Below are 72,089 nucleotides of genomic sequence, written 5' to 3' on the forward strand. Positions count from 1 at the left end.
AAGTGGGGCTGATATTTCCTTGGCCTCTCTCCAGCTCAGCTAGTAAAAACCGGCAGTCAGAATGACCTTAGCGTTAAAGAAATATCAGGAGGGGGATGACGACAAGCTCTCGCCACCATTCTTACGAATGCACTCCGTTATCGACGTTCATTAGACACCAGATTACGCTAAACAGGGCTGTAGAGGTGTTTGAGAGAGTTCGCGGTGGTCTACGACTTATCGCAAGGACATCTTTCTGTGCAATTCAAGCGCTCCTTCAAGCCTACACGCTTCTACATGGATCTGTGAGAATAATGCCACATCAGCCTCCACCTACACACACACACACACACACACTGACCTTACACGTGAACGCACACACACACACAACGCTGCACACGCTGGTTTTACGTATAAGCGAATTCAAGCACCCGAAGCATTATAGATAATCTCATTTCACAGATACGCGGAGCACATTGCCTTTGGGACACATTTGCTTTTGTAAACGGAGAATTCAGCCATCACACTCTTCACAGCTGTAGATCAATAGCCCTTAATTAAGCCACATCTAAATGCATAATAAACTCATAACTAGATTTGCTTTTCCTGAAGGGAATATCGGGCTATGCGAGGTGGTTTCTGCAGGTACGTTTAGGTTAGAAAGAAGCGGCCAATCAGAATTCAGGGAGGTGATCGATCAGAGTGCGACGACGAGTTCACTTTTCTAGACCGAAGTGATCCGCGAACCGGTTTTGAATTGAGTCGTTACACGAAGTGGCTTGAGTTTAATTAGTCAGGAGGAAAAATAATACAAAGAAATAAGAGAAAAGTCAATACAGCGCTCGGAAAAACACACAGCTAAACGTGTTTGAAGCCAAGTGTGCACATTGTATTAATGTGCCGAGTTTATGAAGGGGAAAATGTTTTATTGATCAAAGAGGATGATACAAAAGGGAATATTTTACTCTGAATCATTTTCTCAATTTGTCGGAGCCTGTGAGTGATGAACGAACATAACATTACAGTAACCCTCCCATCAGGGGTCTGAATCGTGCTTGAGATTATTTACTAAAGATTCACTAATCAGTCTTTTGTTTTGTTTTCCACTAAAAATATCTGGTAGCACTTTAGGGAGCAGTATTGACTAGTTTAGCATACGCATTAATAGCTGTTAGTACTTATAAAACACACTCAGGACTGTATTCTAGACCCCATAAACCCAACTGCTACAACGACTACCTTATTTACTTTTAATTAGCAGCGAATAAGTGTTTCGTAATCTAAAGTGTGACCAAATATTTTTTTGGTTTTAAAACAAGAACGCTTTATTTCGATGGTCTCTTTTAAACATTCTTCACTTGCATGTCAACGAACTCTCAAAAGAGTATTAGTAGACTGATTAATATCTGCTATCACTTTATGATGATAGTCTTCCAAAAGATAATCTACCAACTAAGTAACTTTGCATGTACATGTCAACTTATTCTAACCCTATCTACTTCACACTGTATTAACAGTCTATAGAGAGTTAGTGTAGGTGCAACGTTACTTATAGTCAAAATAAACTGAAACCATGCATTCTTAAGACATAAAAGTGTGTAGGATAATATATTTTTAATTCACTTTACTTCGTTTGGGGGAAATGTACACTCTATTGCATGAAATTAAAAACTCTTGAGTGACAATTCAGTAAAACCTTCAGTATTCTAGTCAACATTATTTATATTTAAAATATTTATGCAATATTTAGTTGTAGAGAGTATATATATATATCTTTATATCATGCCATCCTATACTTTTTAGATGTGTGCTCAAAAAAAAGAAAATAGAAAATTCATTGTGGAAAACTTAGTATCTAGTGCAATTTTGCAACATTTGATGACAGCACAATGACATTCTCGTGAAAAGCTAGAACGTTTGGTAATATATTGGGTGAAGGGTTATAGGCAACCATAAATAAAATGGAGGGCTATGAATAAACAGAAGAAGACACATTAATCAGATACAGTGTGAGGCTCGCTACTGTCTCTTTAAACCTCATAGTCCCTCCCCTCGGAACCAGAGAGAGAGCCGTCTTCACTAGCAGCCAAAGCCTGTCCATAAACTCCAGCCTCTTCCCCCTCCATCTGGCAGGAGGAATCGAGAGAGAGAGAGAGAGAGAGAGGAGAGAGGGAGAGAGGATCAGAGTACGCGTGTATCCACACGGTTTCGAATCGGAGGCAAAGGCAGCATCCCTCCCTCAGTCAGAGGCTGTCGTCACGGCGACAGGAGGTGTCTGCTCCACAGCCGAGAGACGGAATGCGAGGCGGAAACGGTCGCCGCAGCAACAAGAGCATCTGAGGACTTCCAGGATTTCAAGCAGGAGTGGAGAAGCCGAGGCTGCCGGGACTCAAAAAGAAGGGAACCGGGGCCAGTCTTTCAGTCATTCACCACCACCTCCTCCCTCACTCCTCCTCCTCCTCTGCTGCTGCTTCACTTTCTCTCTGAAGGACAGCTCTGAATGAACCCTCCTTCTGACGGTGGGCGAGTGTGGCTGGACGGAAAGACATAAAAGAGTGGGATCGTGTGTGGGAACGGGAGAGAGACAGAGAGAAGTGGGGGGTGATTGGGAGGAAGACGGCATGCGAGATGGTGACAAAACGGGAAGGATGAGCCTAAAACTGTATTCCCGTCATTCCTCAAGAGGAAGGAAAGGCAAAGCTGCACACACTTTCTGACCAGGGGAGAGGTGAGAGGCGATACGGAGACCACTGTCTTAAGAAGCGTGTTTCCACGGGTGCTGCTGCTGGGATTCAATTCGGTGAGCGTGTTCATTTGTATCTGTTCCTCTTTGCTGTGTGTGATTGATTTTGCATAGTAAACCGAAGCTTGAACGAACACGGGGGAGAGAAAGAAATGACAGGAAGAGAGACGTCACCAGATAAACAGAGAAATTGCTCTCCTTCCTGTCTCTCCAGGTGTTGTCGTCTCTGCTGGCTGCGCCTCGAAGGGTCAAGTTCTCCTCGTTTATTCTCTTCCAATTCTTCCTGGAGCAAAAGACGTGGAATTTACCCGCTCGGATGGCTTTTGAAGAAAGGCTAACAACTGGATTTCGAAGGGAGCTAGATTAAGATCCCTCTTTATCCAGCCGTTTAACGAAATGGGTGAGAAATGTCTCTCTGACCCGGAGGAAAGGATGCGCCATTCTGTCTGACGCCCCTCGGGGGGATTACGTGTGAAGCGTTTATCATAACACTTATTGTAAGTGTACTTGCAATTTTGGCAATCGCTTTGAAAGCATCGGTTTAACGTTTCAGGACAAACACATCTATACACTCACGTAATCGCTCTGGCTTTTGGGCTGAATTAACATCCTCTCTCTCTCTCTCTCTCTCTCTCCTTTTCTCCCAGATCCAGTGCAAGGACAACCGAAGTTGGAATATTTCACCTTTTTTTTTACTTCCGAGAAAAAAAGACAAACGTTGCAGATCTGAAACAAAGAAGCACTTTGGCATCTTCCTTTTACTTCCAGGATTGGATTTTACGTGGATCGGTCGCTCGTGCGATTCTCCTTGCCATGTCTTCATGGAAGAGAAGAATTCTGCGTCATAGACAACCGCTTTCCCTCCAAAGTTACACCTAAGGACTCGCACGTGCACGCTAAACACATGCTAGGGTGAAATGAGCCTCGCTTCTTGCGCGTTTCGGTGTGTGTGTTCTTGGATCTAACAGCCCAAGCGTCCTTCGATGATTCCGGCTCCTTCCGCGTCTGTCCCGAGATGCCCCGCCGTACACAGCAAGAGGAGGCTTGACCCCAGACCCAGCGAGGTCTCTCGGCTGCCCAGGCGTATTTAAGATGTTGAACCCTTCCCGCGTGGCCCGAGCCCCAGATCGGATCAGTAGCACTGCGGCTCCCGGAGGCCCCAGACATGGATCGTGGCTCGGCTCGCCCCTGCCCTCAGCGCTCCGCACCCCGGCCCGTGAGCAGCCTGTGAAGGATGTCCCAGAGCGGAGCTCCAGCCCGGGAACCCTCTGAGACCCCCAGTCAGAGAGAACAGATCCGCAGCCACATGAAGATGGTGATCGAGCAGCTGGAAGGAATCCTCAAGGAGCTGAAAGATGTGGCACATGAACTGCGGGAGGTAAGGTTCGCTTGCCTTCTACCTTCGGGTTTGGCTTGGTGACTGGTTTCTTGGGAAAACTAATGTTTTTGGCAGGCACGAAGCAGGTCAGTGAGAATGCTCACCTCGAGAACCAGAGGTTTATCTCTTGTAGGCGAGATGCACTTTTTCCAGAATGCCAAATGATGGCGTGAACGTATGCAGAGTGAGAAAAATAGAAAGGGAACGCACAAAAGTGAGAGGCAGGGAAGAAGTGAAAGAGGTGCGCAAGGTAGGAGTCGAGCTTGGCAATGCACTAGTTATGTAAGCACTTTGTTATCGGCTGGATTCCTACTGTATTCTACCAACTGCCATGGTTACAAGATGAAAAGATTCCACTCTGTGTGTGTGTGTGTGTGTTTCGTGCTCTGTGTTTGGGAGTGAGCTGACGGCACAGAAAAAAGACAAGTGTGTGTCTGCGTCAATGTCACATTTCAGTTCAATAGATTCATGTGCAGAAAGGGCCCAGAAATTGTTGAAAAGCGAGCAAGTCTGCGCATGCACGAGAGAAAATAACGAATTCTTTAGCTCCTCTCCCTCTCCATATGGACATTAAATATTTCAGTTCGCTCTGGCTAGCACACCAGCTAAAATTTGCCCTTCCCGGACCATCCGTCATCCCCCGAGCTCCCCGGGCACCGGCATCTGTTCCCCTCCAGATTAGCCCGTCCAGCTCGCACCTCGTGGAGAACTACCCCCTCGAGTCTCTCGCTCGTGCCCCGGCGTGATTGATGATGAGAGAATAATGCTCGCTCCGGCTATTTATAAACACCGGGACTCGCGAATCTGCGCCCACTCTACATATGGATCGGGCTAAAAATAAAGTCAAAAACTGTGTGTTCTGAACGGAGAGAGAGAGAGAGAGAGAGTATTAGATGGCTGTGGAGCTTTACATTAAGCTGTATTGATGATCAGTCCGGAGGAAGATGTGTAGATGGCCGATGTCGGATAAAATCTTTAATTCTTTTGGCTGTTTTAGAGGACTAACTGATGGATGACACTCAATGCTGAACGATACTTCAGGGATGCGCAATAATGGGGTCACATCACACGTAATGAGACTGCAGACTCGGACTGAGTTTGTGTGTGTGTGTGTGTGTGTGTGTGTGTGTGTGTGTGTGTGTGTGTAGAGAGAGAGAGAAAGAGAGAGAGGTTTTGCCAACATTGTGAGGACTGAATGTCCCCATAAGGACTGTAAAAGCATGCATTATGGGATATCCAATGGTCCTTAAGAGGAAAATGGCTTCGTAAACATACAAAATAGCATCTTAATTAACCTATTCGATTGTGGAAAGGTTTCTATGGGGTAGAAAATAACGCTAGCTCTGTATAAAATACAGTAGATGTTAATGGAAAGTGCCATCAAGGACAGGTAGTTTTGCTAGCGCAGACATTTGCTTTTCTTCTCAAAACATTTACAGTTGAAGCATCTCTATCCATCGCAGGCCGCGGAGAATTAATGCTTGTTTGACAGCATTTTGTGCGTTTGAGTATGTGTGTGCTTATACCCTTTAACCCTGTTTGACTTCAAACTACTCCAAGTTTGTGCTGAGATGGAAAAGACTTATGTAACTCCACCAGTAACTTACATAAAACGGCACAAACAGCTCTGAATTAGTCATCAGTTCTGTCATTCTGCAGGAATTTAGCATCTCGCACGAGTCTGAAGTCTTTTTCGCTTCTCCTCCCATCCGCTCAAACTCAAATTCAGCCCTCCAAGCTTTTGCTGAAGCACTTTTTAATTAATGCTAACCGCCGCGGGCTAAGATCATCCTTGCAAACAAACGCTGAGGGAGATGCTGTCATTCTCTTTCCTCTGACGTTCGAGCAGGAGACGTAGCAGATAGAAAAGGAAAGGTTTATTGTGCATTAAAAGTAAAGGCAGCATAGCATTTTGTCTTTTTCGGCGGGAGCGGCACTGGTGCGCCGGATGAAATGAGACGAAAAAAAAAAGTTTAGAGCTAAACTTAAATTAGAGCCAGACTTGACAGCTAGTGATCACCGTTTGACATTTTGATAATAGCTTATAAATTTGATTAAAAAGGTCATACGGGTTTGGAGCGACATTGACGGGCAGAAGATGACTTAACTGGACTGACCCAATTTAGTGTATGATATCTGCCACAGCGCTTTTAACAAAAATGTGGTTTTCTCGCAATAATTGTGCAATAAAGCTCTACATGTCAGCGTCAAAACAAGAGTGAACAATACCGTCCAAGCATCTATTAATGTAGGTCAGTATTATTTTAGTATCAATGAGATACTATTATATTTTATCAATATTTTACATTTTTTAATTAGAGCTACACTAGAATTTATGGTAAGGTTTTATCATTTATTCATTTGTTCTTATATTTTGGATGTATTTAAGTATACCAAATTATTTTAAATTGAAAAATTATATAGCCACATTAAGTGTTAATAGAATTGTTTCATATATACATATGAATATGTTTATTTATTTATTTTTTCCCAACAATCCTGTTCTAGGTGTTAGCATTCATTTTAAAATATAAAATATACTTTTAATTTTTAGTAAGTAATTTTTAGTTTAGTAAGTTAATAGCCATGTGTTATAAATGAGCATTAATCAACAATATGTGTATGTTAATGCTAACCTACCTTAATAAATGATGTTAATATGCAGCATATTTATTTCATTAAAACGCATTTATTTATTTAATGTTTCTTTTGTTTTCTTCTTATGGCTTTAATGTTAACAATATCAACCCTGAATTAGGTTACCATTAATTTCTACACATTCTGATGCGTTTTGTTTTATATTTTTAGTTGAACAAATTAAATATCCAAATGATATGTCAACAAATTTATTCACATTAATAAATGCTTTAATTTAATAATAATAAATAATTACATTTATGCAAATGTATTTATTTACTTGATTATTTTTTCCCCATGCAATATATCACCGTCGAATCGATTTCTATAGGCGTGCCAATTCTGGTGCTTGTCTTGATAAATTTAAGGCACTTACTGGTATCCTCATCCAGGCTTTTAACTGTAAATCAGCAGGTTTGATCCCACTCAAAGGTGATCCATTAACTATAGACCCTGTTTCTGTTCCACCGCCATCGTGTGCTTGAGCAAACCACTTAACCCATAGCTGCTCCAGAAGGACTCATTGACACCGCCCTACTGTAAATTGATTCGGATTAAACCTCTATATGTATTAAGCGCATTATATTACTCACAATATTGTATAGATAAGACATGCGTGAGTTTAGCCGGCCTTTGTTTAAGCGTAGCATTATCATGCTGATTGAAGCACACAGCTCTCCCTGGAGTCAGATAGTAGTTGCTCTGAATTCGATGATCAATATATTTCATTAGCGAGTCGATTCACTGCCGCTGTCCTCAGCGAGCCGATCGGCTCCTGAATTCTCTGTGGCACCGAGAGAAACATGCAAAAACCATCAATAACATAAAGACCCCCATTACGGTTAAACAGGGCCCAATGCATAAGATGTCTATGGATCGCGCTTGAAACGAAGAGTCGGAAGAGAGCGAAAAAAAAGCGCCATTCTTTCTAGAGAGCGAGGACGTCGGCGGAGACACAATACGGAGAGGAGACTCGTGTCTCACAGCATGTAATGAGAGGGACGAGTGTCATTTGGACAAAGAGTACTTATCTTTGCTCCAGCTTGGTTAAGTGTCTGCGCCGGAGCTCAGTAATTTGAGAGATTGGTTTATCACACAGAAGCAGAGGGTGTGTGATGCAACGGCAAACATGGCTTTCTGAAAGTTGAGATTTCAGACCTCTCCTAATGTCCTCGCTAAAATAATAATGAGGCGACTCATTAATAGAATCGCTTGCCCCAAAATGGACATTCTGTCATCATTCATTCACACTGGAGTCGCTAAAAACTCATACCGTAATCTTTCTTTCTTCTCCAAGACAAAGTAGGCACCGTTTTCAAAAATGCACCGTTGTGGTTTCGGTGAATTAGGACCGAAGCTCTCGAGCTTTGCATCATCGATATACTTTTTATTTCAATTCTGAACATTTAAAATGGCTTCAGTTTTGGTGTTCTGCATACACCGGCGCTCCATCTTCGCGTGTGCTTTGAGATGCAGTGTGTGCCGTCGCGCTTTGTTTTGCTAATATGCACGATTCTTGTGAACGGATGATTACAGGATGATTTCAGCAGGGCTGCGTTGAGAAGCGTTTGTACACCTAAAAGGCTTTCCTCCCAAAATAAAAGCTTGAAGATTTTGTTTGGTTTTTATCAATTTTTTTCCACACTCGGCCAAATAAACCACATCTAGTCAACTAACGACTGGCCACATTTTAGTCATGCTGCAGCATGGCTCATCTGATTATTATTATTATTATTATTATTATAGTAGTAATCATCATGATTGTCGTCATTTTAACTATCGCATTGAGTTATTGCACTTTCATCTATAATGCTTACTCATGCATTATGTAGTTTCCTAAATTAATTATACAGATGTATTACAGCATAATATATCTGTACCTATAGAAATACCAACAATAAACAAAGTGGTTTAAAATGGAAATACTGATTCGTGAATCTCACTGATTCGTGATTCACTGATTCATTTAGCAGATTCGATAACATCTGTTCTTCTGATCATAATGCAAATATGGAGCCTTCATGGCACTTTTTTCCCTTTTATACATCATCAAGTGTAATTGCATGAAACGTTTTTTATCTTTAGAAAGTCATACGTGTTAACATAAGAGCGCATAAATGATGACAGGATTTTCGTTCTAAGGTGAACTTCTTACACGATCACGTTGCAGACATACATCGCATAACAGATGCAGCGGTCATGTCGGATCCTTGCAGACATCTATAGCACTTTTGAGGCGCAATCAAGCCAAAGGAGTGAGTAAATGAGTGGAGTGAAACCCTGGTGATCAAACAGCATCAGTCTCATCTGTAAAGACAGCGCCGGAGGCTGATTCCTCTTCAGTGCCACACACAGCCTGTACAGAGGAGACGTGGCTTTACAGTAACTGAATGTCAGCGGTAACACTCCAAAACCATTTCACTTTTCTAATCCCGTATATATATATATATATATATATATGAAACAGGATATTTAACGGGAGCAGATGTAGGACAGGACTTGATTTTATCCGTCTGGAATCGATTGAACAGCAGGACTTCTGATGTCGGCTGAAAATCAAAGTCAGATAAGACTGAGCAAGTTATCATTATTACATTTTTGGATGAAATAAAATATGTTTTGATAAAGTGAATCCACTCTGTTTCGATTTTATGTTTAATTTAAATGCAACACGAATAACAGTAAAGTCACAGAAGAGCAACTAAAAGAAGCTCTTGTGTTTCATCCTGGACTCGTAACATTACTATTTAGCAACTTTCCTTTAGTCCAGGCTAATTATAATTAACCAAAAATAAAATTAAACCATAAAAAAAAAAAAAAAATCATTACTTTAAATAAAATGCATTTTATCTGAAGTGCAATTTAATGGGAAATAAAAAAAAAACAAAACTAAAAAATAAATCTAAAACCTACTGAAACTTAATAAAATCTGCACACATAAAATAAATAAAATTAAACCAGAACAAAATATAAAGACTGACATCTAATTCAAAATATTAAGAAAACTAGTGGTATATCAGCGATCTTGTAAAAATAAAAGCAGTACATTTATATGTGTCCACATAAAGCACATCTTAACAGTAATCTTGCATTACTCTTTTGGAAACATTAATTTAGTCCAGGATAATTACAGTTAACCAGTAAATAAAACCATTAAAAGAAACAATTACTTAAAATAAGTGTTTCAAATTGAAATGTTTTAAAATTGACAAAATAATAATTTATATATTTACAACATACATACATGTAAAATAATAATAATATATATATATATATATATATATATATATATATATATATATATATATATATATATATATACATTATATAATTATTATATTACACACACAACATTCACATATAATACACACAACATAAATATAAAACACACACACACACACTAAAACCTAAAAAACTAAAAAAAATAGCTAAATAAATAAAATGAGAAAAATACATGACTAAAATGAAGCCTGAACTGAATTTAAATGATGAAAATCTAAATTAGAAGTATTAACAAAACTATAAAGATGTATCACTAATACAGATTGAGTCATATTAAACAGATGTTTTTGTTTTACTTGAATAAAAGCAATATATTTAGAAGCGTCCACACGAAGCAGGTTTTTAGCATAGAAATGACAAGCGTCACATTTTATTCTATTCCGGTGATGAATAGAGCATCTGAAAACAGATACACGGCATTCGACAGACGGAGGGAGCGATGAGTGATGGGACGAGAGATCTTGGCAGTGATGAAGTGTGTGATGAGACTCTCTCAGACAGACAGAGAGTGTGTGACAGGATCAGACGGGTCGTGGAGAAAACCACAGGAGGCTTCGAGCCCGAATCAAAGCCCTCGCTCGGACCGGACAGATTCATCACATCTGACACGGTTCCTTCAGGTTTCCTGCTTACAGCTCGGACCCTGACTTCACTCGACGTGTAACGCCACAAGATTTCATTAGCTGACAGGACAATAAAAGATTACGCTAGAGCACTTTTGAATGCCCAGACTTGCTCTCTGATTAGCTTTCGTTGTAGTCGTGCCTCTTAAATATCAACTTAATAACAAAAGTGTACCATCTGTTACCCAAAAGGTGGTTTTCAAGCATTTTTTTATTTAAATAGAATCTAACAAAACAGCAATAATGATAATAATAATAAATCCACTAGGCACTTTTTTTCTTAAAAACGAACATAAAAAAAGTTTCAAAAACAGTATCATCACTACTAAGTTATTTGTTGTCTGTATAAAAAGAGCCTGGATTTGCGGTGGCCGTGCTTTAAAATGAAATGATTATATTCTTAAATCAAGTGAAGGATGGTAAAAGTAATCAGGGTTGAGTTCTGCTGTGAGGTTAACCCGGCCTGCTTTACATGTTTGGAAATGATTAGCGGTTAAAGAGACTTGTTAGAAGAGCAATCAAAAAGTGATCAAATGTAATCAGTTGTATTACTTTAATGATGCAGTTGAAACAGTTACACCACTTATTACATTTTGAAATATTAATATAAAGATCTTATTTCTTATTAAGTTGTGCGAGTGAAAGTCACTTTATTGTTCTTCCCAAAGAGACACAAAACACTTTTACTTTAATGGTTCTCTCCTGATAGAAATGAACCGCCATCTTCAAGGATCTTCTAAAGAGCCTGTCCTCCAACAATCAACCCTATAGATCCTTTGAGCAAGTACCTCATTACGACCTACTTTTACCCTTTAAAGTTAAAGTCTCACGCGTCTGTCCTCATGACTGTCATTGGACAATTGGAAAATCATACAAAAAATATAATTTATGTCCTTTTATGAGCACATGCGTTCTCCAGGTTCAAATCCATAATCGTATAATGCAACGCTCTACACATTTTAATTGCTTTTAATTGCTCCCAATTAAGTTCAGTTCTATTCAATTCGAGTTTATTTGTCAAGTGCTTTTCACGAAAACAAATCATTGCAAAGCAGCTTTACAGAAAATGTTACGTTTCTACATTCTAATATTTATTAGTAGATTATTAATGGTGACTATGGCGGAATAGTCCAATAAGGTGCAATTAATCTACATTTATGTATTAACTAACATAAACAAATAGTGAAGAATACATTACAGTATTTATTTATCTTTGATAATGTTAGTTAATACAAATACAGTCGTTTATTGTTACTCCATGTTAGTTCACAGTGCATTAATGTTAACAAACACAACTTGTGATTTTAATAATGCATTAGCTGCTAAATAAAAATCAGACGCTGCCTTTCATACTTATCTGTATCTTTAAAGTCATAATTGTTTGGCAGTCAATGAGACTGGTTTTCGTCCTAAATGTCTTAAATTGTGTTCCAAAGAATACAAAGCTTTTACGGGTTTGGATCAAGATGGGGAAGTGATTAATGGCAACATTTTAATTTTGGGGTAGAGCAACCCTTTAAGTCAGGACTAGACTTTGATGTTTAAGCAACTTCCACAAAAATGCCTCTGAAGAAAACATAACAGGTATTGACAGACATATTTTAAGAGTCCAGGCGCCAGTTATGGTGGACTTTACTCAACTCTCAAAAGCCGTTCCTTGCTCGGAGAGAGACGGTCCTGTTGACTGGTTCTCTCCGGACGATCCGATCTGTTTCCCAGCAGGCAGCACAGACTCAATTTGCTGGAGATTACTGGAGGCTTTGGTGAAGCGGTCAGGAGAAATCAGCCTCGCGGTCGGGTCAGAAACCAGAGCATCCAGACAAACCCCGGCTCTGTCCGTCCGTCTTACTTTACCCTCCTTCAAAGACCCATTTCCATTTTCTCTTGACCTCATTTCCTTCGCTCAAATTAATTTCTTAAATTAACGAGTGCCACCTCAGGAGCGGTCTTCAGAGAGAGCTGGTCTGATGATGACGAAGCAGTGGTTTATTATCCCAGTCTGATTCCAGCAGCCTGTTTGAAGCGGTTTCTGGGCGAATACTGACCAAACGCTGTGAGCTTCCAGCTTCATCACGCTCTCCTCCATCTTTAGAGGCTTCTGGATGCCGAGGAAAAGATTTTCAGTTCAGTTAAAAGGATTAGTTCCTTCAAAAATTAAAACTCTGTCATTATTTACTCTCCTGTTGATCCCAAGCCCATATTCACTGTATCATTTTCGGTACAACCCAAGAGTAGAACATGGACACAAATGTGTTTAATGATATGTGTATTGCAATTTATAGGTGGTTTATGAGGACACGGCCAATGTCTCCATAATTCAAAAGGCTTAAAAAACAAACAAACATTGTTTTGTTGTTTTTTTAATCTAAAACTGCACAAAGTTTCCTTTAAGGAGTAGGTTTTGGTGAAGGACAGTAACACGTAACGTTTTTACTGTATAAAAACTATTATGCCTATGGAGAGTCCACATAAACCAAAAATACCAATGTGTATGTGTGTGTGTGTGTGTGTGTGTGTGTGTGTGTGAGAGAGAGAGAAATTTTAAAATTAATCGCATGTAGTATAAATCAAATTCTGCCACAAATTTTATTGATAAAGCAAAAGTTAAGTTTCTTACTGTTCTTTCTTCAGTGTATAGTTATCCATATTTAGAAATGAGTTTGAATGACATCAAACCTGAAAACAGCTGTGCATTAATTATTTAAACATCTCAAAAATATATATTTTATAGTTATATAGCTTTCCGTTTTCATATTGTAAAATAAAATCAACATCATTTCAAATCATTCTACTGATTAAGCGTAAACTGCATTGGATCCTTAAAGCTTTAAAACTAAAGCTTAACTTGCACTTTTATGTGTTTGTGTATTTTTGGAGCGTCCCGGTTGCCCCTCATTGAACTGTAGCTTTGAAACAGGTGACTAAATAATGGGTTCTTTTTTTTTTCTTTGCTATTTTCGCCCCAATTTTATATTCACAATGACATTTGTAGTGAAATGATGCAATCCTTTCCCAGGGATTTCAGGGTTTGTTTTTCTGAAACTCTTGTTTTACCTGAGCGCTTATAAAAATACGCCTGCAAAATCTGCCAGCGTCTGAAGCTTCAGCTTTTTCCTTCTCGAGCAGGACCTCAGACGTACAGTATCTGTTAGAGATGCACTGAGTCACATTTCCTCCACATGCATAGAAAGCGATAACGCCTCGTCTTTCCGTCCCCCGCCGCTCGTTCTCAGGCCGATGATGGCACGCGAAAATGTCCCGGCGCGTCTTCATGCAATGAATGAAACCGCTGGGCTGGGCTTAATGGGGTGCGAAACGGCAGAACGACTCTTTACATGAGCTAATTGTTTCTCAAGCATGCTTAGCACACGGAGAGCCACAGATGCTTTTGTCGGTTTAACTACAACAGCAACTGAATGCATTTATCAGAGCCTAATCTCCATCACGTTCGATGACTGTGCATCAGCGTATATACCGTGTCCTTGAAATTAACTGGCTTTCTTCAAACAAGCGCGGCCGAACGGCATCCATCTGAGCGCCGCGATATTACAGTGTGACCCAGTTTGCAATGATCTCATAACGTAGCCGCTGATAGAGCTGTAATAGCCAGAGCTTAAGCAGCAGGGCACAGGCAGCCTTTAACCTTTAAAGCCTCTCAATCGGCTGTTCCAGTCTTTTATTACATCTGTGCGAATGGAAGGAGGTGGACCAGATTAATGTGCTCTACATGGATGTTTTGGACCAATTTGTGGTCACGGGAGGAGGTTGAATCGTGAAACTGTAGCTTTGCCATTTTTTATCAATGCTGATGGACAATTGAACATCGGTTTGAGAAACCATGTTAAGATTCTCCACTGGTTTGTCCCGGAACAAATTGCATCAATCCATTCACTTGAGCCTGCTGAAAAAGATCTGGCATCCGAAATCCCTGCCTTAAACTGAACATTTATTCAAATCAAAGTGATGCTGTGATGTGAAATGGAAGAAAAACAAAATCAAATTCTGAATCGTGTTAACAAAAGCATGAAAGTACTAAGTGCTTTCTTTTGCCGTTATATAAAAGGGATTTAAATGGACTAAAATGATTTCTATTATTTCACTGTAAAACAAAAAAAAGTTGTTTAAACCAAATTTTTTTTAGTTCGGTCAACTTGAAATTCTAAGTTCCTTAATTTAAGTGACGACTGGAATAGTTGACTAAACTAAAGACTTGAAGTCAGCTGGTCCCTGTGCATCACATACAAAGGTTCAAGAGAATAATCCATTCAATAAACAGCCAAAGATCAATAAGTTCAACACACACAAAGTAACTGACAAACTAGAACCAGAGGGACAGGAACTAATAAAGGGCAGATAATGAGGAGCAGACAGGTGAACAGAATAAAGGTGATTAACACCGGGGAAAACTAGGTCAAAGAAGAAACTAAACACACAGAACTGCGACAGAAACTAACTATTTTAAGTTGAAACAACCTTTTTTATGTAGCTTTATTTTTATTATTTTTTTGGTCGGTTTTGGAGGTTATCCCATTTAAAAAGGTCAGTATCGATCGCTTTGAAAGACAAAATTTTCCCACATTAAGGACCGCCTCGCCCATTATTTTTTACGATTTTCTCCTAAATCTGCAAGTTACGAGCTAGTTTTAGCCCTGATGTTCTTGTTTATAATAATACAAATAGTGTTTTGTTTATTTATTTGTTCATTTGATGTTAATCAGCACGTGTTGTGATTGGACTGATACCCGTCACTGTCTGGATCACAGGTGTCAGCTTCAGGCAGAGCGTGATGAAAGAGATGCTGACCAGAGCCCAGATTAATTATTCAAGCTGCACCGGGCAGAGCGAAAAACCACACCATTAGACTCTTAGAGATCCTCCAGAAAGATGCTTGCGCTTCAGGCATGGCACCGTACACACACTGCTTTACAGTATTTTACAGTAATACAGGATCGCTTTTATTGGGCTTTTTACTACTGAAAAACAGCAGAGCAATATTGCTTTAGTGTTGATATTTTTATTTGCCTTTTACTAATTTCAAGAATAAAGAAACATACGTAATTATTTTATTGTAATTAATTTTAAAGAAAACCAAAAGTTATGGTTAAATTGTAAAAAAAAAGTTAATAAATACATTTAAACTGTTCACTGATGAACTACTCTTTTTTACAGTAAAAAAAAAGCATAAAAGTTGATTGGATCAGATTGGATTTTTATGATAAATTGCAAAGTAAAAACAGCACAAAACAATATTGATGCTGTGTTGCTTTTTTTGAGTGACTTTTATTAAAAGAAAAAGACAAGCACGGTATAATTTAATAATGATTAATTATAAAGTAGATATGTTTAAATCGTTACATGCTTAATTTACAGATTTGATTTAGCTTTAATTTAATGTAATAAATATTTTATATTTAACTGCATACAACATATTCCTTATTCATTCATTCATTCATTCATTTTGCTTTAATATATATTAAATATTATTTATTTATTTCTTCTTTAATGTGTTTTAAATATTTAATATTTACTTGCATGCAAAATATTCTTATTCATGCATTCTTTCATTTTGCTTGAATGTTTTTTTTATTTTTATATTTACTTATTTATTGCTTTAATATGTATTACATATTTAATACTTGCATCCTTGCATTGCATGTAAAAGAATCCGTTTTATTTATTTATAGATAGATAATATTTAGCTTGAGCGTTTTTTGCAGTTCTGTATTTTGAGGAGCAGAACGAGATCATGCACTTGACGTGCAGGCAATGAACTGATAAAAGCGTGTAAGAACCGGCTAAAAGAGGCGTGTGTGAAAAATGGACGGACTTCATCTTCTGTGGTTTCTGATTCAGAAGGAAAGCTGCTGGTGGGTTGAAGCGGCGCTCTCATTAATTGCTATAAATTCATCCCCTTTGACCCTTCAGTCAGTCTGTAATTCTGTATGCATGTCACTCTTCCAGAAGCAATTAAAAGACTAATGGGCAAAGCCACTAATTCCTGAGCTCGTTGGACTAAAAGCCCGGGCCGTGACAATAAGGGAAACGGCGGATGACTGCGACTTTCGGCTGGAAATCCAAGGTCGATCATTAGGTTTAAATGTCTAAATATTAATGAAGGGATTGAAACCACACCAGTTCAACTGTATCAGTGCAGTTTAAGGGAGCTTAGTGGACCAAAATCATTTCTGTTATTATATTTATACTTTTTGAAAGTTATTTCCGTTACAGCGTATGAGAGATATTTCGGATTAAGCGTTACTTAGTACTGACCAGATGTAAGCAAATCTGTATTAAGTTCTGATGTTCTAATAATAAAACAAGTTATGGATGGTTTTATTATTATTACATTATTAGACATGGTTCAACATTAGTAGTAGCAGTAGTTGTATTGCTGTTGTTGTATTCTTGTTAATAATAATAATAATAATAATAATGATGATGATGATGATGATGCTAATCATGCAACTGATATGTATAAAAAAATATTTAAAATGCATGTGTGTGTATTTATAGGAATAGTTTTTAAAAAGACAATTTTATTATTTTTATTATATATATATATATATATATATATATATATATATATATATATATATATATATATATGTATGTATATATATACATACAAACATATGTATATAATAAAAAAAAAAATCTTCATCATATATAATGATTCCTATCTGAAGGGATTATTTTGTATACCTAGTTCATATATTTATCATTTTCATAAGTTCTGGTGTGTGACGTTATCACTGTCATACAGCCGTATTAAAAGGATGTTCTTCAGTTTAACACACTCTGTCCCATAGAGAAGTGTGATCTGCTCACGTCTGCCAAATAATGGAAGTGTGTTTTAATGAGCTTCGATGCATGTCACATCTTTATCTGACCGATTGCTGTGGAGACTACAGAAGCATCTTGCTTCATAACACATCAGTCCAAAAAGATCAGCGTCTTCTGGCTGTGTTCAAACACATATCTTCTGGCTTCAGTGCAGAAATGCTCCAGAAATGTCAGTACGGACTATTGTCTTAAGCGAACGGGATTATTTTTTTCTCCGTTTTTGATACGTTTAGGTAATACGGCTCGCTGTTGGTTGAGAAGCGTTAGAAGCTCTTCTGAAGACAGGATTTGTTTGTGCTCTTGACAAACGGCTGAAGCGCCGCTGCTGATGTTTCTTTTGATCTTCTCCGAGCTCAGGGTTCTGCTCGTATTTCACTCGGGCTGATGCTCGTTTAGAAGCAGATGAGATGAGAAACCAGGACCATCATCATCTCACGAGGAACACTGAGTTCCAGACGAACCCCGCTGAGATCTGATCCTCACGCTCTGTTCTTTCCAGAAGATTTCCTCTAGAAATCATACCAGATCGGGGCTGTCAGTCGATTTGTAAAAATGTTCCTTACTTTTCCTTAAAATGTCTGCATGTTTAGCTTTCTTTCTTTCTTATTTAAGCTATATATATGTAAAAGACAACAATGTTCCTATATATATATATATATATATATATATATATATATATATACACACATGTGCATATGTGCATATATATATATTTATATATATATACTGTGTATATATATACACACACACACACACACATATCAAATTTATGTAATTTATGATTTATGATAATATACTGTATATATCCATGCATATATACATAGAAATCCATGCATATATACATTTTAAAAAAATATGTATTAAATGTTTTGTATATAATATAATAATATAATTATATAAATGCATTTACATAGAAATAATTTTAAAATACATACTGAATGTGTGTGTATTTACATAGACATAGTAAATAAAGTGTACACATACATAATGTAAACAAAAACAATTAATTGCATTTACTTTTACTAATTGCAATTAACTTTCCCATGCAATCTATTTAACACAATAACTTCTTCTTCTTCTTCTTCTTCTTCTTCTTCTTCTTCTTCTTCTTCTTCTTCGTTTATTGATGTAATGTGTGCTTCTGATGGATGCTGTGCTAATTCAGTGAAATGTTAATGAGGAAGTGTGGTCTGAACGCCGGTGTGCTGTGGAGGTGTCTCCAGCACTTTTCTGCAGCAGCACTAATTGATGCCTCCGGCAGAGGAAAACAAAATGTGTCTGTGTTTCTGACAGCTCTCTTAAAGACGCACCTGCAGGGAGCTTCACCTGACGGATGATCTCGCCCGAGCGGACAGGCCAGGGACAAACACTCACTCAATTAAACCGCTGCAATATAACGGCCTTGTTTACTGTAACTGTACGAGAGGAAATACATGCTCCCTGTGTAAGAGAACGCACTGAGCCATGTCCGATCCGCGCCCGACCTGGTGGAGAGAAAAAAGCTAAACTGATTTTTAGAGATTATAAAATAGAGCAGATAAAAAAGAATCGAAATGGCATCCGAAATGTTCTTAAAGTGAGCGTTTTTATCAGGTTCCTGTGTTTGGGTTCACAAATATGACACTAATTTAAATCCTTTTCTATGCGATTCGAGTTAAAGTAAAATACAGGAACCTGATAAAAATGCTCATTTTAGAGTAAAACTTCAGAAGGCACTTCATATACTCTTACATTACATTACATTACGTTGTATTGTTACATTATTGCATTAATACCTAAAAATACATACTATTAATACAACGTTTTAATTTTTTTAATTTATTAAAAAAATACATTTTGACATAATTACAAATGTTTTGTTTATTTTACATTATCTAAGTATATTTTTTAAATCATTTTAATATCTATTTTCTCTATTTATCTATATATTTTAATGTTTTATAATTTATTATGTAATTTTAAATTCAACAGGTGTGTTTGTAGTATCAAATGATATATTTTTTTAGAGTAAATAAGTTTTAAAATATACAGCCGGCGTTATATTTGGACGTCAGCCTCCATTTCTCTACTGTCTCTAGTAATAACAAAAAAATAGCTAAAACCCCCAAAACGATAATCAAAACAATCAGATATGCCCTCGCACGTCCATTTGTCATCGTTGGCCAACCGAAGCAGCCGATTGGCTCCTGGAGCTCTCTGACACCTCGTCTCTAATGCTGCAAGATTTGATTGACAGCTGGCAATATCGGCCAGCAGCGTCCTCAAGGTGGCTTTGACTTTGAGTGTGTGTTGTCTGGATATTTGTTTAGCGACGGTGGGGGGACGGATTGAGAAGCACATCCGTGTGACGCAATCACGAGCACAAATCCTGCAATTAGATAGACACAAGCCACCCGGCTAATTCTTCCAGCAGAACCTGTCGGCACGCTTAATGAATATGTATGTCTCGACCTCCGAAGTGGCTTTCCTGCCACAAAACAATATTGTTGTTTTTCCTTTACGGGGAGAGAAAAGCGTTTTGAGCCGCGGTCACCGAAACTAGAGCTTTTTGTAAACGACAAGAGTTTTCTCACACACACATAAAACAAGCAAAGCGAATCGATATGAGCTGCTATTCCATTCACAAAGAAGCTCTTTTATGGAAACCTTGGGCGAGCAAAGGCTATAGTATTGATCTGTGACTGAACAACGCTGCCGAATAACCTTGAGAGGAAAGGGAAAAAGCAAAAAAAAACAACTTTCCGGGCACGCCGAGAGCCGCTGTTGTTAAGAAAACCTCACAAATCTGAAATCTGACAGACGTAGAGTACAGGTGTTGTGATGGGAGCCAATTAAACTGGGTTCATTTCAAAGACATTCATCTGGAACACTTTAACCTACAGCTCACAACCAGAAGTTCATTTTTTTATTCCAAAATGGCAGGGATATTTGGGATATTGCCTAAAAATGCTGGACTGAAACACTGGACTGATGCACATAAATACAATATTGTATATGATATCGTTATCAATAACATATAATGTTTTTTTCAGTATGCAGCTGTGGGCAGAATTATTAGAGCACTAATATTTTCGCTAGCTAAACATAATAGGCAGTTATTTTCATCCTTTGCTGTAGTGTGTTAATAGGAAATATGAGTTTATTATTTTTACAGTGAGATTTTTGTTTTGTTCCGTTTTTTTAATGCATCCCATTCAGTTTATTCAGAAATGTAAAACACAAAACAGAGCCTTAGACTAACATGAATTAATGCATCACAGACAGGACAGACCTCCCTCAAACAAGCTATTATATAACTGTTTATTTATTTATTATTACATTTAGTATTAAAGCGATTCAAAAGGAGTAAGCTTTGAACTGAACTGTATAGCCTACATGCATTTTAGACCATGCACGTGTTTAAAGACGTTATATTTTTGAATATTATTTGAACTGTTCGGGTAGGCTATGATGCATATGTGTGTATTAAACTCCTTGTAACACCCCATGACAGCACACACATATTTCTGCCCATTTTCAGTCGTCGTCAGCCTCTGCTTTCATGCAGCAGACTAAAAATGCTGCAATTTTCCGGTGTTTTTTATGATTATTGTGGCAGTCTCAGCTATATCATAACTTCTCAAAATGCAGTCCTTTTAAGATTGTTTTTTTTTATCATTTCACACACAAAAAAGCTATCTTTATTTAATTCTGACTGTGCGGGCTCAACCCACCTCATCCTATTTCTGAAGCTTTATTTATAAACGTAACAATATACACCGGCTCTGAATGGACTCTTTTTGTGCACGCTTTCTTCACGCAGAAACAAGAATTTTGTTGGAATTTGTTGGCTTGCATATGATATACATCTACCCCACAGCCCTAGTCCATGTTTGCATATCTTTTTACATATTTTTTTTATTTGGCATACTACTTTTACTTGCATCCATGAGATGGGGTATCCAGTCCCAGTCATAGATATTAATATTCTGTATTGCTGATTGTATTGCTCACGCTGCGCACTGAGGAGATAATCATAAATGCATCTAATATGAAATAAATATGTACATGATATATATACACTGGCTGAAATGTTTTGAATTCACTACCTGGTTGAAAAAAAACAGTCTGCTTTCACTCTGCCCGTGTCAGTCTGAGTCTTGGTAATGTTTTAAAAGGGTCATATGAATATTTTTAGCATTTGGTGTAATGCAATGTATTGGGGTTTAAGGTTAAAAAAACACATTATTCTCCACATACTCTACATTATTGTTACTTTCTGAAATGCACAGATTTGTACAAAGCTTGTTGTTTTGAGAAGCCAGGTGTGCTCTAAATGGCCAGCTATCCAGTGCATTGTTACCTGCCGAATATCAAAAGCGTGTGATGGAAATTGCATCGCGCCTCAGAAACATAACACAATGTCTGCATTCAGGATCATAGAAACAAAAAACAACAAGCGCTTCTCTTCACTGCTCAAAAGTCGTGTTTGAATAGTAGGTAGCAGGTTCTTTTACTAAGAAAACGTAACTAACTTAAAGGTTGTGAGTCAGAAGCTCCAGACTGTTCTTGTAGAGTTAGAATCAGTCTCTTTATAGTCACTGTTCAGAGTCGGCATAGATTCAGAAATCAGTCTGAACACACTAATATTTGTGTTCATTTGTTCTGAACAGTGTAGTAAACACAACTTAACACTGATTTCTTGTCGTGTCGTCTTTTGGAAACACAAACAAAGACGAAACACAGCATCTCCAGAACATGGTGCCCGCAGCAACGCTACAGACAGAATAATAGCTCCACCTTCTTTCTTTGAGTAATATTTGGGTGGAGTTATGCAAATAACCATAGAGAAGTGGGGGCGTGTTAAACAAGGTGTTTCAGCGATCTTACCTATGCTTGACGCTGTTAAGGAAAGCCGATAGCTCTATGTGAAATCAGATATTTAATTGAACACTCCCTTAAAGCCAAAATGGCATGACCATCGGAGTTCATTTGTATTCTGGTGGCAAGCATCGAATCTTTAACTATTCGGGTCACTCCTAGTTGAAGCGGGAGCCAAATGTTTCATTTCAAACCTCAGCCTCTCCTGTAGATGTTAAACAGTCTGTCTCGGAGCGTAAACGACAGCTCGCGCTCACAACGGGCAAACAAGTAGCGCGAACACTTACTTTGAGCAGTATATTCTGACAGCAGTCTTGTTGTTCCTCGGCCTGGAGACGGCGGCCAGCGTTTTAGCGCCGCTATAAAGGGCAGCGAGGCGAGCGGCTCCTACTGAGCGAATTTGTTTTGCACGTCTGCTGGCCGCAAACCTTCGGCAGCCAACTGTAAAATGATCAATGCCAGCTCAGCCAATATGTGAGACACAGCCGTTGGACATGGACCATGCTGAGTCTGAGCCCATGCTTTTTTTATAGTTAACATTTTTAATGCGCTTTCACCACGTCTGGCGTGGAGCGCTTTAATCCGTGTGGCTTTCTGCATTGTGACTCCCTTTATATTGTTTGTAATTCAAGGCAAGCCAGTTTGGTTCCTTTCAGCGGTTCGCTTCAAGAGACGAACGTTCTGGTGTAGAAATAGAGGGGGAAATAAAATACCGGGCAAAGCTGGAAAAGAAAGAAGGCTTGCGCCCAAGGCATCATCTCAGTAAGAGGCATTAAGCTATTAAACACAGAGAAAGGCTTTAGAGGAACAGCACGAAAAAAGTGCACGCTGATGCTCGAAAGGACAAGCCAAACATTTGTTTGGCAGCTTTTTGTGAGATTGTCAAAATATCTGTCAGTAACGTCTCCTGCTCCGGGATGAGTGACACGACGCTGGGAAAAGACCTAATGGGAAGCTGATTTGAGTGAGTTCAGAAGGAATGGATACAGTGGGCCGGGTAATGGGCCGATGGTTTGAGAGCAGATGAAAACAGAGACTGCTGAATCACAAACGAGCGTCTCATGTCAGGCTCTGAACAGCTGCTTCAACGGAGCAAAAAGAAGCCGCTAGTGCTGGGGATTTTCCATCCCGGCGATTCAAATCTTTTGAATAGGCTCTCTAGAAAGATTCGTTCAGTGGAGCTCGCATCGATTCGACAGAAAGTGGGTAGAATGAGTGTGTTTTTGTGTCACGAGTGAGTCGTTGAATAATGTACTCTACTGATTCATTTAAAATAGTGTGAAATGTCATATAGTAGTTCAGTCAAACAAGATGCATAGGATTTTGGCATGATCTGCTTAAAGGTTTTCAGTAACATTTTTTTTATATTAAAAATTATTTCTGTATAAACCATATGCCTGGTATATTTCACGAAGAAGATATCCTAGTTAATTAAGTTCATATATGAGACTCCTTGTTCATCTATGAAAGAAAAGTAACAAAAAAAACCCAAATGTCTCACTTAGTTCATTTAAAATCATGTTTGCCATAAACCTGACTTTTGGGTTTGAGGTTTTTAGTTGCTGTGAAGGGGATGAGGGGGGTTTTTTCATGCTGTGCTTCATTTTGGCATTATTAAAATGGTTCCAGTTGCTGTTTTCATGCACATTTTGGATAACAAAAATCTTTTTTGAACATTTTAACCCCTAGATGAATTAATTATAAAGATATAACTATTTGAAAATCTTGAATCTGAGGGTGCAACAAAATCTAAATATTCAGAAAATCATCTGTAAAGTTGTCTAAATAAAGTTTAAATAAATATTATATTAAATAAATAATAAATATTATATATATATATATATATATATATATATATATATACATATATATATATATATATATATATATATATATATATATATATATATATAGTAAATTTCTTACAATAAATATATCTTTATGGAACACAATCTCAATACCTAACTGATTTTTTAGTTTGTTTTTGTCATTTAACCCAAAATACAGCGAGTATTTATGTTTTTCCTTTAATATATAATCGAGATTCATGAAAGATAAATCCCAGTTAATCCAATTAATCTATGAACAAGACTTCCGTGTTCGTTCAGAAATGAAAAGCCCAATTTAAGTTCAGCCATGAATGTACTCGTTCAGTTGTGATGAGAATCATTTAATTACATGCCTTGTTTGTTCGGTTTGCCATTTTGTTGAGTTTAAATGACAGTGACTCTGCTCTGAAAACACAGGCTCATTCGGTGTTTGTTCAGCAGGTCCAACTAAACATTTGTGCTGGTCCGTCTTTAAAGGCAGGAAAATACACAGAGAGAGAGAGAGAGAGAGAGAGAGAGAGAGAGAGAGAGAGAGAGAGAGAGACTTGGTTTAGTTACAAGATGTTCATATTTGTTCATGGCTGCTTTCTTTAATCTTGGTCTCTTAGGGCGATTTTCTGTTTGTAGTTGAATAAGTAAAACACAGATCTAGCTCTTGTGTTTGTGTATCTATCTTTCTCTGTGTACACTGCTCTTCCAGTAAACCTTCAACCTCCGCACTGTGTAGTAACTGCAGTGTGTCAAATAAACTAGGACACCTCTACCATCTTTTCAACAGATTAACTGTGCCCTAGTTTGTGTTGTGCAGCGGCTGACGGGAACATTGAGTTTTGGGGCTGTAATTTACTGTGTGTGTGTGTGTGTGTGTGTGTGTGTGTGTGTGTGTGTGTGTGTGTGAGAGTTCTCACGTGTGTCAAGGCACGCTAGCATCTGTCCGTGCCGTGCGAGGACGTTACCGATGCGTCCTCTGTGTATGAGAGAGACAAATGATGGTGGTCTGGAGCGAGAGCGAGGCTGATCCACTTTCAGGTCACCTTACAGATTCCTAACAGTCTCGTCCAGATTCTCCCTCTCCTCTGAAGCGTGGGATCATTTGGCCGGCCGCTGAGGACCAGAGCTCGTCTCCGACGTGTTCCTCGTCGTTACGGGGTTAGTTAAAATGCGATCACTGGGTTTAGATTCAGATGAAGATTATTAGGGATGTTGGCTAGTTAGTTTGCTCCTTCATGTTCTCTTTTCAAAATCATGTTCGCCTAAGAAATAAACCGACTTTTAGCTTTGATGTGTTTAGTAGCGGAGCTTTAATGAGGATGAGTTTAAAGATGCAGCTTCTTGGCATCATGTGCTTTAGTGTGATTAAAAATATATTACCAAAAAGAAAAGGAATATATTCCTATATATATATATATATATATATATATATATATATATATATATATATATATAAGATAAAATATATATATACAGAGATAAGTCAAAATGACCAAAAACATTTATTTTATTTTATTTTACAAAAAAACAACCATGAAATAGACTTCATACATTCAAAGCATGGCTTGATTTGTTGATTTCTGGAATTGTCTGCATCCCACTTTTTTTATTTTATTTTATTTTATTTTATTTTATTTTATTTTACACTTTGTCCATACTTGTTCAATCCACATTGATTGACTGATTGATTTATTTATTTATTTATTATTTTTATTTTACAATACGTGGCTTCCTGGGACAAAAAGTTGTTGGGGTAAAGAAAGCCTCGATGTAATTTCAAATATAGTTTAAAATGACGCGTCTCAAGGCGGTGTGTTGGGTTCAGTCTGAACACGGTCCCCGAGGAGCACGTCTGAGTGGTTTCTGCCAGACATGACCTTAAACCAGCCTCTTCAGCTTCCTCACGATGACTAGCCGACTAAACGTTCAGAGAACGCAGACAAGGTCTGAAGTTTGTTCTGTTGTGTTTGGAGAAGAGTTACACGGGACAGGATTAAAGATTCAGGCAGCGCTAATGCTCATGAAAAGATGGCGCGCGTATATGAAATATACACGAAACTTATTATGCGTCTCAAAAGGACTGCATGTCTTGATGGATCATTTCCACGCAGCTTAAGAGACTTAAGGGAGAGTATAACATTATTGTATAAATCTACAGACAGATAGCCCCGCACTCAAACGCACAGGTTCGCTGTCAAACAGAACAAAGCCATGTTTAAAAAAACGTTTCTGGTTATTTATAGTCATCTGTGCATGTTAATGCGTGGTAAGAGAAGGTATCTGAGCCGCAGCGAGTCTGTCTGGATCCGGAGAGTAGTCAGTGTTCCAGTGCTAGCCGTGTGATGCTACTGGTCTTGTTTTCATTGGCTATATTTAGACCGTGGCCTGCTCCTCTGCAGAATACTAATCAGGACACTGCAAAGCCTCAGCAAGACTCGAGCGAGGCTAGAATCTCTCGCACAGTAAATCTCCCTCTAATGTTTGTTATAGACGCCAATCAAGCAGGCGGATCATATCCTCGAGTAAACATCTTATGCTGTTACTCTCCTCTACAGATTGAATATTTGCACGACCCGTTTGAACGAGACGACTCTGGCGGTGTTAATTAATGGACGTGCAGCACGGCAGGAATCAGTCAGATCGTCCGCTTCTGTTTTCTGATTCTCCTCTTCCTCGCTGCTCTCTCTCTTTCTTTGTCTTATCTTCGCTCTCCTTCGCTGGACGGCTCTAGCAGACGCCAAATTGCAGGATTATTCACAGGACTAAAGATGAATGTTCATGCACATCTGTTCTCGTATATCCGGATGGGTTGGAGGTGCGGAGTGACTGGTTGAATGGGGTGAACAGAGATTTACTGCAGGTTTATCGGCTTCGGGAATAGCTTGTGGGTCGTGCTTTGCTAGTCTGGCTCGCAATGCATCTGGAGTTTTTAATGACAATGTTGATATAAAATTAAGCACTGTTAGTGTAGTAAAAATCCCAAAATCACTTCATTATCAAAACCCACAATAGTAAGTAAACTCGCCAGTAGTTAATTCTAAATGTTAACTGATGTGAGCAATCACACTTTAGAAAATGACATTGATTTTAACGGTAAAAAACTGTAAAAAAATGCTACGGTAAAAACCTGTTAAATTGGTAAATTCCTGTCAGATTTACAGGGAAGACCGTAAAATGACATTCCATGCATTGCATTTAAAATGTTTTTTTTATTTGTCTTTGAAACAACTATTAGTTTTCATTGTTTTTGTTTTTTATAATTTTGTATCAGTTGTTTATTAGGGTTGTATATTACATGTTTTTAATTTAATTTTTATTGCATATTTCAGTTTAATGAGTTTCACCGAGATGGTATGTGTGTGAATGACACTGAGCACCTTATATATATATATATATATGTGTTATTATTTAATAGCTGCTTGGTTCGTCATGTGACTTTCTCATCACCTACTTTGGGTGGTTATTAGTATATTTCAAAGTTACAAAATAGATTTCAATACTTTAATAGGTTAGTAAATTTACATTATATCAGTTAATACAGTTCATTATCAGACAGTGTGGTATTTAACTGTGAATTTAACTTAAAATGGTGTTACATTTACAATGGTGACATTTTTTTTACCAAAGCAATATAAACAAACCTAGTTAGTACCTCTAATGAAGCAAACATAGCAGAATGAAACAGCAGCTTAATATTGTCTTAAAACACAGTGAAGGGACTGAATAAGTGAATGCTTTTGGAAGCTTTTGATATAAATGAAGCATCCAAACGAACGAGTAGAGATCTGTCCCGGTGCTGCATCAGATGACTGCATCGGTCCGTCAGCGCCGGGCTCTTTAATAGGGGTTTGTTTGAGAGATGGAGAGAAGTGCTGACAGCTTGTATGGATGACCAGCACAGAGGCCTTTGATCTGGACGCTGGGGAACCCGTCTCTATCTCTCCCATACACTGACACTGTATGAGACCTCCAGTCCCCGAAACACATGGAGTACACACACACACACACACACACACACACGATATCTGTGGTTTTAGGGACTCTTCCCCATAACGTAATGTTTTTATACTGTACAGACTGCATGTGTTATCGACCTCCACCTGATCCTGTTACCATTTTTAGATTTTCTAAATAAAATATCGTTTAGTATGTTTTGTTAAGTCTTTTGAATCATGGAGACATTGTCAGTGTCCTCATGAACCTCATAAACCTCTGTCATACTCATGTTATTGAACACATTTGTATCCCCATAAACCACAAAAACCAACACACACACACACATACACACATACACACACACACACACGTTTTATCTGCTGAAATCTAGTCATTGGAGAAAATCCAATAAATGTTTGTGATGCATTTTGTATGTGCAAAAACCTGCCACTTAATCAATAACCACAAGTCAATGGCTGCAGGAGTTTCTTTGCCTGCATTCTCCAAAATATCTTATTGTATGTTCAATTAAAAAAAAAAAAAAGAAACTCACAGGTTTAGAAAAAACTATAATCACAATAAATTAGTTTTTGTTTACCCAATATTAGTTGCTTTTTAGCATGCATATTACTAGAATATTAGGCATTTATTGATGCAAATCAAACATGTATTAATGCCTTATTCTACATCCCTAATCCTACCCAATAATTTCAATTAACAAATACCTCACCATTGATAAATTATTTGTTTTGTATAAAATGTTACATTTATAATTTTTTTCAAAATATATGTTGTATGTGTGTGTCTTTTATATATATATATATATATATATATATATATATATATATATATATATATATATATATATATATATATATATATATATATATATTTATTTTATTATTTTATTATTTTATTTTAATATATATTATTTAATATATTATATATATATATATAATATTTAATATATTTTAATATATGCAATCCATTTTAACTAGGTTTATTTAATTTGATTGTAATATTTTACATAATTTTAAATAAAGCTAAATTGAGTTACTAAAAAAATTATACTCTTTGAGTCTGCTTTAGTGCATCATATGAAAACCATCTGATTCCTCTGACAAATAAAGCTACGCTGTTATCTCCCACCAAAACAAAAAAGGTTTGTCTGATCATATTTTCTATCGATGATGGCAACAGTTATTCCTCAAATGAAGAAGAATCTGGAAGACATCCAGGCGTCCTAAAGATCCAGGTGCTTGAATGAAAGTGTTTCAGTGTAAAGCAATGATTGCGTACGCCTTCGTTCGGTGAATCCTCTGTTAAAACAGCACAAGAATCAAGCAGAGGATTCCCTCCAGAGAGAGCTCTGCAGCAGATAGTGGACCTGGCTTATGAGATTGAAGTTGAACAGGGTTTTATGAAGAAGAGAGAGAAAAACGTGAGACGAGAGGAGCGTCAGGTGCTTCATCATTCAGTGACAAGTGCACAGCGGTCGTGTGTGTGTGTGTGTGTGTGTGTGTGTGTGTGTGTGTGTCCAGCGGTCACCTCACCGCTGTCTGGCCAAGACCCATTTTTCCCCGAGTGTTTGGAGCACATCCAGGCTTCATCTCTGCTCCCGATCCATCCCCACCGTCTGACTACATGACCTGTAGAGGTGTAAGAGCACCCTGAGAACTACAGCCGTTCTGTTTTTCTAACCCGTGACCTTCATTTGGCATCAGTTTATTCACGCACACAAACCTGCGAGAACTTCTGGAGAGATAGCCCCGCCCACTCCACCCCACGGCCAATCGTGTTCAGCCCGTCACGAGACGTCCAATCAGAGCCTGGGATTAATGAGATTCACAAGAACGTTTTTGTTTGTGTTTTTCACATTTCGTCGCATTAAAACGCATGACGAAGTCTTTGAATTCAAATAGCAAGTAATTACAGAGAAACAACAGAAAATAATAGACGTTCACGCTGTATATCCACCCACACGTTCAGAACAATTAGCCTTGAACTTCCTTCCAAGTAACTATTTGAAAGCCACCTGTCTGTATTAAATATGTCAAATTCATTTTTGCATTATGGATCTTTTGATTTTTGAAAAAGTCATACTGTGATGTTTGTGATGAGTTAGTCGATGATACGGTCCTTCTGTTGAGATCTGGCTGTACTGTATTTACATACCAGTGACACAGAAATATAAAGATTAGTCAGTTTTCTTTGATTAATATATTTAAAAGATTTCTCAGATCAAGATATTTAAATATTGCTCAGTTTTTTGTTCTAATTTATTTGAATGTATTTTTATGGAGACATTTTAAACGTATCAAGTACGGTATAGTTGTAGGTTTTTTTGTTTTTGTTGTTTTGTTTTATTAATATAGATATTAGTTCATATCGGTTCGTTTTGTTTAGTCTAGACGTTGTTTTCAATCTAGTCAACTATTTCGTTCTAGTTGGACATCTGAATTTTTGCATTTGAATGAATAAAATGTTGGTCATAGTTTGGAATTTAAATCAAATATTTAAATGCTGGTTGTTTTAGTTCTATTAGAGATTGAAATATTGCTTTTGTTATTCTAATTAATTTAAATGTTGGTAATTTTCACCCTGTTACAAATTGAAATGTTGATTTATTATCTATCCATCTATCATCCATCCATCTATCTATCCATCCATCTATCTATCCATCTATCAATCTATCCATCCATCCATCTATCCATCTATCCATCTATCAATCCATCTATCCATCTATCTATCTATCATCTATCTATCTATCTATCTATCTATCTATCTATCCATCTATCTATCCATCTATCTATCCATCTATCCATCTATCAATCCATCTATCTATCTATCTATCTATCTATCTATCTATCTATCTATCTATCTATCTATCTATCTATCTATCTATCTATCTATCCATCTATCTATCTATCTATCTATCCATCTATCCATCTATCTATCTATCTATCTATCTATCTATCTATCTATCTATCATCTATCTATCTATCTATCTATCTATCTATCTATCTATCTATCTATCTATCTATCTATCTATCCATCTATCTATCCATCTATCTATCTATCTATCTATCTATCTATCTATCTATCTATCTATCCATCTATCTATCCATCTATCAATCTATCTATCCATCTATCTATCTATCTATCCATCTATCATCCATCTATCATCCATCCATCTATCCATCTATCCATCTATCTATCTATCTATCTATCTATCTATCTATCTATCTATCTATCTATCTATCTATCCATCTATCCATCTATCTATCTATCTATCTATCTATCTATCTATCTATCTATCTATCTATCTATCTATCTATCTATCTATCTATCTATCTATCTATCTATCTATCTATCTATCTATCTATCTATCTATCTATCTATATCACAGGTGAAAATTCAGGTAATTAAGATAACTTTAGATAATAACTGGTTTGAGAGAGTACAGATATGACTAAGTGAAAAATAACAGCTCATCAGACAGTTTAACTTTCTCTGAATCTGCTTAACAGTCTTCTACAGTGAACGTGTTGTGAAATATACAGTACACGCCTTTGATTTCAGTTGAAATAACTATGTCTGTGATTTCTGGAAAAACACACCTGTGGTCATGAGGAGGCATTGGGAATATTTCTAGCAGAATAGAAAGAATATCCAGTGTACCTGGAAGCACAGCTGCATTAAAAGGTTTTAGATGAAGAAGAGCGGTCTTGAAGCGTCCAGGCTATAGCAGTCAATAGTAAGAGACCGTCAGAACCCTACAGCGTCTCACAAGACAGACATCACACACTCTTCACGAATCGAGCTGTGGATGAGGAGCATGAGAAATCTCACATCACATCTAGTCTGCCCAAGGCACGTGACGCTCTCCAATTTGTAAGAGGAGTCTGGCTGGAGGAGACCAAAATTGAACTTCAAGCCTCGGCACTAAGTGCTTTGTTTAGTGCAAAGCTAACACAATGAAGCACCGAGACCGAACCGCACAAAGACAGATGGATTGTCATGTGAAATCTTTCCAAGCAGTCCGTTTAAACGCGCAGCGATGCAGTGCGAGGCGCTTCTCGAGAGCTGCGTGAATGCAGCAGAACCGCAGTGTGCTCTTCGGAGGCGTTTTTGGTTAGAAACTAAGGGGAGCTTCAATCTATTTTCATTAGGAATAAATGATTGCCGCGTGTCAGAGAGAGGGAAGACACTCTGCTGGATGTTAATAGAAAAGTTTCAGATGTCTTGCCCTGGGCCATCAGTGACAAAAGTTCTAGCAAATTAAGAAATACAGCTAGATGTGCTTCTCTTGCCATAACGCTAATGCAACAATACTGGTTGTGTCGGGGTGCTTAAAGAGTGAGGCTTTTTCAGCGGTTTTCTCAGTGAACCACGCCAGCCAGCGACAGCATCACAGACTACGAGGCAAGAGAACTCAACTAAAACACAAGAGAAAGAACTACAATCTCAATAGATCAATACAAAGCTATTCGTTTAAATAGGTCGATTGCGTAAATAGAAACTCATCCGAAGTGATTTTTTCGATTGGCTCTGCTGAATCATGGGTAATGTAGTAATCATTCTGCTAAACATGATTATTTACAAAATGCATTGAAATAATGCTAAACGCAAGCTTCAGCTAAAGCATCTAGTATAAATGAATAAGCTCAGAGTTCGAGTAGGTCTTTTTGTGAAAGCCACAAAACTACAGTGAAAAATCAATTCCCTTACGGAAAACATTTCACTTACAGAGCTAGCTGTATATGTATATAAATAAATATATAGATAAATAGATTTTGCACTCTTGTTGAGTACCCTCAGTTCATTTTTATTTAATTTCGCAATGTTTTTGCCAAGACTGTGTCTTACTAGCAGTTATCCAAGGGCTCTTACTTTTCAGATTTCAACCAATTCACTATAACTCGACCAGTCCAAGTAGTTAATGCAACCCTCCTCAGGCCCTAAAGCGCATTTAATCCAATTTTTGTGCATCTGTGGTTTAAATCGCGCCGTCGTTCTCAGAGCCGCGCTTGGCACGCCGTAACTTGGATGGCTCACAGTCATAGAGCTTGTTTGTCCGTGTTGACAAAAGGCTAAACCCACAAAAATCATATGTGAGCTAACAAGCTAATGAACGATGCCTGAAGGGAGACGGCCGCGCGGCCTCTGCTGCACGGAAAGACGCAGACCAAACATTTCATGTGTTGTCTTTTGTCTTTTTGTGTTTTCGTAATTGAAACGTAACGTTGTGTCCTGTGTTTGCAAACACCGACTGGCAAATATTCGAAGGCCTGCGCAGCTGAATTATGTCAAATTGTGCGAGCGGTCCATCATTATGCACCTCGTCCATTACTAAATCCGATGCGGCCACTGGAAAAAAATCATTCCTGTTTCGAGAGACAGAAATGTTGATAATGGCTGGCTGGTTCAGAATAGAAATGGCTGGCGAACGATCAGGGTGGACAAATCGTGGCCTCCAAGAGTGAGGAATTACATGATTCAGAAAGATATGAGGACAAACAGGGAGTTGGGTTGGCACGTGAGAGCGTGTGTCAGAGGCTCACTCCAAAAACATGTCTGCAGCACTAGGTTAAAGTCTTCTTTTGACTTTCATGCAGTGTGTAACGCAACTCTAGGTGAATGAAAACGTCCTGCAGGTTTTTAAATCTGAAAGTGCATCGTGTGTCTATCTATTGTTGACTCTGAATCTTTTTTAAAACCAAACCCAAGCTTGACGTCAGCATGAAAGATGAACCTATCGCCCGCCCACTTGTCGCTCGGTTAAATATGATTTTTACAATAAACCCTACACTTCCACCACAACCTTAAACCTACATGATAGTGTGAACAAATGCAAAAGAGATGCTATTTTAATTCCTTATTCCAATTTTGTTGAACCAGAAAACCGGAGGTCTTCAACGACTTTCCCTCAGTGCATTATAATCTTGCTGCTTATTAATAGTTAGTGCTGTAGTTTAGATATTGGATAGCACTAGACATGTGGAGTAATATGTGCTTAATTACTACTAAATAAAGTTTAGTAACATGCATGCTAATAAGCGACTAGAAAACACATGCATATGAAGTTTTAAAAACCTTGCAGCATGTTATTGTTTGGAATTCATAACATAATATCCTTCAAGTAATTATGTGAAAATTAGGCTTTATTTATCATTAACTGCGGACCTGCAAATGATAGTTTGTGTGAAAAGGAATAAAAGTTGTGGGAGTTTTACTGCCTCTAGTGTTCATTTCAACAGGAAACTGCTGCAAGATTTTTTTTTTATTGAGTTTTGCAGAAATGTAGGTGGAGGCACGTATCTCACAGAGCCTGTGTTGAGATTGGCAGCTTCTCACACACCTGTGAGTGTGGAGGAAAGGTCAGCTACTTTAACATCGGCGCCGGATGCTCACACACACACACACACACACACACACACACACACACAGCTCAGGCTTGCACAGTAAGCACACGTTTCCTCTGGGTCCTGCCCTGGATGTCTCCAAAAAGGATACTTTAATAAGGCACAGTTTCTCTCTATCAGGTTTTATTATCTCCCAACCTACAAAAGCAGTGACACAAACAAAAAATGCATTTTAATGGCAAACATTTCTGATCATTATCTATGCTGAAAGCAGTTGTGCTGCACAATATTTTTTGTGAAAACTATTTATGGCACTTTTTTTTTTTTTAAAGGAGACATATTATGCCCCTTTTTTACAAAATGTAATATAAGTCTCTGGTGTCCCCAGAACATATCTGTGAAGTTTCGGCTGATAGTACCCTACAGATCATATATTATGTAACTTTGAAAATGCCAATCTGTGCCTGTTTCTTTAAATGCAAATTAGCTTTTGCTCCCCGCCCCATTTTCCAGTTTACCTGCTAAAACATCTGTTTCGGTTCTGACTATCATGTTTATCTCCCTGAAATCATAAAAGCATGCATTTTAAATCATAATCAACCTCTGCTTCATGTGACTCCGTGCATAGAAAGGCTCACTGAAACGAAGTTCCTGGTTTACTGTTTTTCACGTTTCCTTGGTCGGTGGATGCGCTGGGAACCTGGAAAAGTCAGAGTCGCACGATGTGTCACCTTTAAAGAATATTTAGTAATTAAACATTTGTTTGAAACAATAATTCAAAAAATACATACATATACATTTCATAACATTATAAATATCTTTACGGTCACTTTTGATTGATTGGAAAATAATAATATTAACAAAAATTAACATTATTAATTTTTTTAAATATTTAAATCTAATTAAAATAAATGCAATTCTTAAAAAGTGTACAGTAGTGCATGCGGGCGTATTGATATGTTTATTTATTGACTAAGATTAATAATGTATTAATATGTGCGTGCACGTCACAAGTTGAATGCTTCCAGTCCCACAATTATCTGTTTGGTAAGGTACATAATGACTGTGTCATACATCAGAGACTAGTAAGGCAGCATATAGAGACAGTATTAAGGCAGTATTTTGTGCAGTGGTGATGAAGGACTTCCTGTGTGTGAAAGACGTTTATCCCTGTGTAAATAGCTTGTTTGTGGGGCGCTCAGCTAATATGAGCTAAATTAGGCCCGAGGCAGGTGAGAGTGACTCACGGTGACTCAGCCGTGCTTTACTCTGCGTCTGTCGAGCTGAGAGCAGCTGTTTCTTCAAGAGCTTCTTCAGACTCATGTGTTGGGCTTACAGAAGCTCGGCGTGTGAAAGAGTCTCACCTCTGATCTCTGCTCTCGGGGATGACTCACAATCATAGACACACACACGCAGCAGCAGCAGTCATGTTCATCTAAACACATAAAAGACACGTTGAGTTTGTTTAAGCACATGCTGAGCGTACAGATCTCACCCTCGGCCTTCTTCCCAGCGCAGTCATGTGTGTTCGGGTTTCATGTAAATGTATCCTCCAGTTGTGTGTTCTGTTCACATGGATTCAGGGTTGGATGAAAAAGCAACATCACTTCACATTATCAAGGAACTGGTGCTGTAACTGTAATTACATAGGACAAGTCTAGGTTTGACACCTTTTAATCTTTTTGCATGCTCTTTACTGTGTTATTAAAGCAGTTTAACGATTGCGTAGCATAATGCATACATATTACTATATTGCCATTCAATTTTTTTATATATATTTTAATCTATACATTGTTAGCATTTTATTTTGAAACTGTTTAGAGTAATTTATTTGTAATACTGTTTTAGCTTTATTTATAGATTTTCAATTATTATTATTATTATTAGTAGTAGTAGTATTATTACTATTATTTACATAATATTAATATTATTTAATCTCAGATTTGTTTAAAATAATAAAATTAAATAAAATAATAAAAGTTAAAGTTTCAGCTGACTCATATTTTGCTGTATTTTTCATTTTAATTTGTACAGAATATTTATTTTTTTGTCAATTCATTCATTATGGATTTATTTATTTTTATAATATCGTTTTAGGCACCGCACTCCATTCCAGTCAACGGTCCTGAATACATCCAGATCACATGAACACAGACTACATTTATACCAAAAAAAAAAAACCCAAAGCAAAGCAAACGACACATCCGAGCCTCGGCGGTCATTCTCGCTCCAGCGAACTAAGACAACGGCAGCACAGAGATCATAATGAGAATAACGACAGTGTCACCAGACGGAAAGGAATGGCGTGAAAAATGAAATAGCTTGTGCTGAAGAGAGAGAGAGCATGAGAAAGATGAGCGTGAGCAGGAAGCATGAGGAGAGAGAGAGAGAGAGGAGCTGGCAGTAAACCCTATAAATCCACTGGGCTTTTCACATGCAGACGCAGAGCAGAAGAGACAACGGCTTTAGGGCCAGAGAGCAATGGTCAGAATACCAGAAAGAGAGGAATAGAGAATGAGAGAGAGAGAGAGAGAGAGAGAGTTAAATAAAGACAGTGGCAGGAGAGGAAAACAGGCTGGAGCTGTCAAGAAAGCACTGTCTGCAGATTAAAATCAGGGCTATTTAAAGAAGACCAGCATGCAAAACATGCATTCTCCCTCATACATACAAATAACCACACGAACAAACACTCACACACCGATTCAGACGCAGAACGGAGGAACTCTTTCATATTTCCCTGCATAAACATGCATGTCTGTCAAAACGTGCTGACGCCGAGTTGACAGACATAATACATCAAATGCAATCCTTTTTGATGAGGTGACATATTTCTGAGGGTTCGGGCTAGTCGGTGAGATATTGATTTCATCTCGCATAGTTAAGAAAAAGAAGATGAGGTCTCTAATGTCTCGGTTGTTTTGAGGTATTAGACTGAAAGCAAACAGCAAAATGTTATGTTTACTGAATCCTCCTGTTCCTCAGATAGTGCTCTCTGGAGAAAAAGAAACCCAGTGATCTTACATGAGCACCTAACTTAACATGACAGAACATAAAACTAACATAACCTCCTACAGCATTAACATAGAAGAGAGTCCTGACCTAAAATACAAAAGCTATGTAACATAAACATAACATTACCATATCATAAATATTACAACACATTCATCTAAAATGTTACAATTATTTTAAATAAGCATAATATAATGTTACCATACCATAGCGTATTGTGACATATCACAGGGTAATACGACATTACCATAGCATAACATGTAACGTTATCGAACTACGTAACATAACGTAATAACATAACCATACCTGTAGCGTAACATGTTACGTAATCAGTTACATAACATAATGTTACATAACATTACCACAGCACATGTAACATAGAAGAAACAAGACATTAAACACAAAACAGAAACGTAAGACTAAATAACATGTAACATTACGTTGCCTTAAAATATACTGTGATATAACATGAACATGACAACTGAAACATATGCATAACATAATGTAACGTAACGTAACATAGCATTACCATAGCATAACATGTAACATTATTTAACTACATAACATAACGTAATAATATAACAGTACCAGTAGCATAACATGTTACATAATTAGTTACATAACATTGCAATAGCATAACATGTAACATAATGTAACATAACATTACCACAGCACATGTAACATAGAAGAAACAAGACATTAAACACAAAACAGACTAAATAACATGTAACATTACATTGCCATAACATATATTTTAATGTAACATACTGTTACAAAAATAACATAGCATTAACATAATATAATATATAACATTCTGTAACAACAACAGACATAATAGTGTAACATTAACAAAACAACATGAACATTAGAGCATTTAGATTCTATACTATAGCTGAGAACTCTATTAAAAGAGTCTCTTATTTCACCCTTGAAAGCATCTCGATGTATCCCAAGCGTAATGCTTATTTTTCCAATCTATCATTATTTCAATAAGCTCTATTGCATTATTGTTAGCCTGCATTCAGCACAAGAACTGAGTAGCTCTTTGCTGCCCCTCGTTTCAGAGAAAAAAACAAAACAGCCATTTGTTTTCCATAAAATGGCATGCACCGAGAAATCCCTCACATTAAGAGCAGCAACATGCAACATGCGATAAAGTAAATATGGCCAGTTCTGAGTTGATTAGAGTCTTGTCGAGTGTTGATCATGTTTCCATCGGCGTCCCAGAGCGCGTCAATTAACGGCCATGAGCTCATCTTTCTTACCTTCCGCAAAAAGCATGTACCGTAAAATAGCATCACTATACCTCACTTAGCTCCAATCACAAACACAATTAAATTAGCTCCGACCGTGTAGACGAGTTAAAGCGCTGGAGAGTGCTCGAGCGTGATCTGTAGATGTTGCCTGAATCATGCACGTTACGGTGAAAGCTATAAATGCACGGAGCAGCGGAGCATGCATCTTCAGGGGGTTTCCGTCACGATCTCCGATCTCCCGCAGAATCAGCATCGCACCGGCTACACGCACTCCTCTCCGGCTCTCGGTGTTTACTCTGACGTTAACGAGAGCAGAAAGCTCGTTTACAGGGCACATTAAATCTGTATAGTGTGTACATTACTGATCTGAACAAGCGGTCGTTAATGCAGTGATGTCATTCTCTTCTGAATAGAGCTGCTCTGCTGGAAAACAGATGTACACATCCACACCGGTCCGTCTCTCTATCTCCGGCCTCGCGCTTTAAAACTAATCTCTTTGAAAGCTGCTTCTTAAATTGAAAAACGCTTCAGCAGTTTGAGAAACAACTCCCGTATTCTGTGCACAAACAGAACCATAGTTTGGGATTATTAAAGAGATTCAGTCTGGCGTTTCGGGCAAGACACTACAAGGAATAGCCATTGTTTTTTCACGCGCTGATCAGTTTTGAGCTTTTGGTCTGTTTTGCTTTCATGACATGTCATCTTCCGCTCTAGTGGAAAGAAAACATTCAAAATGCATGTTCGAGTGTTTGTTTTACTGTACTTTATCTATTTGCATAGTAGCTTTGGATTCCTTCAAAGACCGCTTTCTCAAAACCAGCTTTACTCCGTTCTGGAAATGCATGCAAATTTGTGCATATTTATTTAGATTATGTGTCATTTGCATTTTTAAACAACATTTCAGAAATTCTAAACTATTTTCTTCATGTACTGTGATTAATCAACAAGCGATGCGTGGCATATCGATTAGTTACCCCCTGACTTAACTTAAAGGTATGATGGGAATCTCAGGAAGAACAAAATGCATCGGGGGCTTGATTGCATCCATCTATTGCTGTGAGTTTTATTATTTATTCTTATGAGAAACAGCGAGTAATGAATCTTTCTCTGAATCTGCTCATTCGGTTCACAAAATCAAGGATGTGTCCACTAATCAATCCAGTCGCAGCGTGTATTCATCCTCTCCGATGACGGCTGTTTATTTTTGAGCAAACTGTGCCTTTGATTAGTAAGTCTAATATCCTCTTGCCTTATCATCTCTTTTTCTGCTCGTGTCACTTTCTGTTCCTCTGTCAGCCGTCTCTTTCTCCTCCACTCCCTGACGTCTCTCTCTCTCTCTCTCTCTGTCTCTCTCTCTCTCTCTCTCTCTCTCTCTCTCTCTCTCTCTCTCTCTCTCTCTCTCTCTCTCTCTCTCTCTCTCTCTCTCTCTCTCTCTGTCTCTCTCTCTCTCTCTCTGTCTCTCTCTGTCTCTCTCTCTCTCTCTCTCTCTCTGTCTCTCTCTCTCTCTCTCTCTCTCTCTCTCTCTCTCTCTCTCTCTCTCTCTCTCTCTCTCTCTCTCTCTCTGTCTCTCTCTCTCTCTCTCTCTCTCTCTCTCTCTCTCTCTCTCTCTCTCTCTCTCTCTCTCTCTCTCTCTCTCTCTGTCTCTCTCTCTCTCTCTCTCTCTCTCTCTCTCTCTCTCTCTCTCTCTGTCTCTCTCTCTCTCTCTCTCTCTCTCTCTCTCTCTCTCTCTCTCTCTCTCTGTCTCTCTCTGTCTCTCTCTCTGTCTCTCTCTCTCTCTCTCTCTCTCTCTCTCTCTCTCTCTCTCTCTCTCTCTCTCTCTGTCTCTCTCTCTCTCTCTCTCTCTCTCTCTCTCTCTCTCTCTCTCTCTCTCTCTCTCTCTCTCTCTCTCTCTCTCTCTCTCTCTCTCTCTCTCTCTCTCTCTCTGTCTCTCTGTCTCTCTCTCTCTCTCTCTGTCTCTCTCTCTCTCTCTCTCTCTCTCTCTCTCTGTCTCTCTCTCTCTCTCTCTCTCTGTCTCTCTCTCTCTCTCTCTCTCTCTCTCTCTCTCTCTCTCTCTCTGTCTCTCTCTCTCTCTCTCTCTCTCTCTCTCTCTCTCTCTCTCTCTCTCTCTCTCTCTCTCTCTCTGTCTCTCTGACTCATCTCTCTCTCTCTCTCTCTCTCTCTCTCTAGTCTCTCTCTCTCTCTGTCTCTCTCTCTCTCTCTCTCTCTCTCTCTCTCTCTCTCTCTCTCTCTCTCTCTCTCTCTCTCTCTCTCTCTCTGTCTCTCTCTCTCTCTCCCACCCATTGACTCATCAGCAGCTAGTCACTTATCTCCTTCTCTCCATTCCTTTCCCAGAAGGACAGATCTCTCCTCTCTTTGTTTCTCTCCGTCTGTGGCTGGAGTTGCCAGCTCGTCCGTGGTGTGTGTGAGGTGTCAGACACACAGATATTTATTATTCATGAAGCTGAGAATGCTGAGGAGCTCCTGTTCATCTATCCATCCATCCATCCATCCATCCGTTCAATGCAGTAGATTTGTCCCAAATGATACCATTAAAGTGCTATATAAAAACAATAGAGATTTTATGAATGATCACCATTCGTTGTAATGTAATGAAGAAGTTTCTACCCAACACTGATTAAAAGAGGAGTTTTGTTGAGGTGAAGTAATGCTGTTATATCATTGATATAGTGTTATTTCTTCACTTACGACTGTGATGGTGATGTGTGTACAGTGTATTTATGGTGAGCTGACAGACTCTGTGTGTGTGTGTGTGTGTGTGTGTGTGTGTATCTCCGTCTGTTGTTAAATTCAGTTGTCACATCTGTTTGCAGTTTCTTTGTCTCTGTACTGATTCGATGCAGATGATTAACATAATTACTCTGCAAATGTAACTATTAAACGTACATGAATTGTAAGGCGAGATGCAGATCCATCACTCGGCCGTGTCGTATTTCACATCTCTCAGCTGAAGTCGCTCTAATAACGCCACTGAAAGCATGTTTGGCAGGACGCCGAGGCCATTGAAGATTTTCAGCGGTGATAACTAACTGTGAAAGCAGGAGGCAGCTGTAAACTCATCTTATATTAGAGCTGCTTTGTTGTTTTGGAAGCCAATCTCATTCTTTCCGCGAAAGGAATCTCGCGCTCCTGACCTGAGGACCTGAGGAACGTTTCAATGCAGATGTGTCCCTCTGTCTCTGAAAAACCCTGAATTAACGAATCGGTTTGGACACCTACGTTTGATTTTGTAATGAATGCCAGTTTAATTACGCATTTATGTATTCAGGCCATTGTAGCTTATAGTCGAGTCAGCTTTATTTCTGTGCCGCTTTATATAATACAGATGAGTGTATGCGGAGAGAAACAGGAAATGTGTCATTTTTTTGGTTCGGTTTGCGTCAATAACAGTGTGATGTGTTCGAGATTAACAGCATTCGTGCAAACGTTAGTTATATTCAATAACCGCTGTTTGTAATCATTATAGTGCAATAATTTTATGCTTTTCTTATTTGTTAAAATGTAAAACTTTAATGCATGGATGACAGCATCGTCAGCATGCTACCCATTTTTTAATACAATGACTGTATTATTCATAGCAGGCTGGTAGTCGGTTGTTTTTAATGAAAGAACGGCCAAAACACATACAAGTGTTCAGATAAGCAGGGTTTTGTGTAGATGTGAGTGATTGGCATCCAGGAGGGGGCGGGGCTTAGCAACACACTGCTTGACTGACAGCCGACTGTAAACATGATATTCAGAGTTCATCACCATCCCACATTCTAAACCAAGAGCCCACGTCTCCACGGAAACCTTCATTTGTGTTTGATCTGACGTGACACGTCTGTGTGGAAACAGCGGACAGGACTAATAATTAACGGAGCTGATGTAAATGATGTAGAGTGATTTTCTGTACTGAGCCTACAAACATCTACAGTCGAAGAAACTGAAAACAGCCTTCATGACGTTTGACTAAAATAAGAGATAACACTTTATTTTAAGAAGACATTCTCACTATTAATTATTGCTTATTATCATTCATATCACTTGCATATTGGCTGCATTTCAGCGCTTTATAAAGCACCGTGTGTGTTTCCTTATTATGAAAGTGTTATTGAGTTGTTGTTTTTTAACATATATTCCAAAATATATTTACATCTATCCAGGAGTGATTATCTGCCAATACTTGACAATAAACATATATTTAAAAAAATTACAATAAATAAATAAATAAATAATAGTTTTTCCTCCATATATTTTCAAAAATATGCATTCATATTTGAAGACTTTTATTTGTCCCTATAATAAATAAATACTTAATATATGTTTATATATATATATATATATATATATATATATATATATATATATATATATATATATATATATATATATATATATGTATATATATATAATATATATATATATATATATATATATATATATATATATATATATATATATATATATATATATATATATATATATAACATATTTTGATTCATCAGTAAGATTATTAAAATCAAACGTGATGTTTTACAGATGATTCATACCTTTGAATAAATATGAGCAAATATTCCTAGTGTTTTGCTGTGACTAAATTAGCCTTAACGAGAGTTTCTGGTGACACTGACCCGAAACTAGTTACAGTCACACTGAAGTATAAAAATAAATCACAAATTACACACGAGCCAATCTAGTCCGGCGGCTTTAGAGGAGCCCGGCTGAAAAGCTGCCAGAGAGACTCTTATGATCTTATGATCAAACCATGTTGACGGCTAATGAGTGAATAAATCCCTGGACGCTGATTGTGTTTGGATCCCAGCTCCACCTTCGATTGGGTCAGAAACACACAAACTCAGAGGACGATTGGGTAACACTTTATTTAGTTGGTCAGCTGACTTCCATTAGAGCTTACAGCTTTTCAAGAACATGCTAACTTATTCTAACCCTAACCCCACTAATACTCTAATGAAGAGTTAGTTGACACGTAGGTACGAAGTTGCTTATTATCAACAGAATATTCATAAGAGACCATCAAAATAAAGTCAAAGTGACGGTTGAAGGATAATCTTACAGACCGATGTTGGTCTCAGTGTTCAGCTGTATCTTCTGACCCCAGGCTTTCAGACGCAGCTCTTTGTTCAACACCATTCAGAGCTTTATTTTTGGTTCATTTTTTCTTCAAAGAAATAATTAACTTTGAGGCGGTTAAAACCATATTGCTTAACCTCCAGAGAAGCACTGATGCGAAACTGCAACTGTTATTAAAAGCAATTAAACAATACACGTGTTTTCAGTAAATATGGCTTGAAACTACAAATAGCAGCAGCTCACAACAGTTTTGGCAGAACATATTCATTTTTATTTCATTTAAATTAGTATTATTATTATTAATTAATTAATTAATTAAATTTATTTATTTTTTCAATTTACCATTTTAATTTAATACAGTATAAACAAACATTATATTATATTTAGACAGGAACAAGTTTATTATTTTTAATATTTATTTATTTATTTTTACCATTACATACATGTAATGCTATTCCAAAAATATATTATTATTATTATTATTATTATTATTATTATTATTATTATTATTATTATATAAATGAGCTATTTAGCTTCTATTTATTTGTATTCTAAATACATTTATTTAATGTAATTATGAATATATACAAATAATAAATAAAAATAAGTATTAAATTAATATATATATATATATATATATATATATATATACATACATACATACATACATATATATATATATATATACATATATATATATATATATATATATATATATATATATATATATAATTAATTCAATAATTAATAATTTGACAGCACAAATGAATAGTGATTAAATCACATCCAAAAGTTTTTTTACACATAATGTGTGTGTGTGTCTATAAATACATAAATATATAAATATATATTTTTATTAAGTATATACCGTACATGCACATGCTTGTATTTATATACACATCATAAATACACACAGCATGCACAGACATATCATGTAAATATTGCATATGCAGCTTCATCCTTCTTTTAGAAATGCCTTGAAAACCCAACATAATAATATCGCAATTTTTTTTTTAATTTACCCCTTAGCAAAATATGCATGAATATGCATGTGATTTTAAAAACCGGTGACTTGTATGGAAGACAAAAAGCCACGCATATCAACGCTGAGGGTGAAGAATCCTTTAAACTGCCTCCTCAAGTCATTTAACATCTTTTCAAACGTGCATAAAAATTCATAACACAAACGGCGAATATTGTTCCACAACCCAGCTGATTTTAAACGGCTACACCCCCTGTGATTTATCTGAATACTAATACACAAAATCAAAAAGCTTTGTTCTCTTGATTAAGCACACGGAGCAGCGTGACTCATGTTTTGGTCTCATCTGGACGGCCTCCTGCCACGTCCTCCATCAAATCACCGCATCTCTGATTGTAAAGCGTTCCTGGCTGTGCCTTAAAAACAGTCCGAGACACGAAAAGGTGGAGAAATGGAAATAGATTAGCTGCGCTCGGCGTCGTATAAAAGCAGCTCCCAGCTTTCCTTCTCGTTCAGAGCCGGTGTTTTCTCTTCGCTGTGGTGTATTTGTTGGGTAATGATATATGGGATTTGTGAAACGAGAGCGGGGAAGCTATTTAAACAGATGCGGTGTGGGCCGGAGCAGCATCGATCTGAAGGCCTGTATCACGTTCTCCGTCCCGATGCTATTTTAAGAGCTGATTTCGAGCCTCGAGAACGACGGCTTCTCTCTGCTCTCCACTAACTGACGCTGACGCTCGTGTCCTCGGCACTCATGTGATTTCAGTAGTTTTTGTTCGTAAAGCGTGATTCTGGTGTGATCTGTACAGGTCATTTGAAACGGCTGGAGAGCAGCAAGCAGAATAATACACCCTGATCATCCTATTTAACCTTATTTGTTTTATTGCTTGTTACTATTACAGTTTTGAGTTTATTTTTAGATTTTCTGTTTTCATGTTAATTTTGGTTCACATCATTTTGGAGAGTTTTGGGGGGGTTTTTTTTAGTTATGGGTTATTTTAAATATGTTGTTATATATTTTAACTTGCATGTATTTATTTCTATAGTTTTTGTTGTTTTAGTTGTTATAATATATATATATATATATATATATATATATATATATATATATATATATATATATATATGCATCAAATGCATCATATTTGTCTTAAATATATACATGAATAGGTATATATATATATATATATATATATATATATATATATATATACTATTCATGTATATATTTAAGACAAATATGATGCATTTACATATTACATATATTTATATAAATATATATAATATGTGTGTGTGTGTATATATATATATATATATATATATATATATATATATATATATATATATATATATACACACACACACTGATATATTATGTAAAAAACAACTAATATTGTGAATGTGCTTAATTATGATTCATCGATTGACACAATTTCTTTCTTTCTTTATTTGTTGATTTATTTATGTATCCACGGTTTCAAAAAAGTAGCAAATATCAATATTTGAAAATATTTAATAATAGTTGCCAGTAGGTAGGATTTCTACAAATATATTTCACACAAAAATGCAAGAATTTATTTTGCAAAGTTTTTTTTTTATTGATTTGAACGTTTTACACCGATATCAAACCGGCCCAGACCCGACTTTTATTTATTTATTACTTCATTATTTTTTTCCGCCATCTCCCTTCCGTATATGTGACGTCGGCGGCGGCGTTCGGTCTATTTCAGCTCTAGATGTTTAGGGGAGGGGAAAAAAGACTCAAATCTCTTAAAGCACCTTTAATTGCTTTACCTCCAGAAACACGGCGTGAAATTCTGACTTTCTATCGCTCGGTTGGCATAACAGTTTGCAATTTGTTGGCCGTTTTCAGTGTTTCATCCAGGTTATATCTGCTGAGAGTTAATTGCTACCCATGTGCTCTTTTGTGAGCGTTTCTCTCTCTGTCACGCATGCACATATAAACACAGCTTCACACTTACACACATGAAGGGATTGAAAGGATGATGAATGTGTCAGGGCAAGAGAAAAATGCATGTGACTTAATTAGTGACTAATATGCTTCTATTATGTCTTTTCGAATGCGCTTCCCTGTCTTACGTCCAATTATACTGTCAGCCGCTGAGAGGTCTCACCATTATAACGTACAAATTACTCTCTTTAAGCCACCGTCAGGTAGTCTAAATAAACTCCCAAGCGCTTCATCAAAGAGATGAGAAAAGAGGATGTGGTATACCGCGAGCGGCATCGTGAAGTCGCGACCTGAAAAATATTCAAATTCGAGTATTAGAAAATCGCTCGGAAAATCCGGAGAGCATCGGTGACGTGACGCCAATGCGATTGGGATTACTCTGCCGTAAGCAATGCTCAGAATCTCCTCTATTATATAATCACGAGGTTCGATGCGAAGATGTCTTATAGCGAAGAAAACCCCTGCTTTTCGAGTCAGGCCTCGGCTTTCTTTGTCATCACTGAAGGCAGGGGATGGTTGTTTTCGTGGGCAGAGCTGTGCTTTCTGATTCATTAATGAGCAGTGAGCAAGTCGTCACGCTCTTTAGCAGAACTGATGCGTCTTGTTTGAGAGTCTCTCTGCATATGCTTCTCGGAGACCAGATTCGCACAAACCCGTGACTCGGGCGCCACCAACATCATCCTACGCACCCAAACGCACCATTTATAGACAGAGAGAGAGAGTTCTGTTACGTAATCCTCATAGTAGAGTTTCAGCTCTGTGTAAAACACGCTGCAGAAGTACAGTATATTTTTCATTATGAGTGACTGACGGCCACAAAAAAAGATGCTGAGAACACGGTAACGCTTTACACTTAACTCAATTAACCAATCACTTACAACAATAGACATTTACAAGTCTGATATAAACGGTAGTACTCACATTACTTAAATAGTACTTACTATGTATTGTATCCACATAAACTGCTCGTAACGCGTTTATAACACGTTTATAACACACGCGTAACGTTATACTGTCAGAAATGCAAAAGTATTTAGGGACAGAAAGAAAATTGTGTTCAGCATAGGTTTGTTATTGCCACATATGTAATTTTCACAGCTTTTGATACATTTATAACACATTTAAGTGCTCACGTCACATGTTCTTACTATTGTAATAACACTATAATTACATGCAAGTAGCCTTATAGTAACTCTATAGTAAGTACGTGCAGTTAATTAATATTACTCAGTACTTAAATGTATAACAAGGACTCCTTAAAAGTAAACGGTAACCCACATTTGTAATACGTGATAAAACGCATACTGGATTGTTTTCATTTTGACTGGCTGGCTTGTATATAAGCCACTTTATGGCTTACAGTATATTTCTAACACATGCATAACATTCTTCCATCAGACAGGCAAAAGAGTGATTATTTCATTTGGCATTTGACTGGCGTAAGTGATTCGCATGTGCAACATTCACGTGCGACTTGTTAGCAATGAATATTTCATACATAGCCTAAAGAACCTGCGCGAGCCACCTGGTGATAACACGACGTCGATGAAACTAAATGAAGCCGGTGACGAATGTGTGCTGGTATCTGGATGGGACTCCTCAGGTGAGGCAGTCAGCGAGTTACGTAAAAGAGTATCACAGCCATTAATAGCCAGCAAACCCACATCCCGAGTTAGCCGAGCCTATATATAAAGATAGCCTTAGCGTATCTATAGCCGTGGCCCACATAATTCCTCAGTTCAGATCGACCGGCAGAGCTTCTGGAAGCAGAGAGGAGAAATAATGACCGCTTTCCACAATTCTGCTGCAATTACGAGCCGAGGAGCGCGTGACTCTGACACCCGTTATCCAGCTGTGTTTCTGATTATCCAGCTGCTGAGAGCCTCACGGCGTCTGTGCTGAGAGTGGAGATGTAAAGGAGGGTGTTGTGTGTTTAATGAACGCCGGAGCCCTGCTCCCGTGTATAACGGGATAATTAGCCGCTAACGGTCGAGGGAGCACTTCAAAGCCACGCTTCACGACCTCGGCACGGGATGAGTGACACATCTAACCAATCGGCTCCGTGTGACCCGGATCAAAGAGAAACAAGCACAGAAACATTAAAAGCGCTATCTGAGACAGCTTCCTCCCGTAGACTCTGATTGGGCGACTCGTGTTTCAAACAGGTTCGAAGTAAACAACGTAAAATCACTCTACTTTCATTCTGCTTCTTCCGTGTCATCTCCACAATCCGGGAACGATTATTCTTTTATTTGATGATTTCATCAGGGATGCACCGAAATGGGCCGGACGTAAAATTTAAAATAATATTTGTTATTTTGTAAAAATAATCGAAAGTAACTTTGTAAGACCCTTTTTGACACTGAATAAAAAAACAAACAAACAAACATGGCAATAAAATAACTACATTGGTCTAAAAAAACATATCAAACATTGACGCGCCATGTATTTTCAGCTCACTTTTTATTTTTTGGCCTATAATCATACAAAAAAAAATTGGTGCACCCCTAACGTGGTGTCTGACATTATTATGCTTTCAGTTCTGCATGATATTCAGTGTTTTATCTCTAGATAAGCTGCATGTAAAACAAATACTGTACTCTAGTAACACTTATAATAATTAGTAGTACTAGTAGTAGTAGTATGCATTTGCTATTTATTTAACTTGCTAAAAACACAACGGTGCAACTGCATATCTGAAGCTTCGGCTGTAATTCTTTTTTTTTTTCTCAAGCAAACGTCATAATGATAAAGAGGACTCCGGCAGCAGTATGAAACAGAAAGCAGGGAGCAGGGTGACATCCAGCATGCCGTCCAAACTAGTGCACTAAACAGAGAGCACGATGAATAGATCCCTGTCTTCCCGAAAATCTCAAACGCCGCATGAGTGAAATACATTAAGGAAATATTTACCAACGGTTCACTTTGAAATCAGCATGTGACACTGCTGCGGTAATTGTTTGCCGTTCCTAATCATCACGTTCGGCCTCTAACTATAGAGAGGCGGTTTTAATAGCTCTCTGTTACCCTACTGCTCACATTTCAATCAGATTCTTGGGGAAATTCATGCCAGAGGCTGAATATTATATAATAGATCATTCGGAGGCCTGAAAAAGTTTCCCTGACAAACTTGCTTCCAATAGCTATTTGGAGTCGATGGAAATTATTTCTTTTTTTGGTCTGTGTGCTGTTATATAAAGTAGCCTGATTGCGCCGGTGGTTTGAGAACAACACTCGTGGCGTTTAGTCTTTTTACTGAAGATGCCCACAATCATCAGCGCACGGGATTTGTGAACGCCGCATCGTTAGACGTACTGCTTTTATTTCAGGGACCTTTGATTAAAAGAACATCTAGAAAAGTAGAAATAGTGTCCGCAAAAATAAGGTGCAGCACAACAGTGTTTAACATCGATAATAATCACACTGTAAAAAAAATTAAAAATGCGGTCTTCGATGGCTGTGGTCGGCAGAATAGTTTTTTAATAAATACAGAACATAAAACAAACATTTACAGCCCAAAACTGTATATTTTACAGTATAAAAGTGTCATTTACAAACGAGAAAATGTGAATTAAACAACACGCATTGCTATTAAAATCTGTTTAACGCCTTTAACTTATTAACAGCCATTAAAATGCACTTGGTACAAGACAAAGCCGCATGAAGACTCATCATAAATAGCTTCGCCACAAACAGAAATAAATTCTAATATATATAGAAAAAGCACAGAGTCAAATATGCATCATCATAGCACACAATAAATGTTCATTAAACGACAGAAGATGTCGCATAAAACCCAAATGTACAGAACTGGGAATATCAGATTACAGTTTTTGACTGTAAATGACACATCGTAAACTTACTGTAAAAGTACATTAAATGTCTGGTTATCTGTCTTACAGTTTTTTCCTGTATACGGTACAGGAAGCTATTAACATTTTTTTCTCGTAGCATTTTTACAAGCTTTACGGTGCAGAGATGATTCTTGAGAAGCAAATGAGCGTATTAGAATGATTATGTGTTACTGATGATTTTAGTAATGATGCTGAAAATTCTACTTTAATCACAGAAATAAATTACGTCAGAGAAAAAAAAAATGGAATAAATCTTAAAGCAACGGATCACCCAAAAAAGAAAATTCTGTCATCATTTACTCTTCCTCTTCCTTCCTTGTTCTGCTGATTTTTGATATTTTGGATCATTTTTTTCCTACTAGTATTTTTTTACACCTACTAGCAGGGTGAGTAAACGATGACAGAATTTAAATTTTTATTAAATTCCAAACTTTTGACCAGTACTGTACATTATTTATCATTCAATTGTCATGCGTGTCATTTCTAATTAAATGCATACTGTTATATGTATGAATCCTTAAGGGGTCAGTTATATTGTGCGAGAAGGTTGGATATAAACGTCAGTGAAGCTGGACGCAGGTCAGGGTTCGGCTGAAACACATGAAGCAGCAGCAGCAGCACGTGTTTTTCTGTCTGTACTCCACAAGGACTTGTCTTTGCATCGCCTTTCCAGTGCGTGTTATTCACGGATCAGCGCCACAGATGACATTTAGCAGGAGGCTTTGGCAGAGAGTCAGCTGTCAGTCTCAGAAACGCTTACCTGCTCCACTCGTCCTCACACGCACCCCGAGCAATCACCGCTCAAATCACTGCGGATGGAAATAGAAATAATATTCCAAGCACTAAAATATCTGAATGCTTCACTCAGGTGTACTGTACATGTTATACTGAAGCGGTTATTTCTAGACACAGTATAACAGAAGCAAAACAACATCAGCATGTAATCACACCACGGATACCAATCTTCTGATTTATTTTGCTGATGATAGTGGTCACTAAATCTCATCTCAACAGTCTGTTTATTCATTTTTCAGCTAAATATAGGCAAAATTATAGGCAATTAGCACATTTTTGATTTAATATTAACTTTAAAGAAATACTATATCAAATCATTTTTTGCATCAATCGCATCCCAAATAACATTTTTGTTTACGTAATATATATGTGTGTCTGTATATGTCAGATTATTAGGTTTATGTAAATGCACATACATACAGCATACATTTTGAAAATGTGTAATTGTATTTATGTATATACACTTATATTCACAATCATTTATAAATATGTTAATATATAAAAGTAAAATTTTTCTTAAATATAAAGATGCACGCATGTGTATTTATATATGCTTAATAAATAGACACAGCACACGGACATGTATTATGTAAGCAAACTCTCGGTGGCCTTAACTACTATACTTACAATAAAAAATAAGAACCCGTTGTTTGAACAAATCACTTGAATGAATGATTCAAAGAGAGACAGTCTAACTGGCCATACTGTATCTAACCAGTAACTAAACATTATTCACTTTTTTATTTCGCACTTTTTTCTCAGGAAAGCAGCTTTGAAGGGCCAGGGTTTTTTTCGTCGTTCTAGAGATATAATCGCTCTGCGAAGCAGGCTCCGTGTCTCTCTCGCCCTCCACATGTTGGCCACAATGTGCTGTTTTCCTGCCGCCGGTGTATAATTTAGCTCCAGTGAGACGAGCGTCAGCTGAAAGCACCGGAGTGGGAAGACGAATCTTTTCTGAGCTGAATAATCCAGCTGCAATCTCTGCCATTATGAGGGCCGAGGCCGACAAAGAGATGTGATTTTTACCCTATAGACTGTAATTACTATCGCAGGTTCTCATTGTGCTCCTTCCAGTTAAAACGCAATGTGTCCCAATGCTAATGACTTCTTCCTGATGTTTTCATTCATCCTTTACACTTAGGCAATCTGTTTACCCAATAATTTACTCCATAGCTCACTCAGTCTCTCGCAGAAGAGGCGCAGGGATTACTGTTCATTGTAGCTGCGTCGAGCCCATCTGTGACCTGGAAAGGTTTCGGCTCGCCGCGATCTAGTTAAATTGCTTCAGGAGCCGTCGTGGGGCGAGGACATCACCTAAACCAGCTCATCTGAATGATTCTGTTACCTGGAGGAAGGCCTGGGAACAGATGAATCGAGCACAACAGACATTATCAGACAAATTAGCCCTTTTCTGTTTCTGCCAGCAGTTTGTGGAAGGAAGGTGGGAAGGTGAAGTATGTTAAAATACTTTCTCCTGCCCCAGTTAACTGTAGATGGATGTCGGCCGACTCAGCAACACTGGTGCAATCGATGCACTGTAAAACCCAGGAGTGAACTGAACTAAATCTTGGATATCACTAAAAAAGTATGTAAAAAGCATGCAAACTCAATGAGAGGTGATTATTCTGAGCATGCTTTGCTTCAGACTGCGCAAGTACATAAATGTTTTCAAATTAAGTGTTATTTTGTTTGGTTTTGCACAAAATCAATTTAAGGAGAAATGCGTTTTTTTTTTGCTTTGCATCAGAGTGTATAAGGAGATGTTATTTTGTGTGTTTTTGCACAATATTAATACAGGGAGAGATGTGTTATTATCTAATGTTGGGATTTACAAGGGTTTCTGTTCTGTTTCTCGGGGTCAGGTGGAGGATAGGCTGCAAAACCGTAATGCTGAATGTTACTTGTCGGGGAGTAACTAGTTACATGTAACGTTTCACAATTTAATTACAAAATAAATGTAACTGTAATCTGTTACCCTTACTGGTGTCATAATTACTTAATTAGGTACTTAGTAGTAGTCATTGTACTCACATGAAATAAAATGTATTCATCATGTAACTAAGTTGTGGAACAGCCTGAAATTACAGTTTGCAATTATTTAGATGTAACAGATAGTTAGTGTTACACATATGTTACAAACCGACTACTTACACTTAAGTACAATCTTGATACACTTTAAGTAGCTTAGGTCTGTGTGCTTGAATTTATAATTATATTATGTAACGTCTCACAATCTTTTGGTTACACAAGTAGCTGTGTAACAGACTCAGTCTGTAACATATGTGTTACAGTAGCAGCCTGTTACATCTACATAATTACAAACTGTAAGTACAAACTGTTCCATAACTTACTTACATGGGAAGTACATTTATTTTTATGTAAGTGAATTACTAGGTAATTATTCTGTATTATGGACACCTAAAAAATAACGTGTTACCAGTATCCCCAGAACGATCTCAAAGTAAAAAGTCTGGTGCTGAATTTGTGGTGGCTGTGCGTTAAAAAAAGAAATAATTAAAATCTCAACTCAAGTGAAGGATTTTGTACGTCTGACAGTAACCAGCGTTGAGTTCTACTGGAAGGCAAAACCTGCCTGCTTTACATTTGTTAGAAATGTAGAAAAGTAATCGATAAGTAATTAAATGTAATCGGTTATTTTTTGCACACGCGCTCTAAGAAATAAATGCTCTTTATTGTCACCGATGGTTTAATTAAGAACCTTTAACATCCGTGGAATTGCACAAAACATTCTTCATAGTAGAAAAAGTTTCTTCAGATTGATAAAATATTCTGAAAACAAAAACAAACAAAAAGGGTTCTTCTACAACGTCACTGAGAAAAACCCCTTTATTTATTAAAAACTTTATTTTTGAAGAGCGTACGTCTGGTGCCTCCAGTGACTCTGAAATTACACACTTCACCTTTCATTTGGAATGGGAAATAAGTTCTTCTGACAGTGCACTTGTTCCTGTGAGGATGTGGTGCAGTTCCAATTAATATTAAAAATGGCATGAGTCATAACGGACCTAATATTGATAAAATTACACTCCTCTCTTGGATGACAGGGGTTTGCGAAATGTGTCTAACGGTGCCAGACTATCCGGAAAACACTGATTGAATTAAATCCTGCTTTTGCGGGACGAGTAATCTAGTAAACAAAGCTATCTCATCCGCCCTTGGGCCAGCAATTCATCTCCCATCCTCTGCACCTCGGTGTGTTTTATTAAGCTGCTCTAGCCTTCGTTCAGTACACAGTACACCCAGTAACAGAAGACGGTGACACCTGCATTATTTACCAGAAATAAGGTGCACAACCACGGAGGTGAAATAATATTGGAGGAAGTATACATATTGTGTAGTTTTGTTGTTGTTGAAAGAATATTTCTGTGAGTGCGTGTGTGTGTTGCTAAGAAGTCTCTTCTCAGAAACGTACTTGGTATTTTAGCCATGTTTTCCAGTAAAAATATCTAAACATCCTTTTATCTAGATGAATACAGTAGTAGATATCAAGTCTTACAATCAGTGTTTGGAGCTTTTACATCAATGTCTATCACTCCTGATTTTAGGCATCACTCGTGGGTAAGGTTAGGTTTAGGTGTAGAGATATGGTCAAAATACAATTTTTGTATTAAAATGTTGTTCCAGGGTCAACAAAATATACGTTGACCCAGGCACACATAGAACTCTGCAATATCAGGACATGCATATATACATATATTTGTTTTTTTCCTGTCAGCAGGTTAAGAAAAATAATCTTGACTCTAAGGGTAAACAAGATTATTTTTATTGCCCCATTCCAGCATGCATTGCAGCATTAATAAATTATGCAGTTGCTGTTATAAGAGTATTGTTTTGCTGTTTGCTGACTTCATTTAAACTTTTGTTGTTGTTTGATCATTATTGTTAGTTTTATATATATAGTTGTTGTTTTTGTAGTGAAGACTGCATTTCTTCGATCAAAAATATTTTAACATTTACAATATTATCACAATCTTAATATATGTTGACTTGTAATTTATTCCTGTGATCAAATATGAACTTTCGGCATTATTACTTCTGTCTTCACTAAGGGTCAGAAAATTAATTTGTGGAACGATGATTCTCTCTGGAATGGACTCTAATCTTAGTTTTTATATATAACTCATATGAGTTTTTGACACAGAGTGCGCTAGAAACAGCCGTAGTCTGCTTGTTTACAGATGTTCTTACAGATGCTACTTGAACCTAAAATAATCATTCATAAAGTTTGAATTACAAAAGTGTTCACAGCAGGTTGTTTACATAAATCTGAAATCATAAGCAGCTTAAGCATAAAAGCTGAGGTGCAAATACACTTGACGGCTTACATTACAAACTTTTAAAAACGTAAACCTTTAAAACTTGCCCAGTGCCAACCTCTGTTAAGAAATAAAGCTCAGAATCGATTCCAGGGAGAATCGCAAAGCATTTAGAAAAACGCAATCCTTCAGAAATCATTCTAATATGATGATTTGCTGCTCAAGAGCAATATTGAAAACTGTTGTGTTTTTATAAAAACGTCTTTATGTACATTAAATTGCATGGTTTGGAGTTCTGTGATTTGATTGGACAATGATAGACAGAGTAGGTCAACTGCTGGCTGGCATCATTAATAACCTGTCACTCAATAAAACCCAATTGCCCTTTGTTATTTCTGAGCTAATTTAGCTTTCGATTAGCTTAATGCATTTGACATCTCTTACTAAAGAGGTTTTGTGAGGGCTTTCACTCATCCAGGACATCATATTTGTCATCTGACAATATAGTGCCACTCGCTCTAAATGTGGGTGGCTAAACATCTGCAAACAAAGCGAGGTACAGTAGGTCAAGTCCGAACAAACGAATTGTACCTGAAATAAATAGCTTGCATCAAATGCATGAAGTCAAGCAGCCATGTCCCACAAGTGCATGCTTAAATATAGTATCCCGCGTTCAGTCGGTGATTACAGATAGAGATGAGAAAAAGTGTCTCAGGCAACTCGTGTTAAATCAGCAGCGGATCACGGGAACAGGCCTCCTCTGGCTTCGGCTGCGGTGTAATCAGGGATTTAGAGCTCCTAATTGCTCCTTTGGAGTCATTGTGCTGGATAAATGAATTAGATTTTTAATCCCTCATGCCAGCAGGGCATATTCATCTGATCCTTCTGTGTTTATGCCACAAAGTGACAGGAAAAACACACCTAAACCAAGACACCGTGTTACGCAGGTCTGAAGAACATTTAGATAATTGCTCCTCATTTCCTTATTATTCCCTCCTTATTATCTGAATCAACAATGAACTGATTTCAGCTGAATGTCGTCTGTTTACTGCAGTCTTTTCAGAGCTGCTTCACAGCAGAATTGACTTCGGTTTGCATCATTGTATTTTTTATTTTGTATTTTTTTGTCTCGTTTATCATTGTGAAGTTGTTTTGAAACAAACTGCGTTGTATAAAGTGCTATAGAAATAAAGGTGACTTGAGTTTTTCTCAAGGCCACGAAAAATGCCTTTATTCAGATCTTAACAAGAATAAAGGCTGGAAAAACAACATGGGCCTTATGCAGGGGAAGAAATATACAGTGTATTTGGGTAGCTGGCACTTTTTTTTTTAAATAATACAATTGTAGCATACATATGAGCATTGTATTAGGTCAATGTTTTATAGAATTTTAATTGTTTTGTCCCATATCTAATTTATAATCAGCAATTATTGGGAAAGCATTGCGTATACTCATTTACCCTGTGTTTATATAACAATTTTATATTTAGCACCGTTTTGAAATGAATATTTCAAAAAACACAAAGTGGTCATGTGTTCTGTTGGAGGCATGGCTAGAAATGACTCACAACTCTAACTTGCCAAGTTCAATGTACTTATTGACTTACTTTTACATAGACTTAATACCCTGCTAAAAATTGTTGCTAATTGTTGATAATATATATATAAACACAGAATACACACATATATTATGCAAACAAAAATTGTGTATATATATATATATATATATATATATATATATATATATATATATATATATATATATAATAATATAAATTTAAAATATGAATAATACACATTTTATGACTATTTTTATATATGTAAAAACACGTTTGTGTGTTTATATACATAATAAATATATGCACACATATATTAAACAAAAACATTTATCTTACCTTGTGATTAGTTGATTAATCGTTTTTCAGCTTAACTTAAAACGTGAGTTTAAATGTTTTTTTTTTCAATTTGGTGTACTGTATCTAGCAAATCACCCATGCTGGGAATCACAAAAATAACTGTAGTCAGTTCATTTTATATATTGCCGCTCACTTCGAATAGCATGCTGGACAACCTTCGAGTCAAAAGGTTCCAAACTCAATTCCGTTTTTGTCCAAACAGTTTAATAAATTGAATCATGATCCTTGAATCATTGCTTGCTTTCTTCAGAGTTGACCGAAGTCAAATTAAACTCACCTTCAAGGTGATGCTAATGTGTCTTTGATGATCGAGGAATCTCTCTCTCTCTCCCTCTTTGACACAGGTGGTGGGTCAGATCGACAAACTCACATCAGACTTCGACTTCGACCTGGAGCCCGACGACTGGACGGTGGCGACGGCCAGCAGCACCTCGAGCAGCGAGCGTGGTTTGGGTGAGGCCTTCAGACTGGACTTCCTCAGCCAAGACATGCTCTCCGACGGCTGGGACTTCTGCAGCTTCCTCGAGGCCTCCAACCGCAAAGCACAGCGAGAGGAGACGGACGAGGGCCAAGGCAGGCCGGCGTCGTCCACCGCCAGCGTCTACTCGCAGATGAACGGGGGCCTCCCGGTGCCCAACGGGCCCCTGATCGTCACCCCGGACTCCTCCAGCGAAGAGGCGTCCAGCTCCACGCACAGCCAGAAGACCAGAGAACGAGTGCGCTTCAGCGACAAGATCCTCTACCACGCTTTGTGCTGCGACGACGACGAAGACGAGGAGGAGGACGGCGGCCCCGAGGAGGACGATAAAGGGGACTGTGGGACCCCGGACACAGACAGCGAGCCCAGTCCTGGGGCCTGTTCGCCCGCTGAACACCCGCTGGGCGTCTTTAACTGTCGGGAGACCGCGTCCGCGGGGCCCTCGCCCGTCAAGATGCCAGCCATGGGCTCTCACACGTTACCCAGGAAAGGTCTTCTCAATCCCAAAAAACTGCTTCGGAACAGCAGCACACAGACGGTTTCGGATAAGAGCACTCAGACTGTACTGCCCTACGTCCCCGCCAAACAGAAAAACAAGGACCTCTGAGAGAACAGCCCACTTTACGTATACAAAACCCGGACGGACTGAGACAGGATTACAAAGAACTGTATACTATTTAATATTAAATGCATAGATCATAGATTAAAAAAAACAAAAAAACAAAACAAAAACAATAAATGAATTACTAAATAAATTATATATGGGGAAATTTCAAGACTTGCCAAAGTCGTTTTATGACTCTCGTGCGTATTCAGAGGAGATTTCTCGTCCTTATCAGAGATTGATTTGCTTTTAGCCTTATTCTGTTTAGGATTTTCTGATATCGGGGTCTTTGAAGAGTTCGTTTAAAAACTTCTGAGGGTTAAGATCGGCTCAAACGCTGTTTTGCGCACAAGACAAGAACGACACTAATGATGTTTGTTTCTCAAAAGAAGTCTCTTCTGCTCACCGAGGATGCGTTTATTTGCTTAAAAAATACAGTAAAACCAATAATATGTTGCACAAAAGTGCTAAAATTTAATTGTTTCAATTGTAATATATTTTAAAATGTAATCTATTCTTGTGATGTATTGTTGTTGTTTTATTTTTTGTGATAACGAGACACTTTAAATAGTTTGAATGAATGAACGAACGAACAAACAAACAAATGAACCTTTCTATTCATCAAAGATTCCTAAAACAATAAAATATATAAAAAATTAAATGTGTATCATTGTATCAAAATATGAAGTAGCTAGCATTATCAATCAATCAATCAATCATTTTTATTTATATACATTATATTAGTATCATTTAATATTTTGAATCATTTATCATTATTTTAGTACTTCAAGTTTAACTGAAAATGAGAAAAGTTGTTTTTATTCCAGCAATTGACTAAATAATAACTTTTAAAATGTTGTGTAATTTTTAGGTTTTTTTTGGTTTTTAATTTCAGTTTTAGTTTTTAATAAACTTTAGCAACCTTGGAAGCAGCATAACTGTTTTTAACACTGATAATAATCAGAAATGTTTCTTGAGCAGTAAGTCTAATTACATCAGAAAGATTTCTGAAGGATCGTGTGACACTGAAGACTGGAGTAATGATGCAAAAAATTCAGCTGCGCTTCACAGAAATAAATTACAGTTTAACACATATTCAAAAGAAAACAGCTTTTTTAAAATTACAAAAATATTTCACAATTTTTACTGTTCAGCCTTGGTGAGCAGAAGAGACTTCTTTCAGTGACAGAATCTTAGTCTCCACAGGCGGTAGGAAGGTAAATCTCCTTTGATTTTTCAGAGTATTTGAGGATCGCACCCTCAGTTCAGAGCCTTTGGTTGGGTGGGATGAGGGAAAGGATAAAAAAGGCGTATTTTGAAGTGCCTGCTTTCCTCCCTGACATTTACACTGCTTCTCTTGCCTCTCTCCTCTCGGCGGGGAGCTGGAGGTCGTTGGGGGTGACGACTTGAATCTCGGCGCACAAAGCCGAGATGCGAAAGGTTATGTCTCCCTATTCTTGGGCCCGGTGGGGATTGTGAACTCAATAGCGCGGCGTTTTATTCAAAGGGATGTTGCCAATAGCGCAGCGGATCGATCCCCAGCAAGGGGCTCCCGCGCTGAGTCCTCGTCTCGAGTCTTTGAGGGTCTTTAACAAAAACCTGCCTCTCTCCTAAAGCTGGTGGTATTTACTCTACAGCGAGTGGGAGGAACGCGGAAAAGAGAGCGAAGTTAGACATTAGAGAAAATGGAAAGGCAGATGAAGGGCAAAGTAGCCCAGCAAAATGAGTGTTCGAAGACAGATTGTTCTTAATTACCCCCTCGGTGTAATCATTTACTCAGATTCATGTCCCTCGGGAGCCGAGACGGTCAGAGCGATAGATCCTGAATGACCGGCTCGCTCCGCAAACCTCCGTCTGACAGGCTTCCAAGCACCGCTTCCGTTCTCGAGGTTTGTCTCGTGCAAGCTGACGGTGGGTCATTGGGTCAGGTTGTGGATTCAGATCCAGCTCGCTGATGGATGATGCTCACTGTAAACTCGAGAGGGCGCATTATAGGCTATTATGCTCAAATGTCGGGTCAGATTTCTGCCAATACTACAGCAAACCAGAGGTTATTAAGATTTCACAGTTTACAAAAATGAACGAAGACCAGCGTCTAAAACCCAGCTATTTCTTGAGACGTCTTGAAAAAATTATTATGAATGTCTTTTACAGAAATGTGCCGTGGTAACACTAGCTTCCATCAAATGCCAATACACTGATTATCAGGCCAATAAAACAACAGTAAACTCTGAAAGTAACATATTGAGAGAGAGAGAGAGAGAGAGAGAGAGAGAGAGAGAGAGAGAGAGAGAGAGAGAGAGAGAGAGAGAGAGAGAGAGAGAGAGAGAGAGAGAGAGAGAGAGAGAGAGAGAGAGAGAGAGAGAGAGAGAGAGAGAGAGAGAGAGAGAGAGAGAGAGAGAGAGAGAGACAGAGAGAGAGAGAGAGAGAGAGAGAGAGAGAGAGAGAGAGAGAGAGAGAGAGAGAGAGAGAGAGAGAGAGAGAGAGAGAGAGAGAGAGAGAGAGAGAGAGAGAGAGAGAGAGAGAGAGAGAGAGAGAGAGAGAGAGAGAGAGAGAGAGAGAGAGAGAGAGAGAGAGAGAGAGAGAGAGAGAGAGAGAGAGAGAGAGAGAGAGAGAGAGAGAGAGAGAGAGAGAGAGAGACAGAGAGAGAGAGAGAGAGAGAGAGAGAGAGAGAGAGAGAGAGAGAGACAGAGAGAGAGAGACAGAGAGAGAGAGAGAGAGAGAGAGAGAGAGAGAGAGAGAGAGAGAGAGAGAGAGAGAGAGAGAGAGAGAGAGAGAGAGAGAGAGAGAGAGAGAGAGAGAGAGAGAGAGAGACAGAGAGAGAGAGAGAGAGAGAGAGAGAGAGAGAGAGAGAGAGAGAGAGAGAGAGAGAGAGAGAGAGAGAGACAGAGAGAGAGAGAGAGACAGAGAGAGAGAGAGAGAGAGAGAGAGAGAGAGAGAGAGAGAGAGAGAGAGAGAGAGAGAGAGAGAGAGAGAGAGAGAGAGAGAGAGAGAGAGAGAGAGAGAGAGAGAGAGAGAGAGAGAGAGAGAGAGAGAGAGAGAGAGAGAGAGAGACAGAGAGAGAGAGAGAGAGAGAGAGAGAGAGAGAGAGAGAGAGAGAGAGAGAGAGAGAGAGAGAGAGAGAGAGAGAGAGAGAGAGAGAGAGAGAGAGAGAGAGAGAGAGAGAGAGAGAGAGAGAGAGAGAGAGAGAGAGAGAGAGAGAGAGAGAGAGAGAGAGAGAGAGAGAGAGAGAGAGAGAGAGAGAGAGAGAGAGAGAGAGAGAGAGAGAGAGAGAGAGAGAGAGAGAGAGAGAGAGAGAGAGAGAGAGAGAGAGAGAGAGAGAGAGAGACAGAGAGAGAGAGAGAGAGAGACAGAGAGAGAGAGAGAGAGAGAGAGACAGAGAGAGAGAGAGAGAGAGAGAGAGAGAGAGACAGAGAGAGAGACAGAGAGAGAGAGAGAGAGAGAGACAGAGAGAGAGAGAGAGAGAGAGAGAGAGAGAGAGAGACAGAGAGAGAGACAGAGAGAGAGACAGAGAGAGAGAGTTCTTTTGAACATTATATTGAACATTATTTTCACAAAATATTGATCAGCACACCTGTTTTCAACATTGCTAAGCAGAAATATTTCTTGAGCAGTAAATCAGTATATTATGATGATTTCTGAAGATTTCTGATCACTGAAGTCACAGATATTCACAGAGCTGTTTTAAATTGTAAAAAAAAAGAAATTATAGTTTTTTACTGTATTTTTGATCAAATGAATGTAGCCTTGGTGAAGGGGGTAACATTTCCACAATTTCTCACATGTGTTCAGTGTGGGTATTTTGGTGGATCGGTGTAGTTTATCATACGATGAAGACAATCATCCAGCGATGGCGCTCCTGCTGGCAAACTGAGCCCGACGTTTCGCTCACATTTCCATTCATCTTGTGTGTTTAATGTTGGTGGAGCTTTGTGGTGAAGGATGCATTGAATAACAATCAAAGGATCACACCCCGCTGCTCCAGCTGCCATTTCCTCCGGTTAGATTGAAGACCAACAGGTCATCACACGCATTAGCATAAACAAGCAAAGCAGCGGCTGCGAGAAGAGCCATCTATCACCAGAAAAACAGACCAAGAGCAGCACCTTCACCGCCGCCTTCTGTCCAGCAAGGGCTAAAACGCTGAGTGAAGCTCGCTGAGTTTGATCAGATGACGAGAGATTTAAATGAACAAGCTTGGCTTTGGCGCAGAGCTAATTTGACAACACTGAAAAAACTAAAAAAACTAAAAACTAAATAAGTTACAATGGGAAAAAAAAATGGCGGCAGCATTTGGGTTTTACGGTACACTGATAACCACCAAAAGCAGGTGGTGATGTGCATTTCTGTCATCTGTTGCCTCATTTAAAAAAAAAAACTATATATTTAATTGAGCCAATGGAAAAAATGTAAATGCAATGAGTCACTACAAACAAAAAACAAAGAAGAAACGTAGTTAATTAAAAAAAAATATCAAATTTGAAATGTAAGGCAGATAATTACGGGAATGTCAATTTACGGTAATTCACTGTAAAATATATAGTCTTTTTCATTTCCAAAAACAATATACTACCGTAAAATGACATGTAATGTCCAATGCAGATTTTTACTGTATATAGTAGGGGAACTTACCATTAACTATTTTACAGTTTTTTACTGCAGCATTTTTACAGTTTTTTCCCATTAAATTCACTGTTATTTTTTACTGTGTACAGCTTTCTGAAGTCTGAACTAAAACACTCTGTACACTGTAAAAAACTAAAGCTGTTTTAATCTGTAATAAGTTGTTAATTTTCCTTTTCCTGAGTAAACTAAAATATTTTAGTTGTCAGTTAGATTAAGTAGCACGTTGCTTTATGTTAATATAAGCGACAGCTAAAATATTTTACTATTATTATTTTTGATGTATGAGACGTATGACAGTCTGTATCTGTTATCAAGGATCAATTATTGCGTTTGTAAAAAGTGACCGGTTTGCACTAGATCTCCTCCAGTCAGCCGTGCAGCTCCAACAAACAAGTGTGGTGGGAGCGGGGGGATTATTTAGCCAATTAAAGAAGATAATGAAGTGGATTTGCTGATACAGTCCTATTGGAGACTGCGGTCCAAGAGACGGGAACTAATAAGCCTTCAATCTGAGAGGGTGGCAAACGTTTTTAACTACTAGCAGACAGCATCTCAAACCGCCTCCGGGCCATCATTACTTTGTACCTCAACAGAGCAGCGACGTTTCATTACTGTTAAGACTTTTGTCGAGTGTTTATTTCTGGGAGCGTCAGGGGAAAAACCTCCACATGAGCTCTGGATCTGGACACGGGTCTAAACTAAAGATTCGTGGTCATTTGCCGGGTTTTAGAAACACTTTCTATCCATTCAGATGGGTTAAAAATAACTTATATGGTCTGTTGCATTGCCTGCTTCAATAGTAATAACTTGAAATAATGTCCAATGGGAAATGGAACAGCTTATCGAACCCTTGAGACGATCAACTTCATATTTGATCATGAGGTTTTATGGTTCATGCGGTGGCTTCACACTGAGTCAAACTGGTGCAGGTGCTATTTCTGATGCTTGTGATGGAAATCAATGACATTCTACATGAAGTGATGTTAATAAGAGTCGTCGCTCTATGTTTTCAATTACTCTGACGCTTACTTGATCGTAATCAGCGCAGATCTGACAGTAAAAATGTTTGCACGGTTACACTAAAAGAGCTTTTATTGGATAAACAACTCAATAAGATGAAAAGTTTGACCGTGACGCCTTCGAAATGTGTGTATCGCTGCTTTATAGAGTTCAGAAACAGTAAAGGATGGTTCAGTGTGTTTGCGATGAAGAAACAGAACGATGAGTCAAGGACCGGGCAGAGAAAGTAGAGGTTTCTGATGATATCCAGCGGGAAAATTGCCAAACTGCATTGTTCTTTTTTTTTAAAAAAGACAGTAGTGTTGTTTTGAGGATTTTTCTGTCTTTATTTTTTTTTTGAAAAAGAACATCGCGGTTAGACAATTAATAGGCCATGTTAAAAGTTGTTTTGGTTTTGCTTTAACGATCTGGACGTGTTTAATCGTTATCATGTAGTTATCAAAGAGAATGATAATGACATAAAGCCTAACCCCCGTATCTTATAATGCTTCTGTAGATTTATATGGGCGACATAAATGAGGTTTGATTATGAACGATCACAAAATATGTGATCGAACACGCATATTTATGTTGTGCTTTTGACATAATCCTAATCCCATCCCATCGTCTTGTTTCCAAAAACCCCTCCTCGCTTTTCTGCTCGTTCTTGTGCTTCTCCTCGAATCACAAACACACAGCAATCACGGAGCGGATGGATCGGGGTCCGTGAGAAGAGCTGATTACTGAGAAGCGGCTCACTCGAGGAAGACACTCAGACTTGATTTGTTTCATCTCTGCCGTTTACTTCCTGCTGCAGCCTGAACAAACCCTCAACCTCTCTAATATGTTCTCTCTTCACGGTGGCTGCTGGCAGTTTTATTCACGTGCGGTGTTTTTTTGATGATTCAGTGAAGCTGACCGAAAAAAAAGCATCTGAGTTACTATGCATAAAAAATAATCACATTTGAACAGGACAAAGTACGTATTTTGTAGTGAATTACTAAAAACTTTATATATATTTTCTATATTCTCCGAGAACATGAGATGTATTATAAGATGAAATCAATGTGTCCTATGGCGTGACAGCAAAAAAATAAAAATAAAATTCTAAATATAAATATACACACACACACACACACACACACACACACACACACACACACACACACACACACTCACACACACTCACACTCACACACACACACACTCTCACACACTCACACACACACACACACACACACACACACACACACACACACACACACACACACACACACACACACACACACACACACACACACACACACACACACACACACACACACACCTCTAACATTGACGATAAACCTCTCGTGCAATTTGTGACTATAAGAACAAAGATACTATTTTTCATGCTATTAGTATTTTAGGATTTTTTTACTATAGGACATATATTATGTAAATTGTACTGTACAATATGCAAACATTCTCCAAATCTGCACCAACTTGTGCATTATTTAGATGTTTCAGTAATAAAAATGTCCGGCTTACAAAGTAAGCTCTCAGTATACATTTTTATTAGCAGATTTTACTTCAATTTCAATGAAAAATATCAACCTGGATTATTTTTGGTAATGACTGTGTATTGTACAGAAAGTAAAGTCGTGTACGGATCATTAGCTTTATCTCACATTGTCCAGCTCGCCGATGCTTTTGTTCAACAGGAACTGGAATATTCATACGGTTTCTGCATGATGCAACAATAAAACATGGCTGGTTTGATTTTAAAGGCATCTTAGTTGTTCTAGTGCCACGCGCGTTAAAAAAGCATAAAAAATACTCAATAAATAATTGAGTATTGATATGAAAATTATAGCAGAAAATACGGCATAAATATTGTATTTTTATTCTACTTCATGCACGCAGAGAATGAGGATGATGCAAGTGAAAATCAGCCTGATCGTTCTTGAGCAAAGCAAGAATGAGTAGCTTTAAAGGCAACTTACATCATACTTATAAAATTATAATATTTCGAAAATATTGGTGCATGTCATTTTTATGTAAAAAAAAGTTATATATATATATATATATATATATATATATATATATATATATATATATATATATATATATATAAATAATAAAAAAAAAAAAAAATAATATATAATAAAACTAAAATAATAAAAATATTTTTATATTAAAAAAAATATATATATATTTTATAAATAAAATTAAAAATATATATATACTATGTCATTATTTGAAAAACTACAGCGTCACTTAAATGTTTGTGATTTTAAATAGATAAAGGTCTAACGGCTCAGGTAAGCTGTGTTTACATGTTTTGGCTGCAAAAATATGAAAAGACTGTAGATGCATTGAGCAAGTCATTTGACAAAGTGCTCTAAGCCTGTGGGAATTGAGGTCAGTCGTTGAGCAGAGTCTGAAGAGAAGCACTGTTTGTTTGGAAAAACCTAACGCTTGATGTGTCTAGCAACCACTTCCCTGACAGACAGAGCACAATGAGGCGTTATTATTTCTCTTTTAAGCGTGTACGAGGTTGTCGGCTCGTCAGCACTTCAGTGGCAATCACAGGTTCAGGTCAGCGGGGCACGGTTGTGCTGACAGCTTACTTCAGCATGTAAATGAGAGCTAAACACAGACTCAGACGCCCGAGATAAAAACACAGACAGAAACATCTGCTGCACCAGATACTGTATATGAACCTCAATACGGACGCGTGATTAAAACTCCCAGAACACGCATGTGGGTATGTGGAGCGCTTCTTCTTTTCTTCTGGTCTCTGACTGAAAGAACAGGCTATACAGGGATAATGAAGCGGGGTTAATTATGATCTGGGAAGTATGTGCTGGACCATACGATGAATCTGTTTAATCAGTGAGATCCTCCCACACGCTTCCGGAGGTGAATTTTCAGGACCACGGGAGCAAATCATTTCCAAGCTGATCGGGTTTGCGTCACTCAAATCCTTCCGCTGGTTTTCTTCGTCTGGTCTGGAGCTTCGCTCTATTGTTTTTGCATCGCTGGACAACCTGGAGACTGAAAGCTGGTCAATCTGAATTTATTCTGAATAAATCACCTTTCCATTGATGCGTGGTTTGTTAGGATCGGACATTTTTCAGCTGAGATGCAACATTTTGAAAATGCAATGAATATCGCTGAAAAGTTTTGGCACATTTATGGGAGAACATTTACTAAATATCTTCATGGAACATCCTAATGTTTTGGACATGAAAAATCTCTCATTTTGACCCATATAGTGTATTGTTGGCTATTACTAGAAATACACCCGTGCTGCTGAACACCGCTTTTGTGCTCCAGGGTCACGTGTATTTAGATCTTAAAATATTATCGATTATGGTTATTGTGCATCTACTGTAAAGCATGCTTGCAGTCGTCCAGTGATTAGTCTTCGCTTATGATTTGCGAAATAAAAATAAAAAAACTGAACATACTGTATTCTTTCACATTCAAAGTTATAACCCAAAAATAAGACTTTACACTTAATCAAATGCTGATATGTCTGTGAATATTAAAGCATTCCTAGTAAACATGCATGAAGCTAATATATGCATAATGCTAGTTGTTGTTACCAAACAATTGAATTATTATAGTTGAATGAATTCAGCTTGTGCTTTTTTGATTATGGGCTTGAAATGAAGCGATTCACAGCAGTGTTCTCCACGTTCGGTGGTCATCCCTGTCCTCTCACTGTCTGTATGGGGTCAGACTTAATCAATATTATGTTATGTCCCACGCTCTCAGAAATCAGGCAGTAATGATTCCCCAGACGTCCTGTTGTTCAATCACTCCTCAGACCCTTCGAGTGCTGCTCAGGCTTCTTCTAATGCCATGCTTGGGATCCTGGTTTATTGGCCGCTTCGAAAGTACTTCAGTTCTATTCATAAAAGGACATGCCAAGATCCTGTCATCCTGAAGAAGTGGAGAGCTAAAAATGAACTTTAGTGCAGGGCTACTAGCAGTCCTTTAAAAAAGTCCACAGCTCCACAAATCTGTCCGCTCTTAATAGAGAGGAAAGACCATTTTATTTCACTGATCAGCAGCGACAGACCCCTGCTGCTTCTTACAGCCTTTTATATGAATATCTAAACATTGTGACAGGCTTCTACAAAAACACACCCTTTTGAACACGTGTGCTTAATTACATGTAGGGCTATGTCAGATCTTAAAAGTACAAGTATCTGTACACACACACACACACACACACACACACACACACACACACACACACACATATATATATATACACACACATATACACACACACACACATATACACACACACACACACATATACACACACACATATATACACACACACACACATACACACACACACACATATATATACACACACACACACACACACACACACACACACACACACACATACACACACACACACACACACACACACACACACACATACACACACACACACACACACACACACACACACACACACACACACACACACACACACACATACACACACACACATATACACACACACACACACACACACACACACACACACACACACACACACACACACATATACACACACACACATATACACACACACACACACAAACACGTTTAATAGAAATTACATTGAAATATAGCGTAAAGTTTCAAGTATTCGTGATCAACTAAAATATACTTTTAAAAGACAATAGCAGTAATTATGGCATTACAAATAGCCTTATATTTAAAAATTAAAACATTTGAATTATAAACACATTTTCATTTAATTGTAAATAATATGCAATATGTCGCACATCACACATAAGTGTATTCTGCTATATTATTTCCGTAATAATGAAACTTTTCACAAAGGGGCTGTGTTTTATTTAATAGTTTAATAAGAGTCCCACAGCGCTCCTGTAGCTCTATATCTGGAAGCATGGAGCTTGGCTGTATGGAATATAGTCCTGCATAATTAATCCCGTTCCTTACTTTAGGTTTTAAAAGTCAACGGTCTGTTTAACAACTTTCTACAACACTAAACAGGCAATTAGTCACAGCCAAATCATTTTTCATACGTTTTATGGATATGTCCAGAACCCACTAGAGCTCTCGAGGGAGCAGTTAAACACCGCGGTAAACGTGGTATCACGTCATTCCTCTTAAGATCCATCATTAACATTCTCAAGGCATAAGATGATACTGCTGCAGATCACACTCTCGTGACCGTCGGTGTGTTATTTACCACGGAGTGCTAGCAGAACTTTAGTGCGTTATTATGGGAAGACCAAAAGTCATGCATACGCAAACAAATGAAAGATGGAGACCAGAAAAAGCAAGCTCATGCTAAAATGTCAGCAAATCTACAGAGCCAAAACACAGCTTCAGTAAACCTTAAGGAGACACTTTTTCCGCTCAGAGCCACCACTACTTTCTCCAACATGTCTTGAAGTGCGTCTCCCCAAAAATAAAATGCTTTGAAAATCCAGCCAAAAATAGAAAGGGCACGTCATCGTGTTGAAGGTGCTGGACGTTATTAAATATTCTCAAACTTAATAAACGAAATAATGACTTTGATAAGATACGGATGCAGAATATAGTCAGCGACTCGGCTTCTTAGAGATTAATGAAAATCATGATAGATTAATACATTTATTAGAACTGTGTATGATTTAGATCATTTAAAAAGGATTCTGCAGATACTATGGAGACTATAATTGCGCTCATTTGGTTGAGATTTTTGGCCGCCACTGTACATTACACACACACACACACACACACACACACACACACACACACACACACACACACACACACACACACACACACACACACACACACACACACACACACACACACACACACACACACACACACACACCCACATTCAATAGATTTTTTTTCTTCCTAAATTGCACGGACTGCTCTAAAAAAGAAGACACCATGATTTTAGGACAAGGAATAGGACGTATGCTTACTAGACAACTCTTATTTTCTAGTTGCATTTGTTTAAAAGCTTTATTTTATTTTTTTTTAGTTTATAATGTGATATGATTCTAAGAAGGATGTTGTTTTTGTGTATTTGGTATAATGCAATTTCTTTAAGTGATTCAAAAATACAGTATTTTACACACACTGTTCATTACGGTTTCTCTTTTAAGCCCCGCCTCCTGAAACAGGATTTGTACAAAGCTCATTGCTTAAAAAAAAAGCGTGGTGTGCTCTGATTGGCCAGCTATCCAGTGTATTGTGATTGGCCGAATACCTTGAGCATCTCATAGAAACGCTGGACCTACGACACAAAACCAATACAAATGAGGCATTTGTTGCAGTTTTTGCATAACTTTTATGAAGAACATCTCTTTGATTTTGAGACTTTAATCTTTGCAACTTCATGCACTAATATCTTAACTCTTGAAATGTCATTATATGATTTTTTAAGGCATTGGTAAATGCCAGTGTGTGCCGTTATAGCCATGCAAGAATTGATTTTAAAAAATCGAATATAAAAAAGCAGTGTCGCCGCTATTAAACTCTTTCTTGTTTTGATTTCATAATCTGTATTTAACCTGCAGAGTATGCAGAGGAGTAAAGTTTGAGCTGAAGTTTGTGGCGGTTGCATGTGCTTTGGCGTTAAATTCAACTGATGAACGTGTGTTGAGTAATATTGTTCTGATTTGCACGTTTTAAAATGATTAACGGTTGGAAAACCTACATGAGACATTCAGAAAAAAAGTCAAACATTTACCAAAAGCAATCAGCTACTGCACACTGATAAAGTAACAGAAACAGTCACACACTAAACACCTGTAACTGATCCCAGAACCGTTTCTCAGACACCGACCTGCTTTCTATCTCTGAAGGGATGCATCGAAGCGCTCCATATGTTAACGAAAAGCTTTAATCAGACGAGCGCCCGTCCGAGTTTCTCCATCCTGGACGTCCTCTGAGGAGCGAGGCGAGCGATGCGTTTACGAGTGTTTGTTTGCAGGCGGCTGGAGAGCCAGAGAACAAAAGCCCTCTGCTTTGTATTCAAGCAGCGAGAAAATGAAGCCCACTTCGGCGGAGAGCTGCACCTAGCGCACAAGAGCCAACTGAAGCGTATTAACATTCAGTGTATTTTAGCAGCACCGGACGGGCGTTTGTTCTGAATCATCCCGCGGATCAAACGCAAGCGCTGAATTACTCATAAGACCCCGGCGTCTGATCACTAGCTGTGTTCCTGGCCTACATGCAGCTAGCGTTGACTTGAAAGTAATGGAGTATAAAGCAGATAATGATGAACTTTGTCGTGGCGCTAATATATTCCAGCACCTCCTCGTGGAGCAGAGACTACAAATAGTATAAATTTAACACAATTGCACGTCTCATACGGGCAATTGTAAAATCCATCTGTGAAATAACAATCTGCTAAATATCCTGTATTCAGAGGCGCCCATGCACAACACCATTAATATTCTTCGCCGCTGTAATGTGCTTTTTTGTTCGTTCCATTGTCTAATCTAAAACACGAACATTTGCCAAAAGTTTTACAGATGCCTCTTTTGTCCTTCGCTAACTTGCAATTAGTTTGGAGGGATGACTCTAATTCCCGTGTATTCATCTCACGAGCGTATTATCAGCTGCTCGACTCTCCCTTTCACACGCCACTCTCTGCTCCACCTTCTTTCTTTCTTTCTTTCTTTGATGGACAGATGTTTTGTGCGTAAGGCATTTATAATCTTACAAAAGTTCGTTTCATGTACATCCTTTGAAAATAAAATGCATCACAGTTTCCGCAGAAAGTATTGAGCAGCG

General features: G+C 38.0%; 1 protein-coding gene across 3 annotated transcripts; it reads left to right on the forward strand.

The window, feature by feature from the left end:
• The first annotated feature begins 2,096 nt into the window (after positions 1–2,096).
• Positions 2,097–58,851, forward strand: insyn1 (inhibitory synaptic factor 1). 3 transcript variants are annotated; one of them, XM_043263918.1, is made up of 4 exons: positions 2,097–2,779; positions 2,937–3,219; positions 3,370–4,100; positions 57,942–58,851. In XM_043263918.1, the coding sequence occupies exons 3-4, from the start codon at positions 3,957–3,959 to the stop codon at positions 58,680–58,682; spliced, it is 885 nt and encodes a 294-aa protein (XP_043119853.1). In that variant the 5' UTR covers positions 2,097–2,779; positions 2,937–3,219; positions 3,370–3,956; the 3' UTR covers positions 58,683–58,851. The 3 variants fall into 3 exon arrangements, with proteins under 3 accessions (XP_043119853.1, XP_043119854.1, XP_043119855.1); XM_043263919.1 differs by having other exon boundaries at positions 2,097–3,219; XM_043263920.1 differs by lacking the exon at positions 2,937–3,219.
• The last annotated feature ends 13,238 nt before the right edge of the window (positions 58,852–72,089 follow it).

This window comes from Puntigrus tetrazona, chromosome 18, assembly GCF_018831695.1.
Source record: "Puntigrus tetrazona isolate hp1 chromosome 18, ASM1883169v1, whole genome shotgun sequence".
In the NCBI taxonomy this organism is placed as follows: Eukaryota; Metazoa; Chordata; class Actinopteri; order Cypriniformes; family Cyprinidae; genus Puntigrus; species Puntigrus tetrazona.

What these genes read in the sequence shown, in the direction of transcription:
- insyn1 (XM_043263919.1), top strand. Translation starts at nt 3,957, where the DNA reads ATGTCCCAGAGCGGAGCTCCAGCCCGGGAACCCTCTGAGACCCCCAGT. An exon ending in TGGCACATGAACTGCGGGAG is followed by an intron (nt 4,101 to 57,941) that starts GTAAGGTTCGCT and finishes TCTTTGACACAG; the next exon opens with GTGGTGGGTCAGATCGACAA.